The sequence below is a fragment of the Crocodylus siamensis genome, chromosome 6, assembly GCF_052110815.1.
Source record: "Crocodylus siamensis isolate JL-2025a chromosome 6, ASM5211081v1, whole genome shotgun sequence".
In the NCBI taxonomy this organism is placed as follows: domain Eukaryota; kingdom Metazoa; phylum Chordata; order Crocodylia; family Crocodylidae; genus Crocodylus; species Crocodylus siamensis.
The window spans coordinates 34336904-34405869 of NC_143400.1; the positions used below are offsets into that span (position 1 = coordinate 34336904).

The window sequence follows — 68966 nt, forward strand, 5'->3', positions numbered from 1 at the left end:
TGTCCAACAAGGGCATTTTGCACTTTACTGGGTTTACACTGGCAGTTCAGGGCATGCTGTGAGCTCAGACAGCTGCTGCAGCCCCTGCTCAGAAAGAAATTGCTATTCTCAAGGCAGACTGAGCTCATTGAAATGGGGACAAGGCAGGGCCAGACCGTACTCTCAGCTCCCCCTCCAGTGCAAATCTCCTGTTCCAGTTCTTACATTCACTGGTGTCCTTGACTTATTTAAAAAAAAGCCTTTCTCTGCTCTCCCCACCACCCTGGGCAGGACAAAGCCCCAGAAGCAAAGGACTCAGGGAGCCATCTGGGCTGCAGAGCCAAATGCATGAATAAAAATGGGAGGCAGTACAGTAGGGAAGTCAGCTGTTGAATCAGAAGATCCTGCCTGCACAAGCCATGCACGTTGTTTGGAGCATGTGCCAGAGGCCGTGAGAGGAGCTGGCCCTGGGACTTGTCTAGCTCAGGAGAGCCTCCACTCTTCCGGCAGCTGGGATGGCCATCAAGCTGGCAGACATCAGCTCTCCAGCTTCAACTCACAGAGCAGGATTAGACAAAGCCTTGGTTAGGATGATCTAGCTGGGGCTGGTCCTGCTTTGGGCAGGGGGTTGGACTAGATGTGATCCCCTGAGGTCCCTTCCAACTCTCGTTTTCTATGATCATAGAATCACAGAACTGGGGTCGGACAGGACCTTGTAGATATTCAAGTCCGACCCCCAACCTGGGCAGGACAAAAACTGGGCTCGGATGACTCCAGCCAGGTAGGCATCAAGCCTCTTTTTAAAGCCCCCCAGGGTAGGAGCCAGCACCACTTCCCTAGGAAGTTGGTTCCAGATCCTAGCCGCCCTGACCGTGAAGTAGTTCTTGCGGATGTCTAATCTAAACCTCCTCTCCAACAACTTGTGGCCGTTATTCCTTGTTATGCCAGGGGGTGCTAGGGGAAACAAGGTCTCTTCCAAACCCTTCTGGTCCCCGCTACTGAGTTTTATAGATGGTTACCAGGTTCCCCCTCAGCCTTCGCTTGTGAAGGCTGAACAGGTTCAGGTCCCGCAGTCTCTCATTGTAGGGTCTGCCCTGTTGTCCCCGGATCATGTGGGTGGCCTCCTTTGGACCCTCTCCATGCTGGCCACATCCCCCCTGAAATGGGGCACACAGAACTGGACGCAATACTCCAGCTGCGGCCTGACCAGTGTCGCGTAGAGGGGGAGGATCACCTCCCTGGACCTGCTCGAGATGTATCTGTGGATGCATGACAAAATCCGGTTAGCCCTGCCAACTGTGACCTCTCATTGTCGGCCCATATTCATCTTGGAGTCAATAATGACTCCAAGATCCCTTTCTGCCTCCATGCTCTCAAGAAGGGAGTTTCCCATCTTATAAGTGTGCTGCTGGTTTCTACTGCCTAAGTGCAGCACCCTGCACTTGTCAGTATTGAAGCACCCTGCACTTGTCAGTATTGAAACACATCCTGTTTTTGTTAGCCCACCCCTCTAACCTATCCAGATCTTGCTGCAGTCTTTCCCTCCCTGCTAGCGTGCTCACCTCACCCCAAATGTTAGTATCATCAGCAAATTTAAACAGGTTGCATTTCACCCCATCGTCCAAATCGCTGATGAAGAAATTGAACAGCGCGGGCCCGAGAACCGAGCCCTGGGGGACTCCACTGCCCACTTCCCCCCAGGTCGAACATGACCCGTCCACCACCACCCTCTGAGTCCGACCCTTCAGCCAGTCTGCAATCCATCTGACTGTGTAGGCATCAATGGGGATGGGGTGTGAGACGGTGTCAAAGGCCTTGCTGAAGTCCAGAAAGACCACGTCCACGACAACACCTGCATCCATTGCCTTTGTGACCTGATCATAAAAGGCAATCACGTTGGTCTGACACGACCTGCCCCTAATGAAACCGTGCTGGTTGCCCTTGAGCATCATCCCTGAAGCCGGCCCATCACAGATGTGCTCCTTGAGGATCTTCTCAAAGAGTTTCCCTAGGGTTGAGGTAAGACTGACAGGCCTATAGTTGCCCGGGTCCTCCCTCCTCCCTTTTTTGAAGATGGAGACCACGTTGGCTATCTTCCAATCATCTGGCACCTGGCCCGAGCACCACGAGCGCTCGTAAAGCTGTGCCAAGGGCCCTGCAATAACCCCTGCTAGCTCCCTCAACACCCTGGGGTGGAGAGCATCTGGACCCGCTGATTTGAACACATCCAGCCCCTCCAGAAGCTCTCTAACCCGGTCCTCCCCAACCTGAGGTCTGGAGGCGTCCCCCTCAAGTCCGTCTTGTATCACAGTGGGGAAGTCCCGGTCCCTGCACACGAAAACAGAGGTGAAGAATTGGTTAAAGAGGTCTGCTGTCTCCTCTAGTGCAACCACCAGATTGCCCAGAAGATCTTGCAGGGGCCCCATGTTCCCCGGTGCCTTCTTCATCCTCCCTATATATTTGAAAAAGGACTTTTTATTATCCTTGATCTTGGACTCTAGTCCTAGCTCTATGTCCACCTTAGCTTTCCTGACAGCCCCCCTACAGGCCCCAGCAGAGGAGGTATACTCCTCTTTGGAGCTAGCACCCCCCTTTCATTGGGTGTACACCGCCTTTTTGGCAATCAGGCATTCCCAAACACCCTTGGTGAGCCAGGGGGGCTTTCGGGCACTCTTGCCCCCCTTGTGTCTTGTTGGGATGGTCACCCCTTGGGCCCTGAGTATCGACTGCTTAAGGAACGACCACTCGTCTTGGGTACTGAGCTCCTCTGCTCTCGGGAACCCCAGCGCTTCTCCCACTAGTCTCCTCAACTCATTGAAGTTGGCCCTCTTGAAGTCTAGGGCTACCGCCCTGCTGCAGGCCCTCGACACCCTGCGCTGGATGGTGAATTTCAGCAAGCGATGATTGCTATTGCCCAGGTGGTCGAGGACCTGGAGGCCCCTGACCAGGTCATCACCTGTGGCCAGGACCAGGTCCAACAGGGCATTTCCTCAGGTGGGACTGTGCACCTCCTGGATTAAGTGGAGGTCCTGTACCTCAGCCAGGAACCTCCTGGAATGGTCCGACCTGGCTGACTGCTCCTCCCAGCAGATGTCCAGGTAATTTAAATCTCCCATGACAACTACATCCCTCGCCTTAAGTGCCTCTGCAAGCTGGCCCAAAAATTCCCGGTCCAGCTCCTCCCCTTGGTTGCGGGGTCTGTAGTAGACCCCCCACCGTTACATCCCTCTCCCCACGGCCCCCTTGAATCTTGACCCAGAGCACTTCAGCCTGCCCTTCCTCTGACCCCATTTTGCTGGCAGAGGATGTGTAGTGCTCCTTGACACAGAGCACCCACCCCCGCCTTTCCTTCCTTCTCTGTCCCGCCTGTAAATCCTATAGCCCCTATTGCTGACTGCCCCATCGTGGGATGAATCCCACCACATTTCTGTAAGCCCTATGATGTCTGGGTCTGAACTGGCTATTCTGAGGGCGAGTTCCTCCTGTTTGTTCCCCATACTACGAGCATTGGTATATGGGTATTTAAGGACTTGCCTAGCTGCGTGTGCCACCCCCCGATTTGGGAGACTGTCTGGTCCCGTTTCTTACCTGGGCACTCCTTGCATTTGTCACCTGTCTTGCTCCGGTGGTGTCCCCTCATCTTCCTGCAGCCCCCTCCCTGGCGAGGCTAGTTTAAAGCTCGCCGTACGAGATCAGCCAACCTGGAAGAGAAGACACGCTTGCCTTCAGGAGACAGGTGAAGCCCATCCCGCCCCAGCAAGCCCCCCGCCCGAAAGCATGGGTCATTATCTAGGAACCCAAGGGCTGCCTGGTGGCACCAACTGCGTAAGCGCCGGTTGACCTCGCCAATGCCGGCCCCGTGTCGTCGTCCCCGCCTACTCACCAGAAGAAGAGAGGAGAATACCACCTGCGCCCCCGTCTCCTTAAGCTTGCCCCCCAGAGCCTCGAATTCCTTCATAATGCGGTCAGGGTTGCCCCTTGGCCACATCATTTGTCCCCAAGTGGATGACAACCATGGGGCACTGGTCTGCAGGTCAGATGTAGGCTGGGATCTTTCCTGTGATGTACCTAACCCAAGCCCCAGGCATGAAGCAGACCTCTCGCGCCATGGGGTCAGGCCGGCAGATGGGACCTTCCGGTCCTTGTAGGATGGAGTCTCTGATGACGAGGACCCGGCGTTTCTTCCTGCTGGTGTTCACTCTCGGCCCATTCTTTACCATGTGCGGAGTGGCATTGTCCCCACCGGAGGCGATTTCTCCGTCTTTCTCCGTCACAGCTGCCAGGGCATCGAACCTGTTCCCCAAGTGAACCCGGGGAGCTTCCACCGCTCCGGGCCTAGCAGCTCTGGATTTGGACACCTGCTGCCACTCCTGAGGTGGATGCATCTCCTGTGGGGGCTGTCCAGTGGGTGACCGGGCCTGCAGAGAACAGAAATAGGCATCGATTTCATCCTCTGCATCCCTGATCCCCCGCAGCCTGCTCACCTCTGCCTGGAGCTCCCTCACTTGCTCCTCCAGGGCCCTAAGTTGTGCACAGGAGGGGCAGACAAGGGGACCACCAGGACCCCCCCCCCCCAGGACCCCACCAAGCCCCCCCCACAGACAGGGGGGCAAGGGGCAACCAACCCCACCATGAGCTCCGTCTGGGTGGAGGCCTCAGAAGAGCCCATGGCAGGCGGCTGCACCCGGGCAGGGCCCCTGGCAGCCGCGCTCTGTGTCTGCACCGTGTCTGCTGAGCTGAACCTGCTGTTTTTGCTCGTTGGAGGTGCCGCTCTGGGCAGCTACCTCGTGCCTGCTTTGTGCGAACGCCGGGCACCCTTACAGAGTGCACCTGTTTGCGCACGCTGCCTGCGCACAGCTCCCTGGCGGGCGAGCTAAGAGGGCTCCAAAGGGATAAGGGAACCGGCTCCCAGGGGGCAGGTTGTCCTAGTCCCACACCTGAAGCAGTGCACGCTGTCCTCTGCTACAGCCAGGATCCCAACCTAGCTGGGTCCTTGGCCCTGCCTAGGGATGCCTGCATAGCAACTGCACCTTGTAAAGGTCTTTTTGAGCACAAGTAGGGAAAATGGGGTCCATTAGCCTGGTGAGTAGCTATCAGTCCCTTCTGAAGTTCTCGCTCCATAATGCTCTGATCTGTTACTGGTTATTTTGCTGGAAGGCCTAAGGGGGCGGGGGGGGGGGTGAAAATCCAAAACCTTGCCTCTCATTTTGTGGCTGATGAATTATGGCTTTTTATAGTTCAGCTTGTTGTGGCTTTCCACAGACCGGCAGTCCTACCTCCTGTGCATGCTGTTCTCACTGTGCCCATAAATATCCACCGGTAATAGAAGGCACCAGCACTTATTTAATTGCCTGAGGGGGGCGAGGGTTGGGGGGATGGGATGGGATGCTAATAAAGTTTGGGAAGTGCTAACAAATTGTAGAGGAACAAATTGCATAGTGACAGCAGTGTCTTAAATGTGGCCAGGGTACTTTGGAGAGGCAATGGGCCCTTTGCAAATAAAAATCCATGGGCTCCTGAGCCAGGCTGCACCACCACGGAGAAAGGCATTGATATCTGCCTGGAGGGAACAGCTGGACCCCAACTGCATTGTGCTTTGAGTAAAGAACCTAGGGGATATATGGTCCCCTAAGCAAAATGTGATCTTAATTCTTCTAGACAGGGATGGAGGATTTGACTGGGTAAGGTCCTGTCCTAATGGGTAGGGGCCACTAAGTCCATACTAGATATGCTGTGTAGCCTAGGGGTCTGCCCAGTGTAGGTCCATGTCTTCAGCCATGACCAGGGCCAGCTGTTTTGGGGTTGGTTCAAAAACCTCTAAAGGAGCAAAAGAGGATGAACCTGGCTGCAGGGATGCTTCCTTCTGGCCCCCATTATTGGGGGCCGGTGCGTGCCTGGAGGCAGAGGATGGTACCTTCGCTCTACTGGACATCCTCCGCTTCCATAGGAAGGTCTCAATCCTGGCTCTCGCATCATCTTCTCTCTGTCCTTGGGGATGGGCTCTGCTCCTCCAAAGAGATTTTGCCGCTGCCTTCTCCCCTTGGTCCCACCTCTGTTTCTTATTACCTGACCACTGCAGCTGAGAGACTATACATGAGCAGGCTGGTCCTGTGAATGGGGCTCTGGGTAGGGACCAAAGTGGCTGTTGGTGACCCTTTGGCTTTGTGCCTGTGTTTCCAGTCCCATGCAGGGCCCACTCCAGCTGTCAGGACAAGGGCTGTCTCTGTTATGCATCAGCACCGTGGCCCCCCTTGATCTTTGCTAAGCCCTGTGGGCAGGACTGTGACGTGAATCACATGAGCACACTTGGCCAGCACTGAGCTCTGGAGAAGGAGCCAGCCATCCAGGAAGCTCAGGGAATGCTAATACGCATCTTTCTTTTCATTTGCAAGGCAGGAATGCAACCTGCTGCTAATTGAAAACCGTCCTGAATGCCTTGCACACTGCCTGGTGCGGTGGCTGTCTGAGGACATCTTGCTGAGCACGGATTAAGCTGTACAAAGAAATCCAGGAAGAAAAGAAGCAGAGGGTCAGTGCCAGTGAATTTGTATGATGGCCTCTTGAAGTCCTCAAGATGTTGAGAGAGCACAAGAAAATGAAGCATACAAAACGCATCCCAAGCCAGCTGGGAACCCATTATATTTACTTGGGGGCTGTTTTCCTATTCTCCAGCGTCATCCGCTTCTTTGAGCCATTAAGGGCTCTTTCTGTGTGTTGTTCTAAACAAGGACCTTTGAAGTAGGAGTTCTTCAGAGAGCAGCGGGTTGTACTGTGCACAGCAAAACTCTGCCATGCTATAAGGGGCTGTTGTCAGGGCCGGAGAGGCAGTGGTTGGAGTAGCTGGTGTCTGGGAGTACTACTGGGAGCTACTCACTTGGCAGTGGGGCTGCAGCCATTCGACATGTGGCAGGGCAATGGAAGTGGTTGAGGGGCTGGGGCACAACTTCTGAGGAGAGGCTGAGGGACCTGGGCTTACTTAGTTTGGAGAAGAGAAGACTGAGAAGGGATTTGATAGCAGCCTTCAGCTCCCTGAAGGAAGGCTCAAAAGAGGCTGGAGCTGGAGCTGGACTGTTCTCAGTGGGGGCAGATGACAGAACAAACAGCAATGGGCTCCAGCTGCAGCAAGGGAAGTTGAGGTTGGATATTAGGAAAAAAAAATTCTCATTAGAAGGGTAGTAAAGCACTGGAACAGGCCACCTAGAGAGGTTGTGAGATTGCCATCCTTGAGGTTTTTAAGACCTGGCTAGATAAAGCCTTGGCTGGGATGATCTAGTTGGGGCTGGTCCTGCTTTGGGCAGGGGGTTGGACTAGATGTGACCTCCTGAGGTCCCTGCCAGCCCTCATTTTCTATGACTCTGTGTCCCCCTCCTTGTTCCTGATACAGTCTCCCCATTCTTGTTATTTCTGGGGCTCAGCTGCTCTGGCTGGCCTCCCAGATGCTTCTCTTCCACCTCATTGTAAATGATGTGCGTCTAAGTCGCATTGACTGATGCTACTGAAGAAGTGAAAGGTGTCTTAGCAGAAACAAGAATCTGAGACAAAGGCACTTTCTCCCCAGTGCCAGACCCCCATGCTCCAAGGCAGGGCACCTAGCTCCCCACTGCCCTGCACAGGATCACCCTAGAAGTGAGTGCAGAACAGGTGTAAATTGCTCCCAAAGGCTGACAACAGTGGCAGCATTTTCCATCCACCAGCTCGGGCATGGATGGCTGCAGGGGTGCTAGGCACTGGGGAAAGAGGCCTTGACTCTGAGGGTCCTGAACAGGCGTTAATCATAGAGTCACAGAAAATGAGGGTTGGAAGGGACCTCAGGAAGTCGCATCTAGTCCAACCCCCTGCTCAAAGCAGGACCATCCCCGGCTATATCATCCCAGCCAAGGTTTTGTCTGCCCAAGTCTTAAAGCCCTCCAGGGATGGAGACTCCACAACCACTCTGGGTGACCTGTTCCAGTGCTTTGCCACCCTTCTCATGAGAGAGATTTTCTTAACATCTAACCTAAACTTCCCTTGCTAAACTTGAGACTATTCCTCCTTGTTCTGTTGTCTGCCACCACTGTAGCCTGTGTAGTTGTTTAGATTATATCCAAGAACAAGACAGTGGGAGTCACGGTGGGAGGAGGACAGTGGGCACTGCCCAGTGGCTCAGCGCAAAGAGGTTCAGCATGGGCATTTCTGTAAGGAGGCCAGGGTTCGGTGGCTCTTGAGCTGCACATTACCAGGTCTGTCTGGGAAATGCAGAGCCCATGTCAGGGCTCGGCAGGGAAAGCAGAAGTGGGGCACTGGGTGTTTTTAACCCTGGGACAGGGGGGCAGGATGCGTGGGCCGAGAGGCTGAGTGCCAGCCTTGATGACACGGCACTGGCATCAACATCAGTAATGTGGACAAGTCTGTGCTCTCAGGCTCCCGCTGCCAGCTCCACCTGAGCCCAGTCTCGATGACAGCCAGGCTGGTGACGCCAGGGCTTGCTTTTTCTCATTAAAGTTCTTCCGGTCTCACAGATGGTTCCAAACAACAGGAATCTGAGCTGCGCTGTCTGGCTGTGTCCAAAGCTGCTGCAATCACATCTGGCGACTAATCTCTTCCTGTGGTTCCTTCATGCACCTGAGAGCTCTTTGGTGAGGATCAGAGCCTGGTTTGGGGGGCTGCAGCGGTGTTGGAGGAGACTGCAGGTGAGCGTACCTGAAAGGGGTGCCCCCCCGCTTTAGGGCTGCTTTACAGTCTTGTTGCAAAGCAGGCAGCCATGGCCGAGTGCTCTGTGCAGTTGTTTGTGGTCACTTGTACCCTACCCCGCTGGTAGTTTTAGATGCACAGAGGAGCCCCCAACTCTAAGACGGGGATAGCAGTTCTTCCTCCTCCCCTTTAGCCTTGTCTATGGGCCAGATCAACAAAAAAGGAGCTTGGTACCTCAATACCTTTGTGGAGGTGGCACTAAGTTCTTTCAGGCAGGGATATATTGATATACAGCACCCAGTATCTAGACACCAAAGGAATGGTAGGAATCAGGCTGGGAGGCAGGTAGCTTCACTGTCCAACTGGCCTCACATGGGCAGGCTACTTGGGGCTGTGGGACCTAGCTAGGTTTGATTTTTTCCCCTTGTGTCATTCCCAGCACCAACCCTTTTTGGGTCCTCTAGCCCTGCCAAGCTAGTATCTGGTATTGAACTCCCTAGACTGAGCTGTACAGGCATGGCAGGAGCCCAAGGGTGGCATTGAGACGTGCACTCGGGCTGTCTGCTCTCCCTGGGTGCATGCAAATTGGAAGCAAGGGGCAGGAGTTCAGTCTAGGTGGCAGTCCTGGGTGTGACAGGGTGGTGGTGTGCATGTGCCCAGATGTGCTGGCCCTGCTAGGGTCACGTCTTTGCCTCATTTAAAAAACTTCTCCATTTAGTAATGACAATTAGAGGGTGAGAAGCAGCTGAGAGGAACTGTGGGACAGTAAAAATTGTTTAGCAGTGCAATGGCACCATCATTTTCTGGAGCAGCTTGCCAGCGCTAATTAACGCTCCCAATGTCTCCTCCAACAGCCACCTGCCCTTAAAACGATGGAACGTCAGCCCCCGCAGCAGGACACAAACCCATCCCTGAGCCAGGCCTGGGCTGTGAAACTCATGGGCAATAAGCTAAGAAGAGCTTCCACCCTCCAAGGTAAATGCCAAGCCCAGGTCCTTGCTCAGTATGCCATCACACCCATTCTGCTGCACGCAGGTTCTGGTCAGCAAAAGAGGTGCTGAAAGGCATGCCGGTACTAGCATGGTTGCGGTATCGTAGCCCTGATGGTCCAGGAAACGTATGAGAGGTGAGGGTTTTCTGGAGATATCTTACTGGGCCAGCTGTAGAGTTAGGAGAGATGCTGGACCAGCTTTCAGGACATGAGGAAAGGCCCTTTTGCATCTAACTTCTCTCCCAACTCCACAGCTGGTCCGGTAAAAAGTATCACAAAAAACTCAAGTACTGGAGCATCAGGCTCCAAAGTAGCAGCCTGGCAGGTGCGGGATGACTGGCTTTCAGCCAGAGTTGATGCCCTTTATTGAGAGGTAAATGCAATAGGTTAGTGCTATGGCTGTCTCCAGTCTTAACATCTACTTGTTGGAGGTGGGTAGACAGAGGTACGGAGCTGCAAAGTGACGTTGGCCTAGCCATGGAGTGAGTCACTGGCAGAACTGGGATTAAGGCTCTCCAGTTCCTGGCTGTGGTCACATGCCCTGACTGGGTCTTTTTCTCCTGGTATGTCAATGATAATCCACATGACGGCACCACAGCCCTCTCCATTTCCAAGCCTCCCCCACCTAGACAACAGGCCGCAGCTTTGAGCTGCAGCCCCAGACTGGCAGAGCGGCCAGCTCTCTCCCACACGTTGTTTTTCTTATTTCTAATGACCTTGTTCAGGGTCCTTGGGCCCAGAGTTGATGCTCCCTCTTATGTGACAGCACATCATAGAGTACTTTGATATAACCATGGCAACAGGCAGCTAATTAATAGAAGATCCTCAGCACCATGGAAACAGCTGAAGCAAGCCAAACAAGCAAGCAGGCGAGGTGCATGGCTCTGGGGGTCAGGGATTGCCCTGCGCCCTCGGGTCCAGTACGGAGCAAAGGGGCAGCACCTGGGCTCTCGCGGCTGCTGGCTGCCATGGAACTGGAGAAGGGAGGCAGATCCCCCATGGGTGCTTAGCAGAGAAGTCCTCTCCATCTTCCACTCTTGAGACGGTTGTAACAAAACTCCTGCCTGGCTTTTGGTCCCGTACTTTACCTGGGGAAGGTTTAAGGGAGCTTTTGATGCATCTGGCACTGTGCCTCAGTTGCATGTGAGGGTTTGTTCCCAACAAATTTAAGAACAGGTTAGACATGTGCTTGGCTGGAATAATTTAGACTGAGCAGGGGATGGGGGGGACTAGGCGTGACCTCCGTGGGCCCCTGCCAGCTGATTCCTTCATGATTCTGAGTGTTGGTCCCTGGAGGATGAGGCCAGAGGCCACGTGAGTTGTGCAGGGTCCGCTGCCCCTTGGGCAGTCTGTCCGAGTTGGTTTCCACTGGCGTAAATGACTCCATGCAGTGCTGGATGCCTTGGGCTCCAAGCCTGTGTGATGCCGTCAGGAAGGTTTCTTCCCTTTCTCCCTCTTTTCCTGCTCAAAGTCTAAACCTGTGGCTCTCTCCTTTCCCAGCTGGTAGGAGCTTATCAACCAGTGCATTCAGGGCCTGCAGCGGCAGCCTCTTCAGCCCTGTCCTCTCCACCCTCCCTTGCTGTACGCTTATACAGCATGCCCTAAATCCTCTAGATCTGCCCTGCACCTTAGCTCTCCTACCATAAACAGGGATCATGTCATTGCCCTGCCATTCAGGGGTAGCACAAGCATCTCATTAGTGAATGACTATGAGACACTCATGTACTGGGCTGAAGAGCACTGTGCACCTGCCGGGAGAGGCTGATTCCTCTAGAGCTGTGTCTAGGCTTGCAAAGTATTTCAGGATGACTAAATCTGTATACACACAGGGACATATGTAACATAAGTAACACCAAGAGATTTCTGCATCTGGTCAGAGATGAATGCCTGTTTATTTGACGTGGAGTCTCTCACACAGCTGGTAACCAAAGCACTTTGCAAAGTGAAATAGGTTGAGACTGGTGGTAGGAAGTGGTGCCTGTTTGGAAAAAAAAAAAAGAGAGAGAGAGAATAACCTGGTTGTCTGGAGATTTGTTACGTGAAGGCAATTCATCATTTTGTCATGAACACAGGGACTGCAAATGCAATGGTGATGCAGATGACCCCCTTGCGAAGAGAAAAGCTGTTGGCCATGCTTCTCTCGCGCTAACCTCACCTGCCTCAGTGAGCCTGTGGATTCTGCACTGTGCAGTGCCCACTTCTCACACCAACAGACAGAAATGGGGAAGGAAGCCCTTGTGTCCTGCTGGGGTAGGGAGCTGAATGAGGCAGGTACCGTACAGCTCTGTCTCCTTCCTGTATGGCTTAGCAGTAATAAGGAAAGTTGTCTCCTGGGCAGATTCTGCCTCTCAGTTAAGGTGCTGGGTCTCCTGTGGATACTGCACACACGCATCTCTACACACACGCTTTACTGTTGAGTTGACTAATTTGCTCTGCAGTAAAGCGTCACCATCTACACCTGCACCTATATTAGGGTGCAGTAAATTAATTAACTCCACTTATCTGAGACAAGTCCAATCCTACGGCAGAGTCATTAAGTGCCCCACAATGTATGTGTAGACAGTGACCGTGACTGACTTGGGCACGAGGGTGCCTCAGCATGGGGGCTGCCTACCAGGCAACCCCTCGCAGTAGCACCCTTGTGCCCCAGCCAGCCCCTCTGCCACCTGATGCCCCCACCCAGGGCCTTTGGCTGACCCCTGCCAGCCCAAGGCTGCTTTGCTCCAGCTCAATGCGCTGTGGTCCCAGGCACATGTGTAAACACTGTGCTCAGGGAAAATAAACTCCGGCATGAACTGCACCAGAGTTTACTACTCCGCACTAATTGCACGTGGAGATGCACCCGTTATGGAATGAAATCTTCCAAGACAAGAGAGCTGCACGCATAAAGCTGGTTACAATTTAGACCGGATGGGCATAGTGCTTGGATACGGTGGATAATACTTCCTAGATAGCAGGTTGGACAGGGGCCTGCCATGAGTCAGAGAATCTGTTGTCTTGTCTGAGAGTGGAGACCCTTTCAGAGCGTGGAAGTCACTCGCCAGCGCCTGCTGGTGGTAATGGAAACACATCACTAGCAATAAGTGACCCGGTGCCCAAGATTCCTATCTGAAAAGAGTAATGGCACAGATGCACCGGGGAGAGATCTGAGTGGGGGGTTCTGTACAGAAACTGGCTCTCTAGCTTAATTTGTCAGGAATTTGGACAACTGTCAAGAACGTGCCCTATGCTCTACATGGAAAAGGAATGTACCCACACCACAGGAATAGGATGGAGGATGGAGCTGGACTGTTCTCAGTGAAGCCAGATGACAGAACAAGGAGCAATGGGTTCATGTTGCAGCAAGAGAGGTTTAGGTTGAATGTTAGGAAAAACTCTCTCACTTGGGGGGTAGTGAAGCATGGGAATGGGTTACCTAGAGAGGTGAAATCTCCATCCTTCGAGGTTGTGAAGGCCTGGCTAGACAAAGCCTTGGCTGGGATGATCTAGTTGGGGAGGGCTTTAAGCAAGGGTTTGGATGAGATGACCTCCTGAGGTCCCTTCCAACCCTCATTTTCTATGATTCTGTGAATAATAGGGGTTACGGAGGAGTAAAAGAACCTTCCTCCCAGAATCTATTACCTGCTGCCTCCATGAAACTGTAGCTGGTTTTATTTTCCATTTTGGGAAATGCAAACAGAGGAGTTTTTAACCATCACTCTGACTGATTGTAGCAGCCGGTCTTGGAAGAATGAGGGATTTGACGCAATGGTTACAATAGTAGGACACGGGGGGGGGCTAGATCTAAGCTGCATCTTCAACCATTCTCAAGCTGTAATAGACCTTGTTCACTGCTTTTGGTGCGTGATAGAAACCCCCACGAGCTCCAGGCAAAAAGGGGCTGTGGTCCTACTGAACGGAGGGCTCCAGCCTGGACTTTTCACTCATTCCCTGCTAGCTTCAAAGGAGCTACTTCTGACTGACAGTTGCATAAAGAAATCAAGCCCCTCGCTGAATACAGTAGCAGAGAGAGGCAGCAGCCGGTAGAGGGGGCGCGAGGGTTGGCAGTAGGGATCTCATTAAGTTCAGCAGGCAGAAATGAGCATAGTTGGAATACAGAGCCCCAAAGGACGAGAGAGCAGCCTGAATCTTCTGTGCTCCTGCACATCCAAAGCCCTGTAGGAATCAATACGGTTCCAGATACCACGAGCCAAGCCTATCTGTGCTTCCACCTGGACCCTGCTCTGCACTAGGTCAGTACAGAAGCCTGTCTTTCTGTTGTCTGCAGATTAAATGGGCTTGCAAACAGTTTTTTTCTTGTTCTTTTTAAATGTAACCCCGCTGTATGTGTACCCCGGCTACTGCACAGGAACTGTGCCCAGGCAGGAACGAGTCCATCATCAGATGCTGCTGGGCTGCAACCATGGCTTTGCACTTGACTTGGGGTGTGTCTGTTGTAAAAGTGCCCTTGGTGCATGGGAAGTGTGGGAAGAGGGTTGAGCCTGTTGGTTATTTAGAAGGAAGCAAGGACTTCTATACCAATAGTTCAAGGAACAGTTTTACATTCACAGCGCTTAGCCAGCCAGCTTCTCCCCAAAGCTCCCATTTGGAGACTTATCCAGGAGCAGAAGGATAAGCCTTGTGAAGGTATCTGTAATGTAAAATGCATTACTTCTCTGTGGGTTCAAAAAACAAAACATACTTTAAGCCATGTATTATTGATGGCAACTTCGTTCGAGGAAAGCTTCATCTGTTTCAAAGTGCTCCTCTCCTGAACTGTTGAATACAGATGAAACCAAGAGGAATCAGTAGCAATTAATCTAAATCTCAGTGCTACGACAAGTTTTCTGTAGGTGCTTTGAGTTATCCTGTCAGACTCTATGGCAAAGAGAGCATTCTCTGTTCAGTTCTATTGGGTGCTTACAAAATCTATTAAAAAAATACTGTTTGCTATTTTGTTGCTTTAGACAAGACTTTCCACAGAGACTTACAGAGTACCACGATACCTGCCATGCAGAGAAATTAAGAGGGCCGGGCAAGGGAGAGAGAGGGTACTTTATTTAGAAGCTCACGGATGGTCTGCGACTGAAGGCTGGGAGATGGATGCTTGCTAAGCTTCGAGTGAAGTGTATTTTCAGGTGCTTTATGAGAGGAAAAACATCCTGCAGGAAACTGCTGAGCCTGGGATGCACTTGTGTGCCGTCAGTCTGAATAGCAGTAGGCATCCAGTAATTGCCTCTGACCTATGGCGACACGGGCAGTCTCTAGGAAAGAGTTGTTTGTGCTCTCCAGTAACAAGCCCAGTTCTCAGGGCACAAAGTCTATGGGGATCAGTGCTCTTTCCAGGTGGCAAAATGCTAGGCATTTCCTGGACGAGACCCCTAGAGCAGTGAATCCCAACCACAGTGCCATGCTGACATCCTAGGGTGCCTTGAGTTCCTTTCAGGGGTGTCACAGGCTGCCGTGTAGTTTTAGCACTGTGCAAACACGAGGCACAAGATGAACGCAGTAGATTTCAAAGACAACACGGTGTTGAAACATTCTGAGCTGTTGTGGTCTTTCTGAGTTCTTGACAAGAGAGGAAATTGCTCTAGTATCTTCCTAAACCCCCAAATCGCCTAAAAACGAAAAGCTGACATTTTTCAAGGGGTGCCTTGAATCTACCAGGGTCTGTCTGGAGTCTTAAAAAAATGTACTAGAGAGACACAAATACTGGGAGTGACACATAGGGGTTTGTATTTCAAAACTGATTGAACCCTGTGTCCATCAACCTAGACTCCTCCCTCCAGCCCAGCAGATTAACTGTTGGTCCTGTTGGAATTGAAGCGGTTTTTACCATTGAACTCACAGGACCAAGCTGCAGTATTTTTTGTGAATTGCCTGAGTTGAGTGGAAAGGAAATGCTGCCTAGTGACACTTGATTTCTTTTGCAGAAAGAGGCTGATCATTTGGGTTAGGAAAGGGGATTAGCAAAGTACTGGAGCACAGGCTTTTTAGTCAAAAGCTGAAAGTAGCGTCATTTTTGGTGTTGCTGATTTTTTTCCCTCCATAAGCACCAGAAAATATTTGTTTTGCTTCAGGTACTATTTCCCTCCTCTTTCAAGATGATGTTCACATTTCCATCAGCTGGATGCTTAGTGAAGGTAAAAGTGCCATGCAATGCTTAGTCTAGAAAGGACGTTGTTAAAATAATAACGCTGCAATTTTAAACAGACGTTTTTGCCCATGTTACTAACAGCTGCTTAAATTAGGCATAAGAGAATTTTCAGAATGAAAATGTTGCTGTGTCTCTGGTTAGTTTGCTTTCTTCAACCTATACTCGAGAGTAAGATTAGCATTGTAGTAAGATTCACAGTCTGTTTCTAATGAGTTTCATCTCCTAGCTCTCACGTATTAACAAGGGGCTGCAGTTTTTTGCACTGCAGGGAAACATTTATATTCTTACTGGGTCATTTATTTATAGCCAGAATATGTTTCTCTGTGTGAGATTCTGTAAAACTCTTGTACTAATCCTTTTACCGATTTGTAAATTTGGGAATGTAGCTACCTCTCCTCGGCAGTCGCCAAATTCTCCTGTTGTCAGAGCAGGACTCTACTTGTGCTATCTCTTATTTCCCATCCCTTTTTTCAGGAACCTGTACAGCAAAACTGTTCCAGTCCAGCAGGAAAAATGAAACGGAGAAAGCAATTCTAAGGCAGCCTGGCTTAAAAGGAGGCTAAAGGATTGGGCCTGAAGCATATGGAAACCATCTCGGTATGAAGGCCCATGGGAGCTGAAGCACACGCAAGAAATGAAAAATGATGTACCAAGAAGACATGTCTATTTAATCTCAAGGTATGACCTGTGGAGTGTAGAACAGAGTTGCATCGGTAGGATTATACCCGAATAACCATTCACGTACACAAGTACGTCCGGAGAATCTCTGCAAAGCTCAGACACTGAATCAGAGTAACAGGTCACAGTTTTACAGGGACTGTTTTATCGGGTGAGGACTGTCAACTCATCCAAAATAGGTGCCCACAGAAGGTTTGATCAGAAATGGCATGCACACACACTACTGTGTTTCAGAACAGCAAACATATGAAATCATGATCTTGATCTCGTAATTAGGGTCACTTGTGCTAACCCGTCTCCTCTTCTCTAAGCTTGATTCCTAGTTGACTCTGACTCATGGAACCCATCAAAAATTGGGACAGCGTCCCAACCAATGGCAGCGTCTATGAAATCATCCTCAAGAACAGCTCCAATTCCAGCTCCCAGTTTACAGGTGTCCAGCTCATCCAGTCCTTCAAACCCCTCATCATCCCATGCTACACCTTAGTGGTACTGATTGGCATCTTTGGCAACTATCTTCTCCTTTATGTCATCTGCAAGACCAAGAAGATGCACAATGTCACCAACTTCTTCATCGGGAACCTGGCTTTCTCGGACATGCTAATGTGTGCTACATGCGTCCCTTTTACCCTGGCCTACGCCTTCAACCCGCAGGGCTGGATCTTCGGGAAGTTTCTTTGTTACTTTGTGTTCCTGATGCAGCCCATGACTGTCTACGTGTCCGTCTTCACGCTAACTGCCATTGCCGTAGATAGGTAAGTACAGCTTCTAGCCAGCTTCTTATCCTGTGTGATGCGGGATGGAGGGTTTGTTTAGAAATGAATTGGCTTCACAATTGTAAACATTAATTCCTGAAATTGCTGCTATCACTGTCCGTGATTTCGCTCTGACCCATTTTCTAGCCTCAGAATTTAGCTTTTCAGGAGAGGGCTATTTACAGCAGTGGGGTTTTTTTCCCCCCTTTTCCTACATTGCATAGTGTATATTGAAGTATACTGTATGGATTTTGGCACTGACATGGGAGCAAGGGGCACATGTCTGTCTGCGCATCATTTTCTCCAGTGCTGTGAAGGCAACTATGTAGAGTGCATGGGGCTGTTTGTAAAGCTCTTTGTTCTACTCTGTGAAGGAGCATGCTAGAGCAGCATTACTAGCACTGCACCACAGCTCTCTCTGTTCACTCCCTCCCTCCTCCTCTTATCCCTCCTACAGTCCCCTGAGCTGCATCCCCTTCCTAGAGCCTGCTCTTGGTCAGCTTGGCGCGGGTATCTTCAGTCTTACATCCCCTCTCTGCAGCATTCCCAAGTGAGATCACACAGAGGCCAAGCACACTCTTGTAACTCCATCTCTGCCCACAGGATGACAAGCCCAGGAGGGCCAATTATTGCAGAAGCATTTCCAGTGATGTGGTTTCTAAGACAGAGTGTGTTTGAAGTTGTTTAAAGAGGCAGCTGGAAGCAGAAATTCTGCCTTGTGGTTTCTCCCCTGCTGCCTTTAATAGACAGTTCTGTGCTAGCTAACTTTCAGCTGCCTCGGGAAAATCCCAGGAGAGCACAGGCTCATCTGCTTGTGGGAAGCAGCAGCAGCCCCATGGCTTGGCTTACCAAAAGCACTACCCAGGGCACGCAGGAGGCACTCCTGCCCTAGCTTGGGAAGCATGGCAAGCTCCTGTCAGCCTACATGAAGCATGCTGTGAGGTGCTGATGACTTCTTGCCCCTCAGATATCCTAGATGAGATATAATCAATGGGAAGTGGCTGGGTCATTGTGGTGGGCCCGTACTGGGTGCTCCTGCATTGAGCCATCCACCTCACTGTGCCTGACTACCTTCCAGGCTCCAAGTGCCTCCCTAGGGGTGCCTCACATCTGGCCAACTCCCTTCCTGGAGTACACCTGAAAGCCTGGTGGTAACGTTGCCACCACCCAGGGTCTGCTTCTTGGAAAATACAGGCCCAGTCATCTTTGAGAGGTACTCGAATCACTGCAAGAACTTCCCTCAGTCTGAAGTACCCGTAGTGGTCTCCCTTAGTCAGCTGAACCAAGGGGACCCCAAAGGCATAATCTAGACGCTCTCCCAATAAGTCTTCCATGCTAGGTAGGTACAGAGGAGAACTTTATTGGTTATAAGGAGTAGGTTTGGAGTAGGGTACAGGGTAGAGAAATATCAGAGAAATACCTTAGCGCAAACAGTGGCATGGTAGCCTTTGATCACACAGCTGAGTTACTGCAAGCTATATATCTACAGGCAGTCCTCAGACTTATGACACAATTGGTTGCTGAAAACCACATCTTAAGTCAAAACATTGTAACTTGGAACCAATTTTCTCCTAAGAAACAATTTTATAAATGGGGGATTGGTTCCTGAACCAAGGCCCGATACTGTATTTTCACCAAAAATACCCCAGAATGTTGCACTTGATCAATTATAGATGAGTAATATAGCTACATTAATGTATTTATATTGTAAATAGCAATCATACTGATTTGGAAGGGCTTCTTTGAGGTGACTTTGGATTTTTTTTGAAGGGCTCTTGGTTGGACTTTTTGAAGGGTTCTTGGCTGGAGTCTTCTCAGGAGTCTTGGCTGCAGGTTTGTCTGGAGTCTTGTCTGCTTTCTTAAAGAAAGTGTCCAAAGAAGTTTGGACAGATGTTCCCCATGGAGGCGAGCAATGCAGCGAACTTGTTCGCTGGCATGGCACTGCATCGGGTCGGATCAAGCGTTGTAAGTTGAAACTAGCATTGTAAAGTTGAAACAGGGTGTCAATTTATAAATGTTGTAAGTGTGAAACGTTGTAACTTGAAACGTGATAAATCGAGGACTGCCTGTACTTAAATCTCAAGTAGCTACTCACAAGTATCTTCCTGAGGCAGGAGGAGATTCCCTCTGGAGGCAAACAGTTCATTGAACATGAGTTTCAAGAGAGAGTGTGAGTTTCAGATGGTCCAGCTTCTCTGAGAGTTCTCATCATAGCTGCTGCCTCCGCCTCCTGGGCAGTCCTTAACTTACATAGACCTTATGACCTCATTTACCTGAGCCAATGAAGGCCAGCAGCTGTTGGCTGCCAGCCAACCAATTTGAAATGCATCACTGGTTGCGAGGTAGACAGTCAGGGTCTCTAGCCCCCTCCCAGTCATGATGACATTGCTTAGAAGAATGGTGAGTTTAAGTTCCTGCCCAGGTGTGTGAGGCCAGTCACATAGGCAGAGGGAGCAGGCTTCCCTCTCCCTCCAGAATGTATCCAGCTCAGGTTACAACCAAGGGTTACCTGAAGCTGATGGGAGCCAGGGGTGTCTGCCCTCTGCAGTGACCATGGTAGCCTAATTGTCAGATTAGGCATCCACCTGATAGAAGAGTTTGGTGACAGACAGAGATGGCATTCTGCTATAGCCATAGCCCCTGTGTTCCCCTGAGAGCAGGAGTAGTAATTGTATGCTACAAAGGGAGTAGACTCATTATACTTTTTCCCCCATGGTGTAGGTGAGTAAAAGGGGTGCTACCACCCTCATGGGGCTCTGGACTAGAGCCATATCTTTCTGTTTCTGCTGGGACTAAAGGGCACTCAGCACTGCATGGGATCAGAGGAGCTCCTGGTTTTCCCATGGTACAAAATTAATGCCCAGGCTCACCTTCATTCTGCATTCCCGCAGAAGGTGATGGGAAATGCTAATTGCTTGGATGAGGACCAAGTAAGCATCTTGGGCCTAGGCCTGCATGTGCTTAGCTGCACTGTAGTCACAAGGGGCTTGGGGCTGCGATGGAGCCCAGGTTCTGTGCGTGCCAAGGGTCTGGAATGGGATTCCCCTGTATCACGTCCAGACACTCCACTTCCTCCTAGCCCCACTTGGGTTCTTGAGGACGTTCTTCAATTACAAGAGGCTTCTTCCAGTGCTCCACAATCACTGCCGCTTCCATCCATCTTGTCTGGAGTCTCTTTCACGGCCAGATTAACAAACCTTAGCCATGCAGCTGTTGAGCCATTTGCTGCCAGCCCAAGGTGATCAGCTGTCTTTCTGCCTGTCCAGCCTGCTCCCATGCAGCTGCTCCTGCCGGCCAGCTGAGGACCACGCAGAGATTTAGGCAAGGTTGCCATGACAAATGCATGGCTTGTGGGCTGGCACCAGTGTCCAGTCAGGACATGAAGGACAGCCAATTGCCAACCCGTGCCTTCCCCCTGCAGACTGTTTCTGCTCTGACACCCTGGGACGCTGCAAATAAGAGGTGTAAACAACTCTGGGGTTCCTTCTCTGAGATGCAGTGAACATTGTGATAGCTGTGCCTAGATCAGTGCAAAGAACAATCCCGTTGCTTTTCCTCTTCCTGCACCATGGCTTAGAGTCCCAGGGCTTTGGCTTTCAGCAGAGTCATGGAGTTGCCATGGTAAAGACAGTGATGGGCTGCTGTAGGAGTTGCTGAAATTCCCCAAACACAGAGGACTCAGGCGCTGACACTCGGCCATGCTAATCAGTCCTCTCTTGCTGCTGCCCCACAGACGTAGCTACTCCCCCCTAGGTTGCTTGGAGCCTGAAGAGCCTGGAGGTGTGTTTGAGAGCACTGCTGCCAGGCATGATACATTTGCAGTCTAGACATAGTCTTAGTGCTAGGCAGACTTCCTGAGTGCAGAACATGTGGCACAAGACGGACACTATGCTGAACCATATTCTAGGCACTTAAAGTGACTAGCAGGAGGCTTCACTGTCAGCCTTGTAGCTTTGATCATTTAAAAAAAAAAAGCACAGAAACCAGCATAATGCATGTGGTGGAGGAGAAGAGAGATTAACAGGGGGAAAGATGTTAGGCTCTTTTAAAATGTTGCCTGAACGTCTCAAGTATGAATCAGAGAAAATTTTATAGAAAGGGCTGCTTGGGCAAGGGAGTGTGCTGATTGGTGGGTGAGTTCCTCACGTTGACAGAAATAACCTGCTGCTTAACACAAGGCCTCAGGATGGGGAAAAGAAAAGCCCCAATTATTTCATCCTTCCACAATAAATGCTTTGCTTCAAGTTAATTCTCTGGCTGTGCTTCTGCTGGGATAATTGCAGCTCGCAGGGACCAGAGGCTTTGCTGTGCTGGCAGGGGGTTGTTTCCTGTTGCCTTGGCCCCATGTGTTGGGTCTTTTGTGACTAATTAAATGCTACACAAATGTCATGTTGATGAAAGAAGAAAAAGGGGCTGTTAAATGTTTGACTAACTGGAAAATGTCAGGCTCGGTGCTGGAGGAGGAAAGCTCTTTTGTAGCTTTTGTGCTCAGTTCTGGAATGTACTGGTGCTGAGGATTAGCCGGCTGCTGCCAGTGCCTCTCACTTGTGTGGAGTTTGTCATGTAATTGCTCCATCGCCAAAGCTACCAGGAGCAGTAGGGACTGCAGCCAATGCCAGAGACTGGGGAAGGTAGGACAGCCATGCTGGAATGAAGCAAGGGCCCATCCAGTCCAGAGTCCCATTGGACGGCACCAGGTTTAGTTGAAGCTGCTTTGGAAACGTGGTGCTTACCCCTTGTAGGCGCCCCGGGTGCATGCAGAACTGGCCATACCTGCAGCCCGATGTGGTCTGCATGCAACCCTGTCCAGGGTAGCTGTGATGCTAGATAGCCTCTGGCGGTTCCTTGTGGTAACTGCAGGTTACTCAGGGCCCGTCCAGGGAGGGAGTGGAGATGAAATGCTGAACCATGTGAAGCTAATGCATGCAATTAAAGTGCATTAAAACCCCATGTGGATGCTGCAGCTTAAGGATGAAGCTACAGCAAACAAAGGGCACTTTGCTTCCCAATGGCAGCAGCCACATGGGTTCTATTTGCTGCCATTTATGTGCATTAATTTCTCCTAACTCCTCTCTGTGTAGACAAGTCCTTAGTATACTTTACTCTGGGGCACATACCTCATCAGCCCTAGCAAGCGAGTAACAGCGCTGTCCCCATGGGGATGGCACTGACCACTCTATCTCTGTAGCTGGTGACTTTTGTGTTTCTGCTTGCTGCTCCCTGCTTGGTCTGTGGGCTCACGTGCCCAGCTGTAAACTTTGCCGGCTAGGCTGATTCCAGGTTGGTGCAAAGAGCTGCAGCAGGCAACTGCTAGCTCAGCTCAGAGCAGGGGGATGAGGAGGTCCCATTGCACGTGCTGCTTTCTGTGCAGCTCTGAGGTCTCATTTGGGCTTAATACGCATGCATGCAGCAAGCCTGCCATCTCAGGGGTTTGCACAAGTTAGTTCAACCCTACTCCAGGAGTGCAGCGGGATGGGGCCGTTAGAAACAGGAGTATTGAGGAGAAAGTGGCAATGGGAGCCATAACTTGTTCCTATGCTCTCCCTGCAGGTACTACGCCACGGTGCACCCTCTGAAGAAGCGCATCTCTGTCACCAGCTGTGTGTATGTGGTGGGGGGAATCTGGCTGCTGTCCTGTGCCCTGGTGGCCCCGGCCATTGCCCACACCTATCACGTGGAGTTCCAGCGCGAGGGCTTTACCATCTGCGAGGAGTTCTGGATGGAGGAGGAGAAGGAGCATCTGGCCTATGCATACAGCACCCTCATCATCACCTATATCCTGCCCCTCTCGGCTGTCTCCCTCTCCTACATCTGCATCACGGTCAAGCTTAAGAACCGGGTGGTGCCCGGCCACCCAACGCAGAGCCAGGCAGAGTTTGAGCGGGCACGTAAGAGGAAGATCTTCCGCCTACTCGTGCTGGTGGTAGCTGCCTTTGGGATCTGCTGGCTCCCCATCCATGTCTTCAACATCCTGCGTGACATAGACATCAACCTCATCAACAAGCACTACTTTCTGCTCATCCAACTGCTCTGCCATTGGTTTGCCATGAGCTCCTCCTGCTGCAACCCTTTTCTGTATGCCTGGCTGCATGACCGCTTCCGCAGTGAGCTGAAGAAGATGTTCACCTTCAAGCGGAAGATCATTCCCACCAACCACTGTGTGGCCATGAGCGTGATGCTCTGAGATCCAGAGTGTGGCCTCCCTGCTCCTGGATGGTCTCACGCTCCCTCTTGCCCTTTCCATTTCCAAGACAGTCAACAAAAATTAGATTTCCCAAGCTCACAGCACATAGCCCCATTTGTTGGGGATGGCTGCGACTGCCTCATGCTGCTCTGGGGTCCCAGATCTGGAAGCAAAGGATACTTCACTGCAATACAACTTCAGTGGCAGTTGGGAAAGTACGTGATAGAGGTAGAATTGCCCTAACTTTTCCTGACTGTGCTATCGACCCCTTGATACAACATCGAGTCACCAGGTTTCTGCCTCATCGGAAAGCAAGTAGCCAGGTATCCCAGCTAGTAATGAGGCTCAGTACTCAGGAGACTGACTCCAGGATTCACATGTTTCAAGGCTGCCGGTCTAAGAGCTAAACTTCACCAGGAACAAATGCCTTTTTACCCAAAACCTGCTAGGGAAATCACCACTGGAAGAGACCTTTAAGGTAGGGAAGATTGCAGATTGTGGAGACATGTCCAAGCTGGCTGTAAACTGGTCGTCACTGTGGTTCGGCCAGAGCTCACCCTGGGCGAACTGCCTGAGCACTTACCCAGCTTTGCAAGCAGGGTTACAGCCTGCTCTCAACCCCCTGCTACTGCAGAGGAGATACCATGGTGATGATGTTGGTTCAGGTGATTTTACTGTACCTGGAAGTGGAGAGCCCCTTCCTCCTGGCCTTGAATGACTTGGTGCAGTTGAGGGTGGAGACTTGTCCATCGCACTGCAGGTGGGCACCCCCGTGAGAGTCTACTACAGCCTCCCAATGGGAGGATCTTGGTTACGCATTTTATGGTAATGGCAGACTGCTCTCGGGCTCTCCCTCCTAGTTTGCTCCTTTGGCCTTTTGGCTTGAGGCAAGCAAGACTAGGGGGCATCTGGACCCCAAGTCATCAGGACTGGGGTCTTGCATGTAGGATGCCTGCCATGGATCTGGGAGTATCTGAAGCCCCAGGCTGAAGAGCCTGGGAGGGAGACTTGCTGATGGTAGTGCCACATGGCCTGGAATGACTGAGCTCTTCTCAGTTGCTAGAACTTGGAAGTGATTCGGCCCCAGACACCAAATAAAAAAATAAAATAAAAAAGGGATGTCTGTGTGAACTACAGCGATTGCTTTGTAGACACTGCCACAGTCACAGTGCCAAGTAGCATAGTACTAGACCAACAGTCTTGGAAAGAGTAGATTTGGGTTACCAGAGGATGAGAGAAGGAAGAACACCACATCCAACTTTTATGTATCGGGGGAAATCCCTTAGTAAGCCAAGTGGGAACTGTTGCTTTAGATTCACAGAACTTACAGATTCATAGAAGTAGGGTCAGAAGGGACCTTGTAGATCATCAGGTCTGACCCCCTGCCCTGCTTCTTTTACTAGGACCAAACATAACCCTCTGTGCACAGTTCTCTTCTCGTTCTGATCAGGAAAGTGCTTTGATGGGGTTGGGGCCGGATCGCTTACGTCAGAGGGAAGCTTGGACGATGAAGTGCATGTCCCCATGTTTGCAGCTGAAATGTTCAAGCACTCCTGTGTCTAGCGCCAAACTTCCTGTCTTCCCGAGATGTCTCAGCATGCGGTTTGTTGGAAAGAAAAATCTAGTTTAAAGCTCCTGTCTCTAAAAGCAGAAGGTAGGGCAGAGAGGCACCTCTGAACCAGTTAGTCTGGAAGGTACCACCCTGCCCATCTGCTGCCTGATTTCACCACCTTTCTCTCTCTCTGAAGCTGGGCTTGGAGGGGATTTTCTTTTCCAGACTGCAGAGGTCTTTGCCGGCCGGGAGCAGACCTGCTGTGAGCGAGAGCCCTGCAGCTGATAATGGAAGTGATTCTGACAATGCTGTCCCTCGCCCCCGCGATGTGCTGATCTAATGTGTTTGACGGCTAATAAAACAGTGCTACAGACCACAAGCTCTTTCCTTTCTCGTGATGAGGCCTTCCGGGTATGTATAAGTGGGGTTTGCATCTAGACATGGCGGGTCTGGAGAAGGAGGGAAAAAAAGGAGGGGGAGAGTGTTCCTTGTGGCAGGAGCACTCCTCGCTTCTGGTGTTATGAGGCATTTGAGCAGTCACTTCATTGCTCTGTCATGAGCAGTTCATGAGCCAGATCACCGTGCAAATGCTAAGGGGGGAGGAAGCATACCAGCTGCATCTCCAGCTCCTTCTCGCTTTCTTCCTATCACCTCCTTGCCCTGCTGGGGAGCTTGTGGCAGAGGGATTGTGTACTTTTGTGCCAATGTGGATTCTCTCCTCCTTTCCAGAATCAGCTCTGATAATCCTTTCTGACAAAGGGGCACAGCAGGCTGACCGCCATCACCCACACAAAGGGCACTGGGCAATTGCATGAGGATTGTATCTCATTGGCATCACAGCAGAAATGCTGGAGATAACCTCCTGGCTGCCGGAGGCGAGCAGGGGAGGACACGGCACTCCCTGGGCCTGAGTCTGCGAGTGCTTCTGGCTTCCAGAGCAGGGCTGAGTACTGTCAGCACTCATTGAGGACAGGCAGGCTTGCTGAGCACCTCTCAGGAGGCACTTGTCCCAAGCAAGATAAGGTCCGTTCCCTCCTTGCTGCCTTCAAATCTTGCAGGGCTCATTGCAAAGGCTGGTGTGGGGGAGGCAGGGGAGGAGCTCATCAGAACATCAAAGTCCTCTGTCCCTCCAGAGGCTCATCGTGTTGCTTAATAAATCCAGGGATGGATACAGCACTGCGTGGGACTGGCTCAGGGCCTGGGCCCTGGGGAGATGCAGGATCCCCCTCTGCTCTTGCCCTTAGCCAGGGGTATTTCCTCTGCCCAGCACACAGCCTTCCCTGACACAGGGATATTTTCCCTTTCTCGTGCCCAGTTCTTTCAGTCTGTAAAAGTTTATGTTTAACCTGTGCACTGCCTTCTCTCTGGGGCATTGTATAAATGCTCCCCTGACTGTGTGGGAGACAGCTCCACTCATGACTCATTGAAGCTTTGGAGGAGCAGAGGGAGCCCCATTCCCAAGGGCACCACAGCTCCTGGGTGAGTGATGTTTGGCTTTGGTCTTTTTGAGCGCATGCGACTGAACTGCTTTGCTGGTGCTGCCTGCCAAACACCGTGCCTTTGTGGTTTGCCCTGGGGGCCCTTCCATCATCCAATCAAGGCATTAAGGACCCGGGTGCTGAGGGCTGGCAGCAGGTCAGGAACAAGTCATCATCCACTGCAAGAGGCAAGAGCTTTTGCGGGTGATTTCTGTTATTGTCTACCACTTAACTCCTCTCCCAGCCCAGAGGAAGAGTGCGTCCAGCCGGGGTTTGCCACTGCTGGCACTAGTATTGCATGCATGGCTCTGTTAGTAATTTATTATGCTCTGGAGAAGCTGCTGCCCAGAATCCCTCTTGCTTTTCCCTCCTACTGTTAAGATTTGGGCACTGAAGGGTTTACAGGGTTATCCTACATTATTACATCTCCCCAGATCCTGCTGCGACTGTGTGTGTGAGATGCAGAATTGTAGCCGTGCATTGATCTGGGTGCCTTAGATACTGTCTCTTGTGTCTCTGGTGTTTGAACATGGATTACCCTCCTCCTCTGTGCTGGCTGCTGCTTTTCTTGCTTCTGTATTGTCAGCAAATTCCATTGCCTCAAATATGTGGCGTTCCAGCTCCCAGCTTACTGATAGAGCAGACAAGGGCAACAGGGTCAGGGCTGCTGATCCCTGCAGCTCTTCAGTAACATCTCTTGGTCTCTCCTCAGTGTAACTCATCCTGCCTGGAGGGTCACCATGAGATCTAGACACCACTCTAAGTTGGACAAGCGGTACACAGGGATAGACACGGGGTGAATTTCCCCAAGGTTTTCTCTTGCGATTGTGCCACTTGCCCCTTTGGCAGGGTAAATTACCCTGCCCTGAGCTCTGGGCTGTCATGCCTGGACTACTCCCTAAACCCGGCAGCAACTTGAGAGCTCATTTGGGTTCACTGGAGTCTGCAGTATCAATATACTCTCCACATCTCTGGAGGGAGGAGACATATCTATGTACACTGGCAACCTCCTGTTTGTGATGCCGCACCAGTGTCTGCTTTGTGCTGCCAGTGTGTTCCCAATGGCTGGGTTTAAGCAGGAGCAGTCCTCCCCAAGACCGTCGCTTTCTTATCATTGCTCACCATCTAATGGGAGCGCCTGTTGTGCTGGGTGCCGCACACGTGCATGGTCAGACTCAGTTCCTGTCTCCCAGAAACTTACACATCCAACAAGCAACACGGACAGAATGAGGGTGAAAGGAAAGATCATCACCCTCTTGTTACACAGTGGGAGCACAGGCATAGAGACGGTCACTGACCCGACTTGATCCGAACACCAGGCCAATGCCCTAACCACATTATCTTTCTTTCCTTATGCTTTCTGGGATTGAACTAATCAGTTCCACCCCTACTTTGGGATTCTCTGAGCCAATCTGCATGCTGATTGATTGATCTCTTGGTGTGCAAGAGCATGCTGCTGTCCAGATGTCCTAATTTCCTGGTAAATGATTCTGGCTTGACTCTGCTCCTCTTCCCAGCTCCCCTGCTTTCGCGGGAAAACCTCGCTCTGCCACTTGACATCCTTTCTTGTGATCAGTGAGGAAAACTGCTTGCTTTAAGCATCCACAATGCCTCCCTGTCTCTGGGGCCACGCAGTCCTCCCAGGGCCATCTCCTGAGGCTTTTGTTCTCTTCTCTTGCTAGCCTGCTCCCTTAACTGGCCCCGCACTCTCTGAACCCAATGGAAAATTCCTGCTGAGTAGGGGCTGGTGTGCTAAGGAAGGTCTTATCTTTTACTGCAACCTATTGAGAAATCTCTCGTTCCTTCATGAGGTTGCCTTATTTTTAATGCTTGCCTGCCTTGCACTCGTCCCGTGGTAGCCTCTGTCAGCTAGGTCAAAGCCCCCGGCTCTTTTGGTAGAAACCCTTAGCACATCCATAGATCCCATAGCAGGTTACTGTGTGATCTGTCCAGGGTTTGAATCCTCATTCATCACGTCCTGTGCTTGCATTTTTCAACCAGGATCTCCCACATTCTTCTGGTATCTGCTTCCCTGCAAGTCAGCATAATTTCACCATCTTCCAGTAGGATCTTATAAGTACACTGTATCTCTGCAAACCTAACCCAATTACAGACACCAAGCAAGAGGCTCCAGCCTGCTTTGAGATCAGCCCTGTCAAAAGGAAAAATGTTCAGCTGCCAGTGGTTTGCACTAATAATCTCATTTCAGAACTGCTGAAACATTTACTGGAGTGCAGGACAAAGTGGACTGAGACAGCTCTGAAACAAGGGGAAAGGAAAAAATGCGACAAGTCTTGTTGTTGGTTATTAACATCATGCCAGCAGCTGGCACAAATACTGCATAACACATTTTAATAGGTTCACAATTTACTAACAGAGAGGTTAACGTGGACTGTATATGAACAGCAGAAGGCAGTATTGCTGTTTAGCCCCAAATGTCAAAGATGCTGCTTATTTAGGTGAACTGCAGAAGGAAAAGGAAACATGGAATTACACAAGCAACAGGTACTAAGAGCCCCTTTAGCCAGGTCAAGGTTCCTTCCCCTGATAGACATGGTAGCAGGAGCAATCACTGTCACCCAGATAGTTAAGATAAAAAGTGCATGAAAGCAATCTGAACACTGGCCTAGCAACCAAGGTATGCAGGTGCTGATGTGATAATGTGAGTGTGTTACCAAGAAGCCTTCGTTAATCCCTGTGCGTATAGCATTTTAATTTTGTAGTTTGTATTGCTAGACTTATGCTGCCTAGTGCTGATATCTCCCACACTTGAACCCAGCCTGAAATAGGAAAAACTTAAGCATGACCAAAATGCTGAGTAACATGGGGCTGCGTGCATGGTAATGATACCTAAAAGTCTTTTTGTTGTTGATCTCATGACACTGCACATTCACCCTTCTCGAAAGACAAGATAAACAGAGCTATTAAAAGATAAACAAGCTTAAGTGGCTGACTTGGGGAGGTGAAATACTACATGCATGACTAATTATTTGGTTTGCAATTTGAAATAGGTTGTTGTCTAAACTAATCCAATAAATAAGCTGCCAGGAATTCACTGGGGGTGGGAGAGCTAGAAAGGGGGAAGTGGCAGGGCTGGCTGAGGGACTGAGAGGGTTTTCTGGAATAGTTTCACATTCAAGGGCTGTGTCATAGGACTCCCTAAAAGGGACTTTCATCCCAAATCTGAAAGACGACTGGGAGTTCAGCAACAGGCAGTGTCCAGATCGGGGCTGGGATTTACTAACTGTGCAGTTGCACTGCCCCTGAAACGAGCTAGTCTCTGGCTTCAGGGCTCTCAATATCTACCTGTGGAGCATCCAGGGCTGTGTCCCATGTTTCGTTCCCCAAAAGCGGAGTGACTTAACATAGGCAAGATAGATCATCAGTCCCACTTTAAAGATGGAAGAACAGGAACCGAGAGGGGGACTGGTATGCAGAGCGGTGAGTTAGCAGAGACCAGACCCTGTTCCGAATGATTAGAAGCCTTGTCTTCACACTATGAAAGATAAATGTATTGGACCGCAGGAAAACCAACATGTGAGAGCTATCCAAGGTAAAAACACAGTGAAAACATGGGTGTTTTTTAAAATAATTTTTCGTGTTCTGGTCCAAATCGGCCAAATCAATTCCAAATCTGAGAGTCAGTCAAGTTTGCTCTGCTGCTGGCAAACATCCTCCACCTCATCTGGGGCTTCAGATGTTTCCAAATCCTTTGGCAGGCATCCTATGTGCAGGACCGAGCTTGGAGACTTGGGTTTCAGATGCCCCTGCGTTTCACTTGCCCTCAGCTGTAGGGCCCCAGGGGCAAGCCTGGGAGGAGTCTCCCATTTCCATAAAGTGGGCATAAAGTCGAGATTTTCCCACTCCAGCAGTAAGCGGGAGCTTTACTACACATTACTTCTGTGGGTACTGAATGGTACCTACCCCATGCCAGAAAAGCAGCCATCCTTGGGTGCGACTTGGTGGTCATAGTATTTCCCCTGCCACACAGTGAAAACGTGGTGCTTAACAGATACTGTGAGTTAAAGCAGACAAGGTATAGCTGTGGAGAAGAGTGCTGAGTGCACTGTAAAACTGAAGTGCCTTGCCATCATGGTGACTTTACCTTGCAGGGACTTATCATGAATTACCTTCTGTGCAGTGAAAATGCCTTTCTTTAGCCGAGCCACATAAGTGCATTTCCAAGGTGTGCAGACAATGGTGTCTGATTGCAGTAGGTCGGTGCTGTGTAAGAAGCCCTCAAGCACGGCACAGTGTATTGCAGGTATTTGTGACAAGCTGTGAACAAAGTACATGCACTTTATGAGCTGGGCCTGGTCCTCTACAGCGGGGGGGAGGGGGCATCTTCTCATTGCGCAGGTGGCTGGAGAGACTGGCACCTGGGTCTGAGCACCTGTCTGAGCCCAATCCAGGTGTGAGCTCCCCTACAGCAAAATCCATCTCACCTTGCTTTGGCACATTCACAGCCTGGGTGTACCTTCCCCTCTAAGCCGGGCCCCTTAGCACAGCTCTGACTGTGTGGGGCTTGAGGAAAGCTGCATTCCTACTATATGGGGTACGAATCAGCTTTTCAAGGCTCAAACCATCACAGTGTTACAGGATTTCATCTTGGGCCCTTTCCAGTGCTCGGCCCGATCAACAACTGGGACTTGCCACTTTCTGCTGAGACACGTGATCCATCAACTTAAGAGGCACACATGGCCACGAGACTGTGGACTTCAAAGCTATGACAGGTTTCTGAGTAAAACACCTGTCATGGGGCCAGGAGTGATTCTTCTCCACTGGGACTTTGGGCTTGTATAATTATGGCGTAGAATCCAACGCTGGTGGAAAGAAGAAGGCAACCTTTCTCTACTGGCTAATGAAACAGCAACAACAAAAAGATGTTGCTCACGGGATTGGAATGGTAGAATGAGTAGTTTAGTGAGGTGTTTAGGGCAGGTGAGGTGATCAAAGGTGTGCAGTGAACTCATTTGTCACATACCTTGGCTGTTTTTCACGTGGCCTGGCTTAGAGATTTTGCTATCACATACCTTGCATGTGTGTGTGCGTGTGAACGCGGATGCTTACTGGCATTGCTCTGCCTTGCCCGTCCAGCAGATACTCTAAACAGTGAGAGCCTAGTGATGTCTAACGTTACTAAGCTAGCAGAGTTTCCATTAGACCTCCTAAAACAGTCAGCATCTTCCATGCTCAGTCTCTGCTATAAAGGTGGAGCTAATCTCTTCCAATGCTGGATTTATGAATGCACTTCAGCACTGTCTGTATGTCAGGGGTCAAAAGGAAAGCTCAGACACTTGACTCATGGGTCCCGGGTCTATCTGATTTTGAATCGGCTCCTAGCAGCCTCCTTTAACTGGCCATAGATCCTCAGGGGAAAAAAGGCCTGGTGACTTGAATAGCAAGGTACATACAGACATTAAGGGATTGGAGTTCTAGGATTAGGAAAGGTTGACTCGCCCAGGAGCTGTAACATGAATCATTAAAACCGACGTGCCGAAGAAAACAATTTGGAGGTGTCTGGTGCACGAGTGTGGGTGTGTGTGAGAGATGCAGGGAAGCTCTGTAATTTCTTTTTCCATCAGTTTTTTTATGAACAGACATTCAGGCCCCTGTCTTACTAGGCCTCCAATGTAAAATGCAGCCCCGTGACATAGCGACATCATATGATCAAAAGAGCAAAAATGGAAAAGATATCACATTTACCCAAATAACTTTGTTTGACTGTGCCTTTAGACCAACATGGCTACAACCAACACACCTAAACCTGAACAGCGAAAGCCTCTTTGACACCAGAGGAATTTTCTAAGCCTTTGCTAATGTTCACATCCCAGTCAGTTGAAACCAGGGGCACGGAGAGTCTGAGGGGGAAGGATAAGCCTTTTTTTAGCATTGTGCTAGTTACCCCAAGTGAGGACATGTCTGAGTGCTGGAGCGCAGTGTGTCTTGCGAGCATGCGCAGATCATGCATGGGGATTTTAGTCGGGAGCTGATATAAGGAAGGGCAATGGGTGAGATCATTGTTTACTAACTCATGTGTGAATGAGTGACTCCTCTGTTCCTCAAATAAAGCAGAACCCCACCCTCCAAGCATTACACTGGCATGTCACACCGAAACTCCCAGACAACAAAACTGCATTCTCCACCTCCTGGTCCGTCTACTCTCTGCTGGTAACAAGTTTTCTTTGGTTCAGTGACTGAGAAGCAGAGGGCCAGGGAGGCAAGTGCAGATGGAGGGGAAAAAGCTCAAAGCCACAGGTCCTATGCACCCACGTAGAATCATAGAAAATGAGGGGTGACGGGACCTCAGGAGGTCACATCTAGTCCAACCTCCTGCTCAAAGCAGAACCAGCCCCAGCTCCATAATCCCAGCCATGGTTTTGTCTAGCTGGGTCTTAAAACCCCCCCAAGGATGGAGACTCCACCACCTCTGTGAGTAACCCATTCCAGTGCTTCACCACCCTTCTTGTGAGAAAATTCTTCCTAATATCCAACCTAAACCACCCTCGCTGCAACTGGAGGCCCTTGCTCCTTGTTCTGTCAGCAGCCCAGCCCCATCCTTGTCCATGCACATTGGTGCTGCAGCTCTTTCCTGGGTGCAGTCGGTCAACGAGACTGGAGCCTTGAAAGCTGCGTGAGACTGATGCCGGCCGCAAAGCTCCCAGTTAAATGAACGTGCTCCATTTAGAAAAGCTGCTCCCTTGAGGAGCCTTGCATGTGCCTCAGCGCTCCCGGCTGGGCCACTGTCCCCGCAGGGATTGGCCTCGTGTCCAGTTCTGCATGCTGGGCACAAGGGCGCCCTGGTTCGCACAGTCACCTGCCGCCTTCGGTGCTTCTGGAGGTGAACAGGCCTCTTTCTTACAAGTGCTGACTTTGCCGTGCTGGCTTTATTCCAGACGGGCAGAACCGGGACCGCCAAATACAAGATCTACAAAGCACAACGACCCCGTCTGGCCGCATGTGCACGTTCATTAATGCGCCTGAGATACTGCGCGTTGAGTTTAAGACTTCCTAATAAAGCACTGAGGAAAGTTGGCAGCGAGAGGGGCGCTGCTGGGTTAGACGCGCCCGCCCTGCGGGCCTCCTCGCCCGGGGGGTGGCCTGCGGGAAAGGGACACAACGCACGCTCGTACCGCAGGGGGCCTGGCCCCGCCCACCCTAAATAGGCCCCGCCCGCTTTCCCGGGTCCTACCGTGACCACCACTCGATCTCAGTGGTTCGGCCCCGCCCAGAATTCTTACCAGCGGCTAGGCCCCGCCCATTCTGACGTCCCGGGCGGTCCCGCCTCTCGCGAGAGCGGCGCTAGGCAGCGGTAGCAGGAGCGGCGGCGGCGGCGGCGGGCGCTCGGTACTGCCATGTCGCTGTCGGGGCCGGGGCCGGGGTCCCCGCTGGGGTCCCCGCGCTGGGCGCCCACGCACGTGCAGGTGACGGTGCTGCAGGCGCAGGGGCTGCGGCCCAAGGCGAAGGGCGGCGGCGGCAGCGACGCGTACGCGCTGATGGCGCTGGGCAAGGACAAGTTCGCCACGTCGGTGGCCGAGCGCTGCCTGGGCCGGCCCGTGTGGCGCGAGGAGGCCACCTTCGAGCTGGCGGCGCGGCGCGGCGGCGGGGCGCCCGGCCCGGTCCTGCAGCTCACCGTGCTGCACCGCGCCCTCGTCGGCCTCGACAAGTTCCTGGGCCGCGCCGACGTGCCCCTCGAGCCGCTGCTGCACGACGGCGGCCGCCGCCACACGCGGTCAGTGCCAGGGTGCGAGGGGTCCCGCCGAGGGGGCGCCTCCTCTCCTTGTCTCTCTCTCCTCTCTGCCAGGCCGCAGCCCACCGCGCTTTCGGGCTCTCTCCTCGCCGTGCCGATGGGTACCGAGCTGCTCCTGCTTTCCTGTCCTTCCTCCTCCTCCTCCTGGCTCTGTCTCTAGTCCTCCCGGAGGCGGCAAGGCCAGAGGTGCGTAGGGTGCTGCCAGCCCAGCCAAAGTGGGGCAGGGGGCTGGGGCGCACGATGGAGGGGAGGCTGAGGGCACTGGGCTTGGTGTGGAGAGGGGCAGTTGGGGCTGGTCCTGCCTAGAGCAGGGCGGTGGACTAGTTGTGACCTCCTGAGGTCCCTTCCACCCTCGTTGTCTGCGACACTTGACTTCTTGCTCGTGCGCCATTGCAGTGTGGGGTTCAGCCTTGCCGTGCGGTCCTTCACGTACCACAGACTGGAGGGCAGGTTAGGGAGGGCGCAGGGACGGCTTTAGCGAGAGGGTCTGGAGCAGCACAGAGAACGCCACTTGTCACGCAGCCGTAGGCACTTCTCTGACACTTGACAGCCTACTACCCGTGACACTTGACAAAGCATTTTACGGGTTGCTAATGTAATAACATCGCTTCTCTGCATGTTGGTTCATGATGCAGGCTGCTTGTGCCTAATGTCTTTCAGCTCCAGTGTCGACAATGACTCTCTTTAAGTGCATAATTTGTGACTGACAAGCAGTGGAGGGGAAACAGCTCTGAAAGGACTTGGGCTAAAGGCCTTGAAATTGTCCCGAGTTAGTTTCAGGGCTGCTGTTCCTGGAGTGCAGGTACTGACTGAGATGGGTTGGAGCTGGGCTGTTCTCGGTGGTGGCAGATGACAGAACAAGGAGTCTCAAGTTGCAGCAAAGGAAGTTTAGGTTGGATGTTAGGAACAATTTTCTCACCTGGAGGGTAGTAAAACACTGGAACAAGTTACCCAGAGAGGTTGTGAAGTTTCCATGCTTCGAGGTTTTTAAGACCTGGCTAGACAAAGCCTTGGCTGGGATGATCTAGTTGGGGCTGGTCCTGCTTTGGGCAGGGGGTTGGACTAGATGTGACCTCCTGAGGGCCCTTCCAGCCCTCCCAACCCTCATTCTCTGGGATTCTGTCTGTAGTTTGATTAAGCCCATAGTGTTTCTTCCCCTTGCCACTTCACCCCTGGTCCTGAGGCTCTGCACTTTAGAGTACATTGTCTAGGATATCTCAGTGTGTAATATTCAAGCTGCTGTTTTTTATGTTAAGTGCCATCTTGTCTTCAGAAATGAAGTGAGCTGAATGATAGCTTTGCTATCTTAATCTACTGCACGTTGGGTTTTGGGAAGACATTGCTGTGAGTTCATGTAGTTGATTAATGTTTCTGATCTGGCCGGGGGTCGGACTAGATGATCTGCTCAGGTCCCTTCCAACCCTACAAACTATGAAACTATCTTTTTTTCTCAAAGACTAGAAATATTTAAATGAAAGCTTAGATTTGGAAGTAGAGTGGCTTGGAGCATTGGAGAGCTGGGAGGAAGTAAAGATAGCAGTGCTGAAGAAGAAAAATCCCAGAAAAATGGTTTCTGGGGTCCCTCTGCTCAGCAGCCATTGGCTTTCATGAGACTTTCTCACTCTACAAATAGGAATGCTGGTCCTGCCTGTCAAACTGGGTGTGTGACTGTGCGGCCAGTAAAAAAAGACTGCATAGTTGATTAAGCCAAGAGCTACCCCTAACTGTAAAATACAATCCCATGTGTTGGTATTCTTGCACGGCTGCTTTCCATATACACTGACAGCACTACATGGCTGTTCTTTTGGGGCAGAGGCGCCATTTCCCGGCTCAGTAGGGTATCCTACAAGTTCGGATCCTCTTTGTTACATTGCATCATTTGAGAAAAATCCCTCCAGAAGGGGAAGTGAGGAAACTGCAGTCTGTAATTTACAGCAAGGGAGGATCAACCAGTTTAATGATTGCAAAATGTTTTGAAGATGACAGCTGTATATTAAGCTACGCATGCGTATTCAAGTGTAATAATGGCCTGGATGGTAGCAGTTCATTCTGATTTGAGTTTCCACAGATTAAATGGTCTAATTGGTAGTAAAACATACAGGAATTTAGAGCAGGAGTGTGACAGGTGTGGAGTGGGCAAGCTGAAGCAAGAAGTTCTTTAAAAAAATGTGTTTTTAATTGCAGTAACTGTCCAGCTGTATTGAATACCCGTATATCAGGAATGTCAGACTCACCTGATGTCCCAGGCTAGATCCTGACCATGGGGCTCCTTGGAAGCTGGATTCACAGGCCATATGTTTGATACCCTGCTGTTTAAATGTCTGTGTAAATCTCGAAAAATGGAACAGGTTGCACAGGGAACAGCAAAACCGAAGCCTGTCCCTGCTGTCATCAGAATTAGTTGCTGTGGAGATAGAGGGGCACAAAGGTCTTGGATTGAAGTACTCTGAGAAGTAGTCTTAAAATGGAAGAGAAATACAGAAAATTATACGGCAGAGTTCTTTCTAAGTAGAAAGCGCTGGAATGTGCTTGAAGGGGTCTTATGAACATGAGGGCTTATTCATAACTTGTGAATTAATGCCTGATTGTATGAAGTCAAAGCTGTCCATTATCATAAGCATAATTCAAGCAAGTGTGTTTTTAAGTAGGAATATCACTATTGCTTTAGATTTCTAGCCGGAATTGTGTGAAATGTTTTATTCTCTCCTTACCCCCTTCCTCTCTCCCCCAATAATTTTGTTAACTTGGATTTTAAAACTTAGTTGCTGACTCAAACAAATGTGGCATGTGGGCTCCTTGAGCAAACCTGGTCTATGCATCGGAAGCGGGCAAAGCCTTGTAACACTTGAGTTGCTGTCTATGAACAAGCCAGCAGTGCTTGCTGTCAGACTGCGTGGTTCATCAAGGAGAGAAATCAAGAAGCTCTAGAACCACTATAGTTTCATAGTTTCTAGGGTCAGAAGGGACCTGAGTAGATCATTCAGTCTGACCCCCTGCCATGGCAGGAAAGAGTACTGGGGTCAAACAACCCAAGCAAGGTGTGCATCCAGCCTCCTCTTAAAGACCCCCAGGGTAGGAGCTTGCACCACTTCTCTTGGAAGTTGGTTCCAGATCCTAGCCGCCCTGACCGTGAAGTCGCACCTCCTGATATCTAGCCTAAATCTCCCCTCTGCCAGCTTGTGACTGTTATTCCTGGTCACTCCTGGCAGTGCTCGGGGGAACAGGGACTCCCCCAGTGCCTGCTGGTCCCCCCGGACTAGTTTGTAACAGGCCACTAGATCCCCCTCGGCTTCTCTTGTGGAGGCTGAACAGGCTCAGGTCCTGTCGCCTCTCCTCATAGGGTCTGCCCTGCTGCCCCCAATCATGCAAGTGGCTTCCTCTGGACCCTCTCCATGTTGTCCACATCCCTCTTGAATTGCCGCACCCAGAACTGGACGCAGTACTACAGCTGCGGCCTGACCAGTGCCGCATAGACGGGGAGGATCACCTCCCTGGACCTGCTCGAGATGCATCTGTAGATGCATGACAAGGTGCGGTTGTGGCCTTCCTGACCACGTCCCCCCACTGCCGGCCCATGTTCATCTTGGCATCAATGATGACTCCAAGATCCTTTTCTGCCTCCATGCTGACAAGAAGGGAGTTCCCCAGCCTGTAGGTATGGTGCCGGTTGTTCCTCCCCAGGGGCATCACTTTGCACTTGTCAGTGTTGAATCCCATCCTGTTCTCGTCCACCCACCCCTGTAACCTGTCTAGGTCCAATTGCAGCCTCTTCCTCCCTTCTAGCATGCCCACATCCCCCCACATCTTAGTGTCATCAGCAAATTTGAACAGGGTGCTATTTACCCCCTTGTCCAAGTTACTGATGAAGATGTTGAACAGTGTGGGCCCGAGGACCGAGCCCTGGGGGACCCCGCTGCCAGCATCCCTCCAGGTTGAAAATGACCCATCCGCCACCACCCTCTGGGTGCGGCCTTCCAGCCAGTTGGCGACACGTCTGACTGTGTGGGTGTCGACACTGCAGTCCCCAGTTTCTTAATGAGAACAGGGTGAGAGACAGTGTCGAAGGCCTCCCGAAAGTCCAGGAAGACTATGTCTACCACTACCCCTGCGTCTAAGGATTTGGTGACCTGGTTGTAGAAGGCCGCCAGGTTGGTCTGACAGGACCGGCCATTAATGAAGTTGTGTTGGTTGCCCCTAAGCATGACCTCCCCTCCTGGCCCCTTGTGGACATGTGTCAGAATAATTTTCTCAGAGAGCTTGCCCAGGATCGAGGTAAGACTAACTGGCCTACAGTTTCCCAGGTCCTCCTTCCTCCCCTTTTTGAAGATGGGAACCATGTTGGCCCTCTTCCAGTGCTCTGGCACCACACCAGAGCCCCACGAGTGCTCGTACAGCCGTGCCAGGGGTCCCACAATAACCTCCACCAATTCCCTTAGTACTCTAGGGTGGAGATTGTCTGGACCGGCTGGCTGACTTGAATACATGCAGCCCCTCCAGAAGTTCCCTGACTAGATTCTCACTAACCCTTGGCCTAAGTGTGCCTCCCCCGGGGCCTGAGGGGGGCCCGGTGGCAGGGGGTGACTGTTCCAGCCCCTGCTTAGGAAAACGGAGGCAAAGAAATCGTTAAATATATTGGTTTTGTCGTTTGGTGTGACAACCAAATTTCCCAGTGTGTCCTGCAGGGGCCCCCCGTTAGCCGGTACCTTCTTTTTACCCCCTATGTATTTAAAAAAGGACTTCTTCTTGTCCTTGATCCGGGAAGCTAGTCCCAGTCCCATCTCCGCCTTGGCCTTCCTGGGCCCCCCCACCCCCACCCCCCGCAGCCCCAAGCAACCACAGTATAGTCCTCCCTGGGGATGGCCCCTCCCTGCCATTGGGTGTGCGCCTCCCTTTTAGCTAGGAGACACAGAACTGCTTGGCCGCCATCCTGGGAGAGTTGGCTCTTGGTTCTGGCCAGAAGGCTGTCTTTGTTCAGGCAGGGTGAGGTATATACTGGGAGGCCATAGTTTTACACCCCAAACCATAAGTGGTGTAAACAAGTTTTAAGACCAAACAAGGTTTTCAAAAGCCTTAGAAGGCTGTTAGAGATTTTAAATATCTATTTGGCTTATTTACGTGGAAGTAGAATGCAATAGTATACTTGATAACTGCTGTGTTGGTAACTTGATCAGCTATCGAGAGGCTCAAATTGCAGGTTGCATGTGATGAGGTACTTCGAGAAGATCAGGGGAGGAGAGGAGTGTAGTCTGAGGAATGTTGCCTCAGTTCCAGTTCTGCTTGTGTCTCTTTGAACCTGAGGGGAAAGCAGACATACTTTTCCTCTCTCCACCCACAGATGAAGGCAGAAAATTCATTTCTTCAATCACCTTAAATTACCGGTTCTGCATGTCCTGCATTATTCAGTGAAACAGGAGCCACCCTTCTCTTTAACTGCCTAGTCAAGTAATGTGACTGTCATTGAACTGCCTAAATGGTGTATAATGCACCTGCAAACATTGCATAAAATAACCTTTATAGGGAATATAACTTGAAAGTAATTAGATTGAACCAGAATAATTCTGAGAAACTATGGCAGTAGCTAAGTCAATACCAGTTACATTCCTTGAATGCTTAGTTGTTTTTCATAGACGGAGGAAAGTATTTGCACAAGACCCTTTTATTAAATGGACTGTGACAGGTGCCCAGGCCAAGCTTGTCATTTTCCTGGTTCCTAGTATCCCTGATTAAGAGTTGTCTATGATCTGAATGCAATTGCAGGTCATAAAAATGCAGTCTTGGGGGAATAATATTGAAGACTTGTTCTGCTATCCGGATGTCATATTCCTGTGGGATGGGGTTGTATTTCCACCAGAGCTGTTTTTTTTAGAATTTGGTTGTTAAAATGCCTGTAGACTGGTATGGTATCCAGGTTATAGCCATATAGGTCTAGAGGAAAAAGCAATTGGGGCTTGTAATAGAGGTGATAGCTTTTATTAGACCAACAAGATTTTTGCAAAAAAAAAAGTCTTTCATTGCAAGCTTTTGGGCACAAACAGCCTTCTTCAGGCTGGCATGTGCACTCAAGCTCCTTCTGATAACCCGGGCTTCCCTGCCTGACACTGTTATCATACATAAATATTGTCAGTGGGTTTTGTAGCCTCCTCCAACTCTAATGTCTTCCTAAGCAGTTCTGAATTTCTAGGCATCAGGATTTTAAATAACTTGGGTTTAATGTTCTATTTCTCTTCAATGCATTTCTTTATAGGGGCCTTCTTGCACATATTGCGGAGGGGAAACCTGCTATCTTGTCAGCTCTTTGAACTAGCTGTTGAACAAGCCTCCTGGACTCGTTATTACTGCTCTTTGCCAGTATGTGCCCACACTAGGAGGACAAAACCAGGCAGAGGTGTGTTTGTATGTTTGAAGTTGGCAATTTCTGTGCCTGTGGTATAGTTAAGATAATTCACTAGCTGATATGAGTAGAAAAGCCCAGTGCTCTTGAAATCAACCTTTTCTATCAGTGCTGTGGAGTCAGCAGGTCTAGACCTCCTGCCTCAGTGAATAAAGTCAATAAATATCTACGCTTGTACCAAGGGGAGTGAAATGTCCTCTGCTAGGACACCTTGGAGTGAGCACCAGGTAGCTGACTAGCCTGCTGTGATGCAGCTCAGGTGCTTGGATTGCTGGGGTCCCCCCTAGTGAAGCTGGTGCCCTGGGCAGCCAAGAGGAGCATCTACGAAGCCAGGCAGAGGTCATTGAGCCCAGTTGGTAGCTTATTTATTCCAAGAGAGAATTTTGCAGAGCATATTTGCTCTAATTGGTAGTAAAATGCAGAAAAGCTGCACAGTCCCAGCCCTGAGTGGAAGTGCCGACAACGATTTCCCTTTCCCCTAAAGTTTTCATGTATAAATGCTGCAGGGGAATGATCCCTCCTGACTGGATAGGTTCACTGTTTGCATAAGTGCAGAATTTGGAATGAATTCGGACTGTTTTGACTGACTTGGGAAATACTTTATTAACCATAATCCCTTGTGATTTCTTCAGGGTAGCAGTAGTAGGTCTGTATCGCATCCCCATTTGGGCTCAGTGGGCACGTCTACAGGTTCATTAATGCACCGTAATTACAGTGCATTAAGTTTAGTACCTATAATAACAGGTTCATTTGAAGGGATATGCTTGTACCTAGATTTGAACATGTTGTACAGAACATGGCATAACAATACTATCTTTCACTTTCTCATTGAGCAAGTGACTTGTGGCCATGTCAAGGACATGGCTTCCCTTGTGTCCCAACAAATGATTGGATCCTTGTCTTAATTGTTCATTAGCTTCCAGGGTAGAGCCTGTTCTCCTTCTTACTTCTTGCTGCTGCATTTGCTTTGGTTTGCCTAACTACAGCTGCCTACATCTTTGTGGCTTTCCTCTTGCTGCAAACTCACATCCTAAAATAGTTTTGTGGAACAAGAATAGGTTTCTGAACCTAGATTTAAAAAGTGTTGATTGTTTTTGCAGGTGGTATAAACTTCATTCCAAACCAGGGAAGAAGGAGAAAGAGAGAGGGGAGATTGAGGTGGATATCCAGTTCATGAGGAGCAATATGACGGCCAGCATGTTTGATTTGTCTATGAAGGATAAGTCTCGGTCTCCATTCGGCAAGTTGAAAGACAAGTTGAAGGGAAAGCGGAGCAGTGGACTGTCAGACACAGCATCTGCCATTGTTCCTAGCATACCACACTCAATAGCTGACAGTGAGGATGAGTCAGCTGAGAAAGAGAAGAAGAAATTTAAGATCAAAACCCTGTTTTCCAAGCCTGGCTTACAGAAGAGCTCCCTCTCCCAGTCCATGTCTGCTCTACCTGCACTCCAGCCAGTCACAGAGAAAGTGAAGCTTAGACCAGGTGACTTTAAGTCCAGTTGGTATGACGATGACAACAATCATGAGGACGAGAAAACACTTACCCCAGTCTCAGAAAGTAAGTATTGGCTCCTCCTGGAGTAACTACTTGTCAATTCTTTATTTACAGGATTGGTTAAATTTGTGGAGGAGTCTTTTCAGAATACTTGGTGAGCTTTCCTGTCTGTAGGAAAGAGAAACTGTCTTCAGTTGTCTGAGAGCTTTGACTGAAGAAAGCAGTAAAGCTTTGCTGGCTGTATGATATTTTACATGCAGGTTTCCTTTGGATAAGACTTTTTTTTTCATTCATTTTTTTAAATGAACAATTTGGTTCCTGTGTTGTGAATGATTGCACATCCCACTGAGAGCCCCTGGGAAGAACGCAGTCATTCATAAAGAATCCGGCTGGAGCCGGGTTGGAAAGAGTGACACTTATTTTACCTTCTCATCTTCTCTTGTGGCTTTCAAATGCCTGCTGAGCCAAAAGTTCTGGATCTGGGTGATTAGAGAACAGGAGTGTCTAATAGAACTTTCTTTTTCTGTTGTGAGTAGCCCGTTGGTGGGTTTTTTGAGCACTTTAGCTGTAATACTGAGCATTATACGAAGCTTTTTTTAATAACCTGAACATATAATATATTGCAGAGAACTTTGATGGCAAAGCTGAAGATACAACACTTCATCCTCCTGCTGTCACGGCTTATAAGAAAACGGCGAGTGTAGATAAGCAGCTAAACCAAACAGCTTCCAGCAACACCAAGAAAGAAGGACTGTCTTTATTTGGTGGCCTTAAGTCCAAAAATGATCCCATCTCCCGCTCAAATGTGTGTATTAATGGCAGTCACGTTTACCTGGAGGAATGTGAAGCCATGGCAAAAGACGGCACTCCATCCTCATCCTCTTCCCCTTCCCCTCAGACCTTCAGGAAGAAACATCTGCATGCATCTGAAGAGAACTTGTCTTCCAAATCTGCTAAGGGGCCTGAGGAATTGGAAAAAACGAATAGAGCTTTATCTGGGTCTTCATCCTTGGAGACCTTTAAATCTTTGACATTACCATCCTACAAATTGCTTAGTGGTGGAGACTCTTTAGAAAGCAGTGTTCCTTCGAATGCTGACAGCACAAAAGAGACCAAGAAACCTGCCTTGTTGTCTCTGGTTACAGGAAAAAAGGAACTGGGGAAAAACACTGATGTAGAAAAACTTACAGACGTAACTGTGAAGGAGAAAGATGTCAAAGGTCCTGAAAACCAGAAGAACGAGAGCAAGGCGGAGCCTGCAGAAGTCCCGACAGCCGTGCCCAGAGAGAGCCCTTCAGAAAGCAGCATCGCAGCATATGTTCCCAGAAACAAGCAGTCGCTCAACCCTTTTGGCGAAGAACAGAAACCTGAAAAGCCTATAGCCTCTGCGAGGACGAACCAAACCAAAGTGGTTAAGCCCAGGTCAGTCTCTTTTTGCTGTTTCTAATGCTGATGTAAATAAACACACCAGTCACAGACTGTGACTGGACCACTTCCTGCCATGAGGCATTCTGGTAGCAGTTGTGTGTGGTATGCAGCCCTCTACAGCATCTCTGGTTGTGGACTTGTTTTATCACCAGGGGCAAATTTAACCAGCCGCATAGTAAATATTTGACTTGCATTCTCATGAATACAAGGCGTGACCTTGATAGTCTCCATTAGTGAGGCTGCAGTAAAGAAAGCAATTCTGCTTTTTCGGTGTATTTAGCTGCTTGTATAGTGTGCGGAGATCATTCCATGTTTCTTTAACCTGGAAAGCCAACTGCTTACCATCCCTTCGATATGGAAATGTGCCGGAGTAGGGTCTGGAATGCCATCTTTAATCCAGCTTTTTGCTCTTTCCCATTGTCCCTGCTTTGGCCTCCAGAAAGGCTAATCTTGGAACACATCTGCTTTTGGCACAATTGAAGTATGGGCATTGCCATAGCATTCTTATGCTGCACGTGACAATCTGCAGCGGGGAATTCTTCGCTGTTGCAGTAATACAGGAGTGGGTACAAGCATTTAAACATGGAGGAAGTGACTTCAAGCCTACTGCATTAAACATCTTGCAGTTATAAACATCATTAGTAGGCTGCCCATTTTGTGAAATCTTCCTGTAAGACTTGTGTTCACCACTCACACTTTGCATCTGCAACTGACATGCCAGTTTTTTGTCCCTTTTTGCAGACGGGGCGTGTCTTCAGAGGATGAAACCGAAGCCACGCTTGCTACTTTTGCACCCGATTGCCTTCCTTCTTTCACTTCCGCACATCATGCCAGTAGTACCAGTAACCCTTTCGCTTCCAAAATGGAACAGAATTTCAGTGCACAAACCTCTGAAAGCATTACTAGCCCTCTTGTATCCCTTTCTGCACTGCGCTCTAGTGGCAAAAACTCTTTCACTCCTAACTGGGGCCAGGAGTCCAAAGCACAGGACTCCCCAAGTTCTGCTAATTCTCCTCATCCTTTTTCAGCTTCTGTTCCCAAGTCGGTTGTCTCTGCGTGTCTTACTAAAAATGACAATAACCCTTTCACTTTCAAAGGGGGACAGGACTCCCAAAAAGAAGAGTTTGGAAGGTCTTGCAGTCCTCCCTTGTATTTCTCTCATCCTGCTCCTGCTGTTTTGGTGCATGGTTCTTCCTCTCTCCCCTCTGTTTATCACGCTAACGACAATAACCCTTTTACCTCTGAAGCAGGACAGGAGTTGGAAGCAGCTACTTCTCCTGCTTCTCTCTTCCCCCCTTGTGCAGCCTCTAGCATGCGCTGTTCTACAGTGGAGCATCTTGCTAGCTCAGAGCACTCTTCTGTTTCTTCAGACAAGCCACAGAAAGAGACTGTAACTGGTAATGCAAATACCGTGCCAAAATCTTTAGGGTTGCTGTCAGACAGTTCTGTATCTCAGTATGAAAGAGCGGAGGCAACTCCACAGAAACAAGGTAGTGGTAAAGGGGTGCAAATAGTATCAGCTTTAAAAAAAAATAACAAAGGAAAGAAAAAGTCCTTGACCTTCAGCTTAGATCTGGAAGATACTTGCCCAGGGAACAGTGATGAGGATTCAGACAGAGAGCGCCCTGATGAATGTGAAGAAGTGACTGCTACAGGTGAAATAGTAACAGCCGAGAGGGCAGGATTTGCCTCCGCGCCTAATACTGTGCAAGTCCTTTCACCTGAACCCTGTGATGAGCAGGTGAATTCTCATCAAAACAGTAAAAGAGCTGTTTGGGGTGACGTGGAAACTGGCAATGCAAGTGCTGAAACCTGTATGGGAGAGAGCAAAGAATTTACTTCTCTCCCCAAATCTAACTCTAACCTTTCATCCAGGAATGCTGCAGTACAGGCATCCTCTGCTACGAGGAAAATAAATGAGGAGCTAGAGACAGCTAGTGAAGAGAAATGCATGGGAGAATCTGCGGCATCCGCTGTTGCTGAAGGAGACTTGTCAGATCAAGTAGAGCTACCCAAACCAACCCCAAGGGTTCACACATTGCTCTCGATGGAAGCTGGCAAGGCAAGGGATGTCTCTGAGCTCAGTCCTCTCTTTGTCGCACCAAAGCCAGCGCCGAGGAATGCTGTGAGAAAACCTAAGTGTGCCTCTGATTCTCAGCCTAGCATAGCAAAAGAGAAAGAGATGCTGTCTTCTGAGAGGACAAAGATGGCATCTGGAGATGTGTTGTGTAGGGAGATGCCCTCAGATCCCTGTGAGAACCTGCTAAGTGAGAGTTCATTAAAAACCGCTGCAACTTCAGCTGTGCTTTCTCTTGAAGGGGTGGTTAGCAATGATGAATGCCTAAAATGCAGCCCTGACCATCACAATATGTCTCTGTTGGACTGTGTTATAGACCTTAAGCCTGCTGTTCCTGTTCTTGGAGATGGCAGTGCAAAACCTCTTGGTCTTCCAGTTATTCTAGAAGTGGGCTCAGACGATGAGCAGCTGGACGACAACCAAAAGGGCAATGACATGTCTGCACCTGGCAACAGTCTTCCAGAGACTGAAAGTGATCCATTGCAGTTCGCAGAAGAAATAAAGCAGAGTTCAAGTACAAACTCTTTTGCTGATAAAATACCTGGAGTGCTTCACGAGAGAGAAGAGAACCCTGAGGATATTGGTGAATCTGTGGAATCGTCCAAACTAACTTCAGTCAACCCTTTTTGTGCAAATAGTAGGGCAGGTTTAGATGCAGAGGTTTCTTATTCCAAAAAGTGTGGCTGTGACTTTGAGGAAGGTGGTAGTATTAACACTGAGGAAGGTGCAGGTGGTAATCTTTTGAAGCCCCCCGTTTCTCCTAGCTCTTTATCCAGGTCTTCCCAGCCCTTGTCTTATTCTCAGTCTCTCCAATCTGGCGCTTGCAACAGTGATAGAGCAGAAACTCCAAGGAAGCCAACAGCAGAAGGCTTCGATGATAAAGCAGAAAGTGCTGGCAAGAAGAAGCTGCTTCAGGCATGGGTTTCACCCTCTGAAACACATCCCAATCAAACACAGCAGAGCGGTGGAGCTGTGTCTGCTAAGCACAGGTGAGCAATTATGGAGAGATGCACAGATAATGCTGTGACAATCCCCTTATTAAAAGGCTTACTCTTCAGAGCAGAGACCTGGGTTTTCTAGCTTCAGGCACATTTTTATTTTTTTAGAATGATATGGATGGTTAGTCTAACCTGTAACCGATGGGTATCGTCAGATTCCTATGGCCTAGTATAAGGCTGTCACCACTACAACTCCTACTGAAGAAACTGAGGTGGCTCCAAAGAAATCTATGCTCATAGATGAGGGTGGAGCCCGACTTTGCAGACCTAACCTCTTTAAGTGCTGTTGTTTCATGGCAGCTCAGGGAAATCCGTGATCATTTGTTACGTGAGTGTTATGCTTTAATGAAAGTTCATTTTGCATACCTAATAATGTACTGCAGTCAGCTGGTGGCTGTGGCTATGGTCCAGTTGTAGCAAGGTTCTTGGGAATGAGAAAGCAGTTCAAGGCAGCCTGGGAAGTGAGCTGCTCACTTTGCAGGTAGGGCAAGGATTCCTAAGCTTTAAAATGCACTGCAGGAAACCAGCTTCATGTAGTCTACAAGTCTGCCTCTTTGGTGTCTAACATAGCAGGAGCTGTTCAGACTCCTGCTAACATGTCCTGGTATAGTCTGATGTTTTGCTTCTCTGTTCATTGTGTAATCTCTAATGCAAACTTTACATTTTATAGGTAACACTGCATGAGCATTACTGTTCCGAAACTTAGTGAAAAATAAATGGGTAATATGCATTCACTTCCAAAGCTGTCCCTTCATACTGAATCTAGAGATCCTAATATTACACCTTGATCTCTGCTACTTGTTCCTTACAGTAGATTAAGTCAGTTTCCCAAATATATAGTGGAAGGCATCTCTTGTCCAAGATACGTATTGGATATTTAGATTTCTCTGAAGACCTTGGGATGAGAAATCAAAGAATGGCATCTTTTCCTACTGTAAAAAGATGAAAGTAAGTGTTTCTGTAATTTGAGCATCTTGTAACACAGGTTTTGTGATGTGTTAGTAATCTTCTGAAGCCATTGTTTCCCTTAATGTTTGTTGCATTTAAGATAAAAGGCACCAAATAAACAGTGTATAACAAGTAGAAAACAGTATCTTATGATAGAGCAGCTTTTATTGAAAGGGACTTCCATCTGATCTCAAGAGACAAGATGCACATTGAGAATCTTCCATATTCCACCTTGCTAAATCTTGGAACCTGTTGGATCTTTTCCTTAGGCTAGAATCTGCACAAGGTCAGGGTGGTGAACTGCATTAATAAGTTGCGTGGCTTTTTTGTTTCAGACCTCATCCTGTCAAGCCAATGAACACCACACCTAAAAGCTTCAGCATCACCAGTAGTGTGACTGAAAAACACACTAAGATCAACCCAAAGGTATGAAAAAATGAGCTGGGGGCTTAACTTTGTAACTCTAAGACAGTTTGGAATTGACAACTCCACAGTAATGGCTTTTGGCCCTGTGAAATAGAGGCTCAAAGCCTCTTCTTCGTGGACCTTACTGCTGGTGAAATAACATCCTTTTTCCAGTTCCTATGATCATGGCAACAAATTAAGTAACGTTGGTTCTTATTTAGGGCTAATAAATTGAAGCCACATGGAGGTCCCAGCTCGTAAGAGGGAGCTGGGCCCAGGGCTGTGCTGAGAGGAGCTCTGTCACTCTCTGTGGGATGGATGGCTAGAGTGGCTGCATGCCAAGAGGTCGGTTGGTGACCCGGTGCAGAAGCGACACGTGAGCCTGGCACGCAGTCCTTGCTATGACGGTATGAGGAAGCAAGGGGCTTGGGGCGATAGCACTGCACAAAGAGGAGTTTGTTTAACCAGTGAACCTTTTCCTTCTGTTTTTCCACATAATGAGATTATTAGTTATGGAATGCAAAGTGGTTAGTGGAGATAGTGGGTAGATTGCAATGAGCCAGAAAGCTATAGTCTGTTTTAGCTCACGATGTTGAGTATGCAGTGAGCTTAGGAATTTTGGTGTGCAGGCCCTACTTTGTATGGTCAGTATCCTTTTATGGGCAGGAGGAGCAGTGCTTCTGTGAAAAGCATTCGCCTGCTGGTGATTGCTTCTGTCACTGCTCTGTGTGAGGTCACTTTGGAGTCGAACGGTTTAATTTCACTGGGCACATTTACACAAAACGCTACTGTGCAGTAACTTCTTGCTACCATGCAGTAGTATTGTCGGGCACTAACTGTGACACAACACTACTGCACAGTAGTAACAAGCTACTACACAGTAGCTCACTGCTACTATGCGGTGGTGTCAGAAAAAAAATCATGTGGGGATGGTACTGCTCTCCTTACTGCACAGTCCATCGCTCATGTAGACACAGCCACTCTGTAGTTTCCACAAGGGTGTGGAATGAGAGGTATCATGTTCCATGGTAGAGGCGTAGGATCCACGGGTTACGGTATAGTGTAGTAACTTGTGACAACCGGTATGCTGTGTTGGAAACCACCCTGCCTGAAATGCTGAAGAATGAGAGAGTTCAGTAGTCTTGTCATGTTAGCTTTACAGTGCTCATTTCTGTATTGACCTGTCCTTCTTCTCTCCTGAAGAAATATGATCCTTCAGACCCTGCTTATGCCTTTGCTCAGCTGACGCATGACGAGCTGATCCAGCTGGTCTTGAAACAGAAGGATGTGATTACCAAGAGGGAGCTCCAGGTGCGGGAATTGGAGGACTACATTGACAACCTGCTTGTCAGAGTCATGGAAGAAACCCCCAACATTCTTCGGGTTTCGGCCCAAATAAACAAAAAGGCTGGGAGGATGTGAGGTCTCAGTCAGCGAGCCTGAATAAAGGCTTGTGTTCACTAAACTTCATATGTAAATAACATGAGGTAGCTGCAATTCCTGTATGGGCTACCTACAAAATTACTTTCTTTCCTGTGTCTCTGCCAAAAGCAGATATTATTTACCTGGGAACTGGTTTGTAATTACAACAGGTCTTCAATGTGTGATCCAAAACTGAAATAATCAGGCAATCTGTGCTTTTTGACTTGCTGTCAATATTACACCACTGCCTGCATGGCATTTTTAAGAAATCTAGTCCAAGACCAGAGGTGTAAACCTTCACGTGAAGGATTTTTAGGGAAACTTTTTTTTTTTTCTCCTGACACTGGTTCCAGCCTATTGCGGTTTTTAAGGGGTGGTGTGTAAACTAGCTGCTTCTCAGCAGCTTTTGGTTGGACAATGGTTTTTATTTTAGGCCAAATAATAATAAGTTGTAGTGCAATATAAACCACCATGTACACTAATGCTTCAAGGATCTTATTTTGTTCGAAGAGCAACGTTTGAAGGTGTTCTTTCCAGACAGTAGCTGAGTACACTATACGGTACTGATACTAAAAATATCATTCCCCTCACCCCAAAAAACCCCAAACTGCTGTAAAATGGGATGTTGTTTAAATCTGCTTGAAGATGGAGTTTTACTACCTAGTTATCTGCATCCGTTTTCATAAGGGGTGATGTAGTTACATTAAGCGGTGTCTAAGTATACAGGCTCTTGATTTCTTTTAGCAAAACAGCTATGACATAATAGCCCAGTCAACTGCTAAATCTCTATAGAAGTCATGAATTCTAGATGTGTATGAAAAGTTCTGATACATGTCACATTCCTCCTTGATGTTTCTTGTTCTTACCTAGAACCGACCAACTGCACCATCATAATCTCCTCCTTACATAGAGGTTCATACCTGCGTGCTTCTTAGCACTCAATTGGCTAATCTTTATTGTTGTTTTAAGGCCTGGTTGTGGGGATTTTTGTGCTACTTGAATGAACATATTTTAAATATTTTGGAGTTTGAGAACTTAGTTTGGAACAATTTTAATTAGTAAACAGTTTTCCTTTGGTTTATATATGGTTAACTAAGCTGCAGTCGAAAGGGTGCATGTTCTAATTGTTTTCCCCAAAATTAATTCCTTTGTGTGCATCAGGATCTCAGAAAAGGGGTGTTGTAATAGTATATTTTTTAAAAAACAAGCCAAAGGAAAAGCATGCACTGCTATTTTGCAGGACAATCAGTTAACTCTGATTCTTTTGCCTTTTTGTTGGCTGCCACTTTGCTGCTTGCACAGAGAAGTAAATGTGCCCTCTCTGCCTATTAGCTGGTGCCTTTTTTTCCCCACTGTCAGCTTGTCGGGCTTATTTGAATAAAACTTCCTGAACAAACTGGTAAGCTGTCAGTAAAAATCAGCATTTGCTTAGAAGAGAGGCAGTGAGATTTTATTTTAATGCTGCCACCCTGATCTCTGTAATGGTAATGGAATTCTGGTAAGCTGTTAAAAAAAATTAGTTACAAATATGTGATCATAACTGAAATTGGACAGCTTGGAGAGTGAGGTGAGGATTGGCGATGCAAAGTACTTTGGATAGTAAATCTTAAATGGAAAGGGTAATGGAAAGGGAAAGAAAACCAGTGTCAAAGCTTTTGGAAGGTGAAAGGGTCCATTAAGTCTCTTATCAAGCATCTGAGGGCTAATTTTACCTAAAGATCAGGAGGAACAGTTTCTGTCATTCCTCACATTGGAGCACTTTAATTAGGAGCAAGAGCAACTTAATTTTCTGTTACTTTGTAATGGTGTCTGCTTTTTATATTTGTATGAAACACTGGAAACCACCATGAACTTCTCCGTCTACTTTTTATAGTGAAGAATAGTTGCATATATTTGCACAGACCTATACACTGGAAAAGTATATAGAAAGTATACATGGTTTTTACTTGCTCTTGCTTCATGTTTTTGATGGACCCATGATTACCAAGGCGTAGAGGAGAGTAAACTGTGCCTGTCATACCTGTGCCTTCTCTTGAAGGACAGCAGTGAGATAACATTTAATATGTGAAGTGAAGGTTTAAGGTGGGTCATGTTCCAGTCTGTGACACTGGGTATGAAATAGGCCATCTCCTCCAAAACAAGCTGCTAAGTTAAGGGGTAAGCTTTACTGTTTGGACATGCCTTTAATTGAATCTGAATTAGGTTTTTTTAACAGGATCTTTGTTCACAGCCTTTTAAAGTTTGGATGATACTAAATAGCTTCCACTGAAAACTGGCTAATGCTGGGTTTTGTGCCTTGAAATAGGAAGATGGCACACTCTTTTTAAAATTGCCTCTTTTGTGCCTTGGTCCCTCTACAGAGGGAAATTTTTGCCCATACCTCCTTAAAAATAGGTGCATCCTTGGGACTTGAAGCTGAAGCTTTCTAACAGGTTTTCTGCTTCCACAAGAAGGTATTTTTTTCAGTGCCTTGGACAAGTCAAGGAACCATTTGTAACTTTGAAATGGGTGTAGTGTATAATAATACATGTTGGAAGTTATCGTTCAGAATGGGTTTAAGTGAAACTAACAGAAGCGACTGTTAGCCTCATTTAAGACATCTGGTATGTGGCTACTGTTCCTCCTGGAGCAGCTGGAGCCCTTGTATAATGCTGCATCTGCTGCTTTAGAGAGAAATATTTGAGGATGTTAAGAGTTGTCCAGAAGTTGTGTTCTGCCCCCTGCCCACTCCTCCTTAAAGTCTGGGGAGATTTTAAACCCTGAAGTTATTTCACAGTCCGGTACTTGGCTAATGATAATCCACTTGAGGCGAGAATGTTGTGCTGAAGGTGGGAGCGCTGAATTTTGAGAGGAATTAAGTCTGTGCTATAACACACTGAAGCTTGGTTTCCCTTGATCTTGTAGTACGTCTCATTGAGAATTCAGGGTCCTCTGGGAACGGTTGTCCTTCGCCACACTTGTGCTTTTTTAGCTGTGCAGCTGTTGCACAATTCTCCCGTACCTCAAATCTGTCAGTGGCAATAGCTTTCTGAAGTGTTCAGGCAAAAGGGGATTGGCACTTCTACGTTAAGCAGGGTACATTCAAGGCAAAGTGAGTGTACAGAGCCTTGATAGATGAGCTTCACTGAAGGTCAATTACTGAAGGATCTGAATGTATTTTTTTTATGTTTGTAATGTTTTGCTCTGTTAGTGTGGGTACCTATTATACGGTTCTTCTTTAACTGATGTTTTTCATGGAACACTAAAATAAAAGCGTTTTAAATTCCATGGCTGAGCACTCTTCTGCTTTTCACTGGACCCTAATAAAAGAAAATAAGCTTTGGCGGGGAGGGGGGCACTGCTGCTTCATGGACAAATCACTAAAAAGTACCTTTGGGCTGCAGGGGCCCTTGGGAATGGAATCTGCATTACTGGAAGGTAAGTTCCTTTTGGTGCGGTTCCTGAAGCTGTCAACAAGAGAAGATTTTTCGACCAGTTTTTACTCTGAAAACAGATTGCAATAAACCAGTCTGGCAGCGGAGATGCCAGATGCTGGGAATAGATGGCATTGGCTGATGTAAAGCAGGTGTATGACACTGGCCTGTACTGAAGGACAAATGTCCTAGGGAAAGGAGCTGGTTGGGCTACATAGAGCCCCATCTGTGGCTCTGGATTTAATAGTAGGGTACCACCTATGCCTGATCAGATAATCTAGTCCAGCTCCTGTAGTGAGGCAGGAGACCTATAGATTTACCCCCCACCCCCCAGCCTGCCCTTGTAATAGTCAAAAATAAAAAATGAAAAAAGGATGTTTGGTCCTGATTTCCAAAATGTCAGTCCAACAAACAAGATTGCAGAGGCTCAGTGGACAGCCTGTTTCACTCCTTTGCTATCCTTGCAGTTAGAAAGTATTTCTTAACATATAATTTTGTTGCAAACATGGCTATCTGCTACTTGGCCTTCCCTCATGGGATGGGAATCACAGCAGTAGGAACAACCTGGCAGCATAGATGACTATTTCAGTTGCCTTCAACTGTTCCTCAGGTCATCCATGGGCATGTTTCTCCTGAACTCGCGAGTTCACCTTGGCTTTCTACATGCAGTAGTCAAAATAGCAGAGCGCTCCAGCTGAAGTGGTGCTTGTGTTGAGTAGAGTGGAATGTGCTCTGCATGCTTCTTGCCCCAGGCTGTGACTTTTGTGTCATATTGATCAAAAATGGAGTTGTCTGTTACACAGCCCTACAAGGGCTTTTTTACTTATCGCTGCCTGAGGTACTTGTGGCCTGTTTTGTACTGACGTATCCTTGCTAAATATAGCAGTTAGTGCACTTAGCGCTTCTCGGTATTGAACCTTGTAGCACTGATTTCATATAGTCTCCCCTGCGTGTTCATGTCAGCTTTACGGTCTGATTCTGCACCGCTGGGGCCTCCTCCCACTTTCAGCTGGCTGCGCAGTGTTTGCCATGAAAGTCAATGGGACAGTTCCCCCTCCTCCAAATGTAGCATATTACACTTAATGATGGCTTGCTTGCATGCATATGTGGCTGTCTGTCTGTGCAGATTGAACAACAGTACTTGGGCAAGTTTTTTAAAATGTTAAGCAAGTATGAACTACAAACCAACCTGCTTTCTGGGACTTGCCTGATTTATTTGGACTTGGCCTAAAGCGGTGGGAGTTGTCTGGCCACAGTGACTCCATGGTGAACAACAGCCTGTAAGGCAAAGAAACTTGATCCACCAGTGCAGCAGAATGAGAAACCAGCATCTCTATAGCTGTCAGGTATGTGTTAGATCTCTATCATCCAAAAGCTTCCATTACAACAAAGGCAGCCAGCTGTTGTAGCAACTTAAAAGTCAGTGCAGTTCAAATGCCTTGCACATGCACGTAGTCTTGGGACCACTGGACTGAAATGTGGCTCCGTTGGGAATAACTGCATGCTGCTGTGGCAGCCCCTGCTCCATTTACACTTAGTTTAAAACGACAGGTCAAGGTAATCATTAACATCCTTCAGCATCCAGTCAGTGGTTGCCTGCCCTTCAGTGCTATCAGAAATGACTCTCCAGGGAGCTTTAAAGCCAGTGCTCAATAGAAATTGACTGGCATTGTCAAGCACTTCACTCTGGTGTGTGGTTCTAATGAGCTATTGTAGAGAGCGCTAAGGAAATAACTTGGGTGGCTATTTCCCCCTGCCGGCTTTGGAGATATAGATTAAAGAAAGGAAATTGAAGGTGGCTGCTTTCCTGGATGTAGTTCTTTCAATTCATATGACAGAAGTAAAATGAAAAGGATAAGGTTGCTGGCACTTTCCCATAGATATAGCGTGTGTTGCAAGAAGAGAGAAAGCCTTGCTGGCTGGATCGGTTGTGGCCTGGTATGTCCTTCTCATTACCAAAAGATTCCCCCTCGGTAAGGACTGCTGCTTTGTGGAGAAAACAAATGGTGATTAGCATTGCAGGGGCAATCTTCCGTAGTTAGACTGGTGCCTGAAATTCCTGTTTGCTAACATCAGGACCTACTACAAGATGCAAGGAAAACCCCTACAAACTACACACGCTGGGTTTTCAACTATCATCCTGAATTTGAAATGATAATGATCAATAAGCAAGTACAGCCTATATTAAAAAATAACTAGACAGAGAAACAAGCCTAGCCCAACCCTCCTAGCTTTCAGGCTGTTCCTTATCACACCCAGCTCATCCTCACCAATGAACTTGCTGCTGATTAGGAGGCACATACTGGGACCCAACACTGTCTTGAGGCTAAGCAACTAATCTCAACTGCCTCACATAGCAGCACCCTGTCCTATCCCACCACCCACTGCCCCTCAGAAGCCATGGCTCACGCAACTGTCCATAGCTGGCTGTGGTATCGGTGCACCAGCATGACCCTCCTGGAAACTAGGTGAAACTAGACACAACCTACTTCCAAGAACGAATGCTCAGAAAAGAAGGAAGGGACTGCGCTACTAGTGAATTTTAAAAAAATAGGAAACCACTTCCTTTCTGAACTTCAAGTCCTGGCGCTCCAGGGAAGTTTATAAATCGCTTTCAGAAGCCTGAGTTGGGGGAATAATAATTAGCTTGCTAGACTCGAGAACCACAGACTTAACACAGATGTTGACTTTGTGGTTCATTGTTTTCTAAGTCAGGGGCAGGCAATTATTTTGGATGGAGGGCCGCATACTGAGTTTTGGCAAGCCATTGAGGGCCACATGACAGGCAGCCAGGGGTATATAAATATTAATTTTCTAAATTTTTGTAGGGGCCCCGCTGCCCTGACACAATGGGCTGGCACACCGCATTTTGCCCACCCCTGATCTAGGCGATATCCCCCCCGTCAGTGCTGTGCAAGTGATAGCAGCTCGCTTGAATGGGCTTAGTTTAACAGTTTCTAGGGTCGAAAGGGACCTGAGTAGATCATTGAGTCTGACCCCCTGCCATGGCAGGAAAGAGTACTGGGGTCAAATGACCCCGGCAAGGTGTGCATCCAGCCTCCTCTTAAAGACCCCCAGGGTAGGAGCCAGCACCACTTCTCTTGGAAGTTGGTTCCAGATCCTAGCCGCCCTGACAGTGAAGTCGCGCCTCCTGATGTCTAGTCTGAATCTCCCCTCTGCCAGCTTGTGACCGTTATTCCTGGTCACTCCTGGCAGTGCTCGGGGGAACAGGGACTCCCCCAGTGCCTGCTGATCCCTCTGACTAGTTTGTAACAGGCCACTAGATCCCCCCTCGGCCTTCTCTCTTGTGGAGGCTGAACAGGTTCAGGTCCCGTTGCCTGTCCTCGTAGGGCCTGCCCTGCTGCCCCTGGATCATGTGAGTGGCCTCCTCTGGACCCTCTCCATGCTGTCCACATCTCTCTTGAAGTGCGGCACCCAGAACTGGACGCAGTACTCCAGCTGCGGCCTGACCAGTGCCGCCTAGAGGGGGAGGATCACCTCCTTGGACCTGCTCAAGATGCATCTGTGGATGCATGACAAGGTGCGATTGGCATTCCTGACCACATCCCCACACTGCCGGCCCATGTTCATCTTGGCATCAATGATGACTCCAAAATCCTTTTCTGCCTCCATGCTGACAAGAAGGGAGTTCCCCAGCCTGTAGGTATGGTGCCGGTTGTTCCTCCCCAGGTGCAGCACCTTGCACTTGTCAGTGTTGAATCCCATCCTGTTCTCGTCCACCCACCCCTGTAACCTGTCTAGGTCTGATTGTAGCCTACTGCTCCCTTCTAGCGTGCCCACATCCCCCCACATCTTAGTGTCATCAGCAAATTTGAGCAGGGTGCTTCTTACCCCCTCGTCCAAGTCACTGATGAAGATGTTGAACAGTGCGGGCCCGAGGACCGAGCCCTGGGGGACCCTGCTGCCCATGTCCTTCCAGGCTGAAAATGACCCATCCACCACCACCGCTCCCTGGGTGCGGCCCTCCAGCCAGTTGGCGACACATCTGACTGTGTGGGTGTCGACACTGCAGTCCCCAGTTTCTTAATGAGAACAGGGTGAGAGACAGTGTCGAAGGCCTCCCGAAAGTCCAGAAAGACTGTGTCCACTGCTCCCCCTGCATTTAAGGATTTGGTGACCTGGTCGTAGAAGGCCACCAGGTTGGTCTGACAGGACCTGCCACTAATGAACCCGTGTTGGTTGCCCCTAAGCGTAATCTCCCCCGCTGGCCCCTCATGGATGTGTGCCAGAATAATTTTCTCAAACAGCTTGCCTAGGAGCGAAGTAAGACTACGACTAAGGCTTGCTCTTCCATTTATCTTTTCTTCTGCATTTTACCTGCCAGCTACGTAATAGTGTCTCTCATAGCCTACGTCTTCAAGAGGCGGCTGGATAGATATCTGGCTGGAGTATTATGATCCCGGCACTGCCCTGGAGCAGCCCACGCACAGGCAGCAGGCCTGCAGAGCGCAGGATCTCCCACGGGGGGAGCATTAAGGGACCAGCTGGGATCCAGCCAAAGCAGGACACGCTTGGGGAGGGACCGGACGCGGGCTGGGGCCGGAGGTGAGGGCGGAACGCGCGCGGGGGGGGGTCGCGGTTGCTCGCCGGAGCCGCTTCGGGGAGGGACCGGAAGTGGGCGGGTGAGTGCGCGCTGCCCGGGGTCCCCCGGGCCGCATCCGGTGCGTTCCGCTAGGCCGGCCGTGGCGGCGGCATGTCCGGCCGGCAGACGTGCCCAGGCTGCGGCTCCGCCGACCTGGTGCAGGACGCGCTGTACGCGCAGAGCCAGCTGGTGTGCGCCGCCTGCGGCCGCGTCCTCGCCGAGGGGCTGCTCACCACCACCTTCGCCGAGGAGCAGCAGCTGCACGGTAGGGCGGGCGGGGAGCAGAAAGCAGACCAGCAAATCAGGCAGTGGAAGGGGGTCATCGTGCCACTCAGGGAGGGAAAGACTGCATTGTGCAGGAAGGGGGAAGAAGGGTATCTCTTCCGGGTGTCGGGAAGGACGCGTGATTAACGCATCGGGTGCTATCCTCCAGGGAGCGATGGTCTTGCCCAGAGGCAGGCACGGCGACAGGACAGCACGGCAGCCTCTGGGCCTCGGTCGCTTGGTGCTCAGTTCACGACCCTGGTGTCGGTTAAACCTCACAGCCAAAACACAGAAATGGGACTAGGGGAGAGAAGCTGTTGCCAGAAATGCTGAGGGTGGTGGGGAAGGCACGTTTCCAACGGCTTTCCCCAGATGCGTGAGATCGTGACTCTTGTGTCTGCCCTTGTCCGTAACCCACAACTTCCCATGGGCTTGTGCTGCTGCACAGGCCTGCTGTTTATCTGGGCTTCGTCAAGCATGCAGCAATGCTGTCATGGCTGTCTGCTGCAGGGCTCTTCTGCCCATCAGCAAGCAAATGCCAACTTGCAAATACCCTCATGGTTGTGGCCCATGGGAAGTTGGTGGGTTTTCTGAGCAGGTAACAGCGAGGGCTTCAGCTGGAGCAGTACAAGAAAAATCAGCTTAAAACTGTTGTGTTGTACTTAAGTGGAAACGTCCCAACTTGTGTTCTGAACTAAACCTTGGAGGTATCTTTAACCAAAAATACTTACTTCTGGAAACCTAACTGTTTTGTTTGTAGTTCAAAAAATGGCAGGACTGGTCAGTGTCACGGCCTGCTTCGTGGTGCTGTGATGTTTTGTTGTACAGGCTGGGAAGTGACCCTCTCAGCAGCACAGGAGCAGGAAGTGATCGTGGAGTCTAAAGTGAACATGAGTTGTCAGCGTGTCAAAATCATCAGCAAAGCTAACCACACTTTATTGTATATCGGCAGATGCATGATGAATAGAGCCAAGGAGGTGATACTTCCCCTCTATGCGGCATTGGTCAGACCGCAGTAGGAGCCCTGCGTCTAGTTTTGGGCACTCTACTTCAAGAAGGATGTTGATAGACTTAAGAGGGTCCAGAGGAGGCCGCTTGTATGGGTAGGGGCTTACAGTCTGAGCCTTATGAGGAGAGACTGAGGAACCTGGACCTCTTTAGCCTCTGCAAGAGAAGGCTGAGAGGTGATCTTGTGGCCGCCTACACATTCATTAGGGGCCCGCAGCAAGGGATGGGAGATGCTCTGTTCCCCAGGGGTAACAAGAAACAATGGTCACAAACTGACAGAGAATAGACTTAGGTTAGACATCAGGAAAAACTTCTTCATGATAAGGGTGGCCAAAATCTGGAATGAGCTTCCAAGGGATGTGGTGCTCTCCCCTGCCTTGGGGTCTTTAAGACAAGGCTGGATAGGCATCTGGCTGGAGTCATCTAACCCCAGCGCTCTTTCCTGCCCAGGGTGGGGGGTCGGACTTGGTGATCTGTTGAGGTCCCTTCTGACCCAAGCATCTAGGAATCTATCTCCATGTTATGACTGCCCTCTCAAACTGGTTTTAGTAAAAATCTATAGGGAAAAACATCCTGTGGGTCCTTACATATGGCTTTACTCTGCATGCAACTTTGATATATAGTTTTTTGTTGCTTTTTAGAAAGCTCAGTCAGTTTGGACATGTTCCTTTAAAGCAGCTGTGGTCAAGTCATCAGGATCTCTGTCCTTTTTTCCCTCTAGACTAACCCATGTTTGGTAGTTTTAATTCAGTGCCTATAACACATTGGACTGTGAGCAGGCTACCGCTGCATAGATGGGTGCAGGCTGAATGGAATCAGAGCTGTAGCTTTCCTGCTGTCAGCTGTCCCCCTGGCCAAGGAAATACAATCCCAAATGAGTCTCTAGTGTGGGGTCTCAAATGTGAAGGCCTGTTTGGCAGAAGTGAAGTTCAGCATAAGTTGGTGATCTGCTTTACTGTACTGTATCACTCCCAGCATATAAATAGGTCTGAGATTGCACTGTTTTCTGGGATCTCTTTGGCGAGGTACAGAAGAAGAGGAGTCTGGTTCACTCAACTCCTTTTCCACCGTATCCTATCTGTTCAGGGCTGAGTTGTATTGGCAGGGAGCTGGTGAAGGGAATAGGTGCTGCCAGTGCCGCCTTTGGAGATGTGAAGAGAATAGCCCCCCAGTGCTTTGCTTTCCAGCTTTCCATCCCTATTTGTCTGGCACTAACTGTGGACCTTGTCTTCTACTCACTGACATGACTGCTTTGCCTGATGTTTGTCTTGCAGAGGTGACCTACTCATGGAGCACGGGCCAGAAGGAGCAGCTGAGCCGCTGTGAACAGCGAGGTGAGAACTGGTTCCTGGTTTTGAGACATGTGGGACTTGGTGTCATGTTCCTGCTAGGGGGAAGCTGCCATGTGAATTGTATTTCTGTTTCTCACTCAGCTGAGAAGCTCCCCTGGTTCCAGGCCTGGCAGTGCCAGGTAGCCATTAGCTGACATCTGGCCTGGGCTGAAGGAGCTAGAGAGACCCTTTTTATGCAGATGCTGACAGAGTGTGCTCTTTTGCAGGGATCAAGCGTGTCCAGGATCTGTGCAAAGTCCTCCAGCTCCCACCTGTGTTTGAAGAGACGGCTGTGTCTTATTTCCAGCGAGCAATCAAGCACCCCTCTTTCCACTTAGTCAGCTTGGAGAAGAAGGAGGTTCTGGTGGGTTGCTGTGTCTGTGTGACCTGCCGGCAGCACAACTGGCCTGTGACCATGGGAACGATTTGCTCCCTGCTGTATGCGGACAAGGAACTGTTTACCAGTGTATACCTGCATGTCTTGAAGGAGCTGGAGCTGGATGTGCCTGCCCTGAGCCTGATGGATCTGGTGAAAACGCATCTCAATGGGTAATGGAATTGACACCCTCCTTCCTGCAGGATCTGTGGGGCTTGAGAATCCCACATGGCTGGACACCCCTCGAGTTGCCTTTTGGGTGTGAGGCAGGACCTGTGCATGCAATGGGCAGTGCCACCTGGGCTGAGAGTACCAAGTGAGCCCTGGTTTCTATGGGATGCATCCCCTGACCCTCACCCTGGCACAGCAGAGGGCTCTCTCTGCAGAACTCCACTTTGCTTATTTGCTTTGTGTCAAAGAGAAGGCTGGGCCAGCTCCCCTGAGACTGGACCCTGGGCTCTGTGTCACAGCTGGTGCCCAGATGCTGTCATGGGAATCTGTCCCCCAAGTACTTAGGTTCACAAGGGCTGAATTACAGCTAAAAACTGCCCCCCCCACTTGCCTCAGACTAAGAACCCCTCTGGCAAGTGGGTGAGAGAAGAGACATCAATAGTTGTCATTTGCAGGGAGGGGGCAGGGAACCTGCTTATGGGGGCGTTGTTTGATGCCCTAGTGACAGATGGGTTTTGGCCCTGACCCCTGGTGTGGCATCCAGATAGGTCCAGGCAGTGGCCCACACACTGGCCTCCTCAGTTGGGTGGGTGGGTGGAATTGCTGCTGCATGGGGATGACCTGCTCTGGTAGCCACATGGACTCATGCTGTGAGTGGCTTCCTCTGCCTGGGGTCTGTCACAGCGATTAGTGTCTATTTTTTTTTTTTGGTCTTCCAGCTTCAAGCTATTCCAGGGCTCAACCACGGTCCCTGCCAAATTTGTTGAGGACAAGGAGAAGATGGTGGCACGAACGATCCAGCTGGTGGAGTTGGCCAGCGAGACCTGGCTGGTGACAGGCCGACACCCCATCCCGATTGTCACGGCAGCGGCCTACCTTGCATGGCAGTCACTGCAGCCTGGGGGCCGCCTGACCTGCACCTTCTCTCGCTTCTGCAAGCTGGCGGACACAGACCTCCCTCCGCCGGCCCACTTGAGACTGAAAGAACTTCAAGAAATACTCCTGAGAATGGCCTCCCAACTGGCCTGGCTGCGGGTGCTCCGCGTGGACAAGAAGACGGTGGTCAAGCACATCGGGGACCTGCTTCAGCACAGGTCCTTCCTGCTGAGATGCTCCTTCAGGGCAGGAGACGCAGAGGACGGGGGCGAGGAAGCTGAGGGGACTAATGGGAGCAGCAGCCTGCAGATGGTGGAGAAAGCAGGGCAGCCTGAGGGCCATTCCACAGCCGGGACCCGCCGCAGTGCGCAGACACCTCTGCTTCCACCGTGCCTCCTGCATCCCAAGAAGAGACCCCGAGCAGCCACCCCAGACCCTTCAGCCCCTGATGTCACTGGAGACGAGCCCATTCCAGACAGTGAGATAGAGCAGTACTTGCGGAGCCAGGAGGAGATAGATGCACTGAGTCAGGCACGGGCCTGGCAGTGAACCCACGTGCCTGCATGCCTGCCAGAGCATAGTCCTGTCCCTGGAGCTGTCCTGGGCGTGCGAGGCCCCTTCTCTCCCAGGGGAAGGGAAGCAGCGGGTCTCAGATGAGCTGTGCTGTGCCAGCCATTGCAGGGCACTGATGTGTCCTCCCACTTGTCAGGGTGGGGCAGAACGGAGTCCCAAGGAGGTGTTGGGGAAGGCTGGGGGGGGGGGGGGGCCACTCGGGGGAGCTCCTGGTAGAAACAGTGACCACAGCCTCCAAGGAGGCTCCCAGACTTGTTTCCTGACAGGTCCCAGTGAGCACAGCATTGCTGAAACCCAGCTGCTCTTCTCTTTCAGGATATGAACACAGCTCTTACACACTAGGGACTTGCCCATGGCTGAGTCCTCCATGGTGGTGGGTCTGGGCATGGCTGAGAGCTCTTTTGGTTCTGTTGGCCGATGACCCAGCCCAGCTTAATAAACACATCATACTGAGACATGCTTCTGTGTGCTTTCCCTGCTGAATAGCAGTGGGAATGAGGAGGAATGGAGGCTGCAGCCTGAACAAGGGGGAGGGGGCAGGTGGGTTCCCTTGGAAGGAGTGCAGGTGCATGGAGAATACTCCCGGCTGCAAAGCAAGGACTGACATGACCCGGCGGAGACAGGCCCTGCAAAGGATGGGTACCAGTGCATGTGTGCACATGGATTCCTCATCCAACATTACTGCCTGGGTGACGGGATGGCTGTGGACTAATAAAGTGTCGTACTGTGCTGTACTCCACCTGCCTCGCCTTTGAGCCTAGCATTTCTGCCTCTGTGTGGTCAGGGGAGAATTTAAATGTGTTTCCTGCAGTCATCTGGGCAGGAGGGGTCAGGACCTTTCTCAAGCAAGTCCCTTATTCATAGGCTTGTGCTGGGTGGGCAGCAAGGAAGGGCGTCCTGTCAGTCTCACTTAAGGTAGCGATGGCAGTGTGACTGCAGTGACATAGTGGATGACAGAGGAAAATGGAAGATTCATAGATTCATAGATGCTAGGGTCGGAAGGGACCTCAATAGATCATTGAGTCCGACCCCCTGCATAAGCAGGAAAGAGTGCTGGGCCTACAATACCCCAGCTAGATACACATTTAACCTTCGCTTGAAGACCCCCAGGGTAGGGGAGAGCACCACCTCCCTTGGGAGCCCATTCCAGACCTTGGCCACTCAAACTGTGAAGAAGTTCCTCCTAATATCCAATCTAAATCTGCTGTCTTCTAGCTTGTGGCCATTATTTCTTGTAACCCCCGGGGGGGCCTTGGTGAATAAATACTCACCAATTCCCTTCTGTGCCCCCCGATGAACTTATAGGCAGCCACCAGGTCGCCTCTCAACCTTCTCTTGCGGAGGCTGAAAAGGTCCAGTTTCTCTAGTCTCTCCTCGTAGGGCTTGGCCTGTAGGCCCTTAACCATACGAGTGGCCCTTCTCTGGACCCTCTCCAGGTTATCCGCATCCTTCGTGAAGTGCGGCGCCCAGAATTGCACGCAGTACTCCAGCTGCTGTCTGACCAGCGCCCGATAGAGGGGAAGTATCACCTCCTTGGACCTATTTGTCATGCATCTGCTGATGCACGATAAAGTGCCATTGGCTTTTCTGATGGTTTCGTCACACTGAGTGGGACCCAGAGGATTTAAAGCAAGAAGGTAACACGTGGAGGGGGCTGGAAAGTGGTGTTGAGCATGTCTTGCCATTTCCTCCATGCAGTGGCAGGTGAATTGGTAGGGAATATGCTAAAAAGAGTGAGAAGGTAAATGATGGGCAGCTGGGTCTTGCAGGCAGGAGGAGAAGGATGCATGGTGAGGGCATGGGGAGTATCTCCCTCCCCACCCTTCAGCAGATGCTGTCTGAGCTGCAGCAGGGGCAGGCTGTGGTGGGGGAAGGATCATGGGAGTCAAAACTTGCACAGCGATGGGGTGGAAGTATTGGCATGGTGGGGAGGGCCCACACAATGAGGGTCCTGGGGTGGACTCGTGGAGGGAAGTAGTGAAAGGCTTTGGTTGCTCTAATGTGTGGGAAGGGCACTGCAGCAGGACTCTCTTTCTCAGGCAGGGCTCACCATGGCCTTGGACTTGCTGAGTTAGGCTCAGCAGGCCACCCCAGATGCCACAGGCTGAGGCAGGCAGTCGGGCTGGGCTGTCTGGGGCTACCTTTGGGGGCTGAGTGTGGTGTGCAGACCAGGAGGCAGAAGAGAGCAGGGAGAAAGTCTCTAGCTGCGTGTTGCCCTGTGGTGCTGGGTGCTGTCAGCCCTCACTGGGTCGGGGTAAGCCTTGGGTGCTACTCTGCCCTGCCTGCTCTGCAGGCTGTACCAGTTTCCCCTGCCCAGCACAGCCTCACAGGACCCAGCAAATGCAGCCCCTCCCCAGTGCCTTTTCACAGGGAATAAAACCAGGGCAGCCTCCAGCCTCTCCCCTGGCCCTGCGTCCCCCTCCCTTGCTGTGCTCACCCAGCCATGCACGGGCTTGCAGGAGGGTCTTCTTGCTTGGAGACTCCTCACAGGCAGCTCCTCACTTGTCCTCCCTGCAGGTCTCTCATTCAAACCCTGCTGGGGTTACATCACCCTTCCCACTTCCAAGAGGGCTCCCTCCAAAGCAGCTTCACTCGCACTCAGGGCAAACGATGTCTCTACTGGGACAAACTGTCTCTTTGCACTCTGTCCCTCTGCAGGACAGCCCTTCCTATTCCTTCAGGTGGGTCCATTTTTAATGCAAGGCAGGTGAAGGCACCCTATTCCCTGGGGCCCTTATGCAGCTCAATGGCAGCTCCCTAATGCCTTCAGGCTGCTTGAGAAGCCAAGTCCTAGATGGGCTGCAGAGCTCTACTGGAAATGTGCCCTGGCTGTGCGGGAGAATCTCAGCCAGGCACGTCACAGCCAAGTGTCCTGGATTCCTTCCTTGGAGCTCTCAGGAGCTGAATGGCTGTCTTTTGGGCCATCTGGCTTTTGGGAAATGGTTTCTGTTCTTAGTAAAGCCATGACAAATGGGGAATAATCCTGGGGTTGAGCAACACCCATGGCTCAGGGAGTGAGATGGGCTGCAGCTGGGGTCCGACTCATTGTGTGCGCCCAGGACTGAGCTGGAGGGTGATTGCTTGGCCTGTGGGTGCCAAGTTCAGATTGTGCCTACTGGCAGCTGGTCATGTGTGGACAGAGCTGCGGTGTCTCTTCCATAGTGGTGACAGGCAGTAGGACAGCGCCTGCTTCCGCCTCACAAGAAAGTGCTAACGCCTGTGTAGGACCCTGAGCCCCATGATGGGTCACGAGACAGTGAGGGGAGTCATGCATATGACCATGACTCGCTCCTTAGGACTTTTCATACTGCCCCATGCTGGGAGGATGTTTGCAGTTGCTGCCAACATGTCTTTGGCAAGGAAAGACAGGCTGTGGGGTTTCAGGTACCTTTTAGTTAGGCCAGACAGGAGCAGCCACAGGCCAAAGCAGAGCACTAGCTCTTGCTCTGAATCTGCCAATCAAGATGAGGAGTGGGACCAGGGCAGGAGGAGAAGGGGCAGAGCAGGGCAGTTCTGGTGTTGCAGCAGGGGAGGCCGGAGCCTGGGAAAAGAGGCAGGTTAATAATCATTTGAATCTCACCTGCAAAGGCTCCACAGCCTCCCTGGGATTTAAGTGGGAGGCTAAGGCCTGGGAGTTGCAGTGCCGCTGCCCCCAGTGCCTGGAGCCCTTCCCACAGCTGCCCAGGATGCCTGTCCCCCTGCCTCATGCCTCCACCCTCTCCTGCACATGTTTTCCTCCCTGGATCCCATCCTACCCCTCTCCCTCCTTCCCCCCCTGCCCACCCCACACACACTCTTTCCTCTTGTCAGGCAGAAGCAGTGACTGCAAACCTCCAGGACATGTCCTGCGTCCTTCTCAGAAATGGGGCTCCCCAGCCTGTCCCCTGCCCCTCAGCTCTGCGACTGCTGGAGCCCTGGCTCCCAGGGTGGCAGGAGGTAACATAGGTGCTGCAGCTCCCCCCACCTTCCTGCACTCTCAGGGGACTGAGGCTGGATCCCAGCCAGGGGCTTTCCCAGGGACTTTGGCCCTGGGCTCCAGCCCTGACTGAGCAGCTGGAGCCCATGGCTTGAGGAGGACAGTGTCTGTTGGGGAATCTCCTCAACCCTTTGCTGCCTGGAACCAGATCTGCTTGGAGCTCTTGCCTCGGCCCTTCGTCGCTTGAAGCTGCATCGGGGCCATTTATCTGGTCCTGCAACGGTGGGCAGGTTCCTAACATGATGCGTCTGTAGTGAGGTCTTGCACTTCTCACCTCCATGCCAGTGTCCCATTGCTCAAGCACACTTCCGTGTGGCAGCAGGCTGGGAGTGTAGCCCTGGGCGGGATGGTCCAAGACATGTATGTGAAGCCAGGTCTTTGGTGATGGCTTATGCTGGACCAGCTGCCTATTTCAGAGGCTTGGCAGACAAGCCCACAGGCCTTGGTCGTGTCCGGGGAAGATGGCAGTGATGCCAGAGCTAAGCAGCAAGAAGAAGAATTGGTGGTATTGAGTCGTGTCTGCTGCAGCTGTTTGTGGGCTGGATTGAAGCAGACGTCAGGTCAGATAAGTGCAGTTCTGAGGGTCCAGGGAATGCGTGAGGCAAGGATTTCTTTTGTTTGGAGCTGTTGTATTGGACCGTGAGTGCAATTGGGAGAAGTGGTAGACAAGGCTTCTGGTCCAAAGGCCCTTTCCTCAGGTCCAGAAGAGAAGTAGGGGGGTTTGGGCGTGCTCCTTTCCCAGTCGTGCAGGCTGGAAGCGCTGCTGGTCCTCGTTCTCAATGCCGTGTGGGACGCAGGTGATGAGTACAAGGGACAGGGAAGGGGACTTTTCACTTTGTTCTAGCTGGTCACTGCAGCGTGTTGGGTCTGGATGCCAGCTGGGCTCTGTTGTGGTACCTGTGCTGGGCACAGCAGATGTCAGGGATGTGGTGGGTGTCCCGTGCGGTCCTCGGTGCAGCTGCAGCAGGGGTCTAAGGGCCTGGCTGTAGCTGGCAGCTGCTTTAGTGTTTCTGGGCTGGTGGCTTTGCTGTGACTGTTAAGTCACAGGCTACTGTGTTACTTGGGGGTGGGAGCTGGCTGGCTGGTGGGGGCGCTGGGGCAGTCCATGCATACCACCCGAGCCCATGTATGTTCACCTGTCCGGCAGGACCACGGTTCTCAGTCAAGGGCGAGAACAAGGGACCCCAGGCTGAGGCTCCCGGCTGTGTGTGGCCATGGTACAGCTGCCTGGTGGTCTTGTCGGCGTGTGCTGGAGGTGCTGTGTCCTGGTGTGAGCACTGGGAGGGACTAGGAGGACACTGGGAGACACTGGAGGCACTGGCTGGGACAAGTCGGGGGCTGAGGGTTACTGAGGCTTCCTTCAAGGTACTGGGAGGATACTGGGGAGCTGTGGCTGTTGGCCAGTAAATGGCTTGTGGGTGATGCCCCCCCTTCTGCCCAGTAACTGGCTCCTGGATTGTCGCCTGCTCCTCACTGGGGACAGTCAGGGCTGGGATGGGATCAACAGCCTGCAGATCTGGTGCAGCCACCCCCTCCTGGCCCTGCTGGTCTCCTCTCAGTCCCACAGACCTGTCCCCCCACCGGTGTACCGCATGCCTGGTGTGCAACCCCTCCCTCCTCTGCTTGTCCCAGCATAGTGGCCTGGCAGCTGTGGGGCCCATGGGGTGACACTCATGGAGACCCCAGGAATGGCCAGTGCTGCCTGGATGGGATCGATGAGGGCCATGACAGTGCCCTGGCACTCAGCACAAGGAGGCCCAGTGCCACCCCCACCCCACCATTGAGTGCCTCTTCATCCTCTGGGAGAATTGGAAGGCACTGGGGGGCTATTGGGAGGTTACTGGGTGGTTACTGGAGGAGCTGGGCTGTTTACTGGGTCTGCCTGGGAGGCCCTGGGGTATACTGGGAATTTACTGGGGAGCTAATAGGAGGTTACTGGGCTCTTTACTGGGGGACACTGAGGGCTGTGAGTGCTGCTGGGGGGGATTGGGAGGTAACTTTTGGGCACTAGGAGATGCTGGAGCACTGGGAGGTCCCTGCCCACCTGCCATATGCCAGCTTGGGAGGCAGATCATTGTTGACACAGATTCAAGATCTTGAACAAGACAGAAGGACCTGAGAGTAGTGGGCAGCTGCTGGACCCTGATGGGGTCTTTGGTGGTGGCTGCAGGTCAGGACCCGGGGGCAATGGGGTGGTGTGGGGGGGCTGCAGGATGGGACTGAGGGGTATTGGGGCGTAGGAGATGGGGCTTTGTCGGGAGTGAGGGGGATTGGCCTTGCTGTCCCCTGCCCCCACAGGCAGTGCCAGGCCCAGATGCCCGTCACGCAATTCTCCTGGACCTGTCTCTTCAACTTGTACAACTCCTGGGGGCCAGAAGAGCCCCTCTGCACGAGCCTCAGCACCTACACTGTTGCTTGCCATGCTGCCGGTGCCCCGTTAGCGTCTGGGCCTGGCACGGTCCCACTGTGTGCTTTGAGTGCAGGGCTCAAGCATCCCTGACTCCCTAGCTCTCACTCTCCAGCCCCCACCCCACTCCTAGGGGACCCAGGCATCTGGGCACTCGCCCCCTCCCCTCTCTCTGCCCCCCCAAGCTTTAACCTGCCCAGCCAACAGCAACTGCAACACGTACGGTTCCCACCGGCCCACCTCTTGCTCTGCGGCTTCCCCGGGGGGCTGTGCTGAGGGCTGAGTCTGCCTGGCTAACCTCGTCTCCAGTGGAACCGACTGCATCCTGGCCTCAGCTTGTGGCTGCCTTGGCCCTGGCAGCACCTACCACCCGGTGAGCTGGTGGGGGATGGTGGGTTAGAAAGGGGCCTGGATGCACCTAGATGTGGGGTGGGGCACAGCTGCGGATAGCACGGCCCCATTGCAGCTGTGGAGTGGGGCGACATCAAGTGTAGCAGGGACCTGAAATGCAGCTGCCTCTGGCCTGGGGAGAGAGGCTGAGTATAGCATGTCGTCCTGGACCCAGAGTGGGAACTGCATGAGTGTTGCTGCATGTTCCTGTTTTCCCATTCATCCCCCACCACCAGGT

At 50.4% G+C, this 68966-nt stretch overlaps 3 protein-coding genes across 9 annotated transcripts; all 3 read left to right on the forward strand.

The window, feature by feature from the left end:
• The first annotated feature begins 13733 nt into the window (after window positions 1–13733).
• On the forward strand, window positions 13734–29440 carry LOC149862292 (prolactin-releasing peptide receptor-like). 4 transcript variants are annotated; one of them, XR_016442897.1, is made up of 5 exons: window positions 13734–13872; window positions 16251–16454; window positions 16766–17209; window positions 22760–25356; window positions 25675–29362. XR_016442897.1 is itself a non-coding variant. In XM_090051089.1 (4 exons), exons 3-4 carry the CDS (start codon window positions 16791–16793, stop codon window positions 23391–23393), a joined length of 1053 nt encoding a protein of 350 aa, XP_089907215.1. In that variant the 5' UTR covers window positions 15434–15762; window positions 16251–16454; window positions 16766–16790; the 3' UTR covers window positions 23394–25363. The 4 variants fall into 4 exon arrangements, 1 of the variants encoding a protein (XP_089907215.1); XR_016442895.1 differs by lacking the exon at window positions 13734–13872 and adding an exon at window positions 15434–15762; XR_016442896.1 differs by lacking the exon at window positions 13734–13872 and adding an exon at window positions 15434–15762 and having other exon boundaries at window positions 16251–17209; window positions 25675–29440.
• A 4279-nt stretch (window positions 29441–33719) lies between these two features.
• RAB11FIP1 (RAB11 family interacting protein 1) lies at window positions 33720–52607 on the forward strand. 4 transcript variants are annotated; one of them, XM_090051086.1, is made up of 7 exons: window positions 34173–34359; window positions 40418–40558; window positions 41665–42125; window positions 42689–43484; window positions 44232–46556; window positions 47849–47939; window positions 49122–52607. In XM_090051086.1, the coding sequence occupies exons 3-7, from the start codon at window positions 41738–41740 to the stop codon at window positions 49338–49340; spliced, it is 3819 nt and encodes a 1272-aa protein (XP_089907212.1). In that variant the 5' UTR covers window positions 34173–34359; window positions 40418–40558; window positions 41665–41737; the 3' UTR covers window positions 49341–52607. The 4 variants fall into 4 exon arrangements, with proteins under 4 accessions (XP_089907211.1, XP_089907214.1, XP_089907212.1 ...); XM_090051085.1 differs by lacking the exons at window positions 34173–34359; window positions 40418–40558 and adding an exon at window positions 33720–34155; XM_090051087.1 differs by lacking the exon at window positions 40418–40558.
• A 4776-nt stretch (window positions 52608–57383) lies between these two features.
• BRF2 (BRF2 general transcription factor IIIB subunit) lies at window positions 57384–62408 on the forward strand. Its single transcript, XM_090054565.1, has 4 exons — window positions 57384–57621; window positions 59903–59962; window positions 60187–60508; window positions 61226–62408. The coding sequence occupies exons 1-4, from the start codon at window positions 57468–57470 to the stop codon at window positions 61929–61931; spliced, it is 1242 nt and encodes a 413-aa protein (XP_089910691.1). The 5' UTR covers window positions 57384–57467; the 3' UTR covers window positions 61932–62408.
• The last annotated feature ends 6558 nt before the right edge of the window (window positions 62409–68966 follow it).

Bases quoted from the DNA above. Each gene is read 5' to 3' on its own strand.
- RAB11FIP1 (XM_090051085.1), top strand. From the start codon at position 33,779: ATGTCGCTGTCGGGGCCGGGGCCGGGGTCCCCGCTGGGGTCCCCGCGC. The intron at 43,485-44,231 runs GTCAGTCTCTTT...CCCTTTTTGCAG, and splicing joins ACCAAAGTGGTTAAGCCCAG to ACGGGGCGTGTCTTCAGAGG. The intron at 46,557-47,848 runs GTGAGCAATTAT...TTTTTGTTTCAG, and splicing joins GCTGTGTCTGCTAAGCACAG to ACCTCATCCTGTCAAGCCAA.
- LOC149862292 (XM_090051089.1), top strand. From the start codon at position 16,791: ATGGAACCCATCAAAAATTGGGACAGCGTCCCAACCAATGGCAGCGTC. The intron at 17,210-22,759 runs GTAAGTACAGCT...CTCTCCCTGCAG, and splicing joins ACTGCCATTGCCGTAGATAG to GTACTACGCCACGGTGCACC.
- BRF2 (XM_090054565.1), top strand. From the start codon at position 57,468: ATGTCCGGCCGGCAGACGTGCCCAGGCTGCGGCTCCGCCGACCTGGTG. The intron at 59,963-60,186 runs GTGAGAACTGGT...GCTCTTTTGCAG, and splicing joins GAGCCGCTGTGAACAGCGAG to GGATCAAGCGTGTCCAGGAT. The intron at 60,509-61,225 runs GTAATGGAATTG...TTGGTCTTCCAG, and splicing joins GTGAAAACGCATCTCAATGG to CTTCAAGCTATTCCAGGGCT.